The sequence below is a fragment of the Dryobates pubescens genome, chromosome 11 (genome assembly GCF_014839835.1).
Source record: "Dryobates pubescens isolate bDryPub1 chromosome 11, bDryPub1.pri, whole genome shotgun sequence".
Classification (NCBI taxonomy): Eukaryota; Metazoa; Chordata; class Aves; order Piciformes; family Picidae; genus Dryobates; species Dryobates pubescens.
The window spans coordinates 25,692,062-25,764,150 of record NC_071622.1 but is presented as its reverse complement, the minus strand read 5'-3'; the positions used below and the strand labels follow the sequence as shown (position 1 = coordinate 25,764,150).

The 72,089-nt window shown below is 40.4% G+C and overlaps 1 protein-coding gene across 1 annotated transcript; it reads left to right on the top strand.

Annotated features, from left to right (window-relative positions):
* Positions 1 to 34,237: 34,237 nt before the first annotated feature.
* Positions 34,238 to 68,442, top strand: PTPRC (protein tyrosine phosphatase receptor type C). The gene is made up of 27 exons (XM_054164961.1): positions 34,238 to 34,388; positions 34,723 to 34,749; positions 36,803 to 36,916; positions 37,637 to 37,669; positions 38,399 to 38,617; positions 41,449 to 41,574; positions 44,552 to 44,707; positions 45,385 to 45,584; positions 47,297 to 47,357; positions 51,458 to 51,566; positions 52,718 to 52,749; positions 54,225 to 54,337; positions 54,868 to 54,958; positions 55,057 to 55,133; positions 55,355 to 55,391; positions 55,854 to 55,951; positions 57,332 to 57,457; positions 59,804 to 59,961; positions 60,441 to 60,576; positions 61,680 to 61,829; positions 62,884 to 62,974; positions 63,450 to 63,583; positions 64,855 to 64,989; positions 65,280 to 65,402; positions 66,333 to 66,508; positions 67,215 to 67,350; positions 68,073 to 68,442. Exons 1-27 carry the CDS (start codon positions 34,238 to 34,240, stop codon positions 68,343 to 68,345), a joined length of 3,282 nt encoding a protein of 1,093 aa, XP_054020936.1. The 3' UTR covers positions 68,346 to 68,442.
* The last annotated feature ends 3,647 nt before the right edge of the window (positions 68,443 to 72,089 follow it).

Below are 72,089 nucleotides of genomic sequence, written 5' to 3'. Positions count from 1 at the left end.
CTCCTTTTTGCTTCAGGTTTTGCTGAGAAATTCTTTTGCAGACAGATAACACTTATTTTGCTTTCCAGAGAGAGAGACACATGCTGTTTTGTAAGGATACGCCTGATTTCCAGAAGTAACCATGTTTTTGTGGCTTAAACTCTTAGCGTTTGGGGTTACATTTCTGGGACTGGATGCTTTTGCCGAAGGTAGGTAGCAAATGGTATTTCTTTCTCTCATTGTGATGCCTGAATGTCCTTTGTAGAAGTAAAAATGAATGAAAAACTTTGCAAGATGGAGAAATAACATCTTGGTTCAGAAACTGGAATGCAATTGGATGTGGTGGTGTCAGAACCTTGATCAGGAAGTTTGATGCATAATGTGCAAGGCTAAAATGTCTCCCGCGTGGTCACTATGTGAGCATTATATGAACCATTTAAAAAGCAGCCAAGCTGCGTTTGTAGTTCTATTTGAAAAAGAATACATGGAGATCTCTTAGGTGAACCTGTTCAATACAGTCTTCAGGTTTGGTTTCATCTCACAACTCTCTTTTTAAGTCCTTCAAAAAGGGACTTAAAGTCCTTCAAGAAAGATCCTCCCATCCATATTTTAGCCACTCCCTGATCTCAGAATCTGCTCATGATTCCTCAAATTTTGATTTTTGCTGCAGTGGAGTTATTAAAAAAAAAGAAAAAGTAAACTTTGTAAATTAATCTCTACAGCTGAGAAAAGACTTATTTTATACTGATTTTGTAAACCATAATTTATTTATTTCGTAAAAACTCCCTCTTAAAGAACCTTGAAAATGTTTCGTTTTCTAATCACCCCACTGCAGGTGAATTTTCTAGTTGACTTTTTTTTTTTTTTAAATTTTATTTTTAATTTTTTTAAGAGAAAGAGCCCAAGGGGTTGACCTTGCAAAACATGCTAGATGCGACAGATATGTTACAGGCTGCCCAGAGAGGTTGTGGAGTCTCCTTCTCTGGACACATTCAAAACCTCTCTGGATGCATTCCTGTGTGGACTACCCTAGGTGATCCTGCTTTGGCAGAGGGTTTGGACTCGATGAGCTCTGGAGGTCCCTTCCAACTTCTAATGTACTGTGGTAATGTGAGTAGCAAGAAAATACCCCAAAATGTTAGATGTAATACTTTCTATAAAGACAAAAATATATCTCTGTTTAAGGAACACTTAAGAACATTCAACATTCTATGTGTATGTGCCTTCCATCCATCTAACTAGTTAATGTGATTTGGGATAGTTGATGGAAGACACAAAAGCTTTTCTCTAAGTAACAGCCTCTCTAAAACATGCCTCGAACATATATTCTGAATGGCAGCACAATATCACAGTATCACTAAGGTTGGAAGAGACCTCAAAGATCATTGAGTCCGACCTGTAATGTGCAGGGTTGAAATTTCTTTTTGTATACACTGTACTTATGCATGCTTTTGTCATCCTGTCACTATACTAACTCCAGGTTTATAGAGATTTAAGCAATAAAATTATCTGCCCTGCATTGATAACCAGCTAAGAACAACATTTGAAGCCTGAGCATTAGTTCCCTTGTCCTTCAAAGTCTCTGAAGAGAGGCAGCACTGAATAAATCTGTTTGGTAGCTGCTGGATTTTGTGAGAAAACAAGTGAGTGTTGTACCGTAGAGGAAAAGAACAAAATTTCCTGTGCTTTTTTTTTTTCTTTTTTCTTTTTTTCCCCCCAATCTGCTGTCCTACTTTCCATTTTATGTTTTTCTGAGACTTCCCACTGCTCCCTCTTCTCCAGAAAGGGCAGGTTACTGTCTGCTGTCTCAGCCACCTCCACAGTCAGTGTGTTAGCTAACAGAGAGGGCTGGAAGACTGAAAGAGGAGTAGCAGTGTTTTATTTCAAGTAAAAGTTATTTTCGCCGTGTGCACACAGTAGTCTAGCATGAGCCAGTTCCTCTCTTACATACTTTTACTAAACAGGAGAGCCTGAAAGAGATGGTAAGTTTTACACCCTCTCTAGTTCGCTTGAAACAATTAGCAGTTTCACACTGTAGTATCAAGTACTCAATCTCACAGGCTGTTTTCACCATATAGTTTGGCACAGAGATTGAATCTCCTGTCAGAGTGACAGAACCATTAATCTTTGATGTGTAGATTACTCAGCCCATAGCAGTGGGTGATTGGGCAGACATTTATGATGGTGTTTGCTGATAGAGGAGCAACATTTTGAACACGTGCTACAGGCTTTGGTTTTACTGCAAGAACAGTTTTGAGGTACTTGTTAGTACTGTTGGGTGGACTTCAGTATTTCTTTTGTTACTACTATTTATTGTTATTCTCCAAGAGCCTATTGCACCTAGTGAATTTGAAGACCTAGAAGGAGAAATTTGAATGATGTCTGATTTCCACCCCAAGTGCAAACATGTTATAAAAAAATCTCTAATTTCCTGTAATTGGTAAGCCACTTCAAAGAGCATTAAATTGAAACAGCAACAAAAATAGATGCAGTCTCAAGATGTACCAGGGGAAGTTTAGGCTCGAGGTGAGGAGAAAGTTTTCACTGAGAGAGTCGTTCGCCATTGGAATGTGCTGCCCAGGGAGGTGGTGGAGTTGCCGTCCCTGGAGGTGTTCAAGAGGGGATTGGACGTGGCACTTGGTGCCATGGTCTAGTCATGAGGTCTGTGGTGACAGGTTGGACTTGATGATCTTTGAGGTCTCTTCCAACCTTGGCGATACTGTGTGATACTGTGAAATTAGGCACAGGTAGAGCTTGCACAAAGGCCTTTTCACTGTGCAAATCCCCCAAATAAAAGGCATGTATCTAGCAGGTTGTCCTGGTGAGAAATAGACAAGTAATGATGCTTGAAGATGTTACCTATATGACACATATATTCCAATGTATGATACCAATATTCACCAAACCTGGATTGTGATCTGTCTTTGTAAATATCTGCAGTGCTGAAGCATCCCATTAAATTCATGAGTGTTTTGTGCACTATTGATTGTGCACTATATATTCATTAGTCTTTTATCTCTTTCTACATGGAATAGCTAACTTTACAGAAATCTTTAGTTGCCAGACTTGTGCTTCTTCAAATCTTCAGTGTAAGATTGATAATTTAACTCTTGTGAATATCTAGGATGATTTCCCAATCAAAAGAATTATGCTAACATACCCAATACAATTCATCAATGTTAATTTATGCAATGTGCCCTCCCATCCCCCAAAGAAAAAAATCAAACCAAAATAATCCCAGCAAAGCCCCCAACACCTTGCCTCACTCCCCTCCCCTCCCCCCGCCTTACCCAGAAAAAAGTCCCTTTGTTTCCATTTAGGGAAAAATTGACCAAATTATTTTATTTTTTTCCATTAGATCATTAGTTCAAGTTCCTCCCTCACCCTCCACAGAAGTGTTTCCAATTTGACAGCTTTCAAAAGCCCTTACCCAGTTCTGAGCCACTTCCTTTATTTTTGGAAACTACATAATTGCTTGACAGTTGTGAGCATGACTTTTTCATTTTTCAAGTTAAAAGTATGAAGCTTTTGCAGGCATAGGAAATCTTGAAGCCATGCAGTCTCCATGCCCAACAGCTATGGAGATTTCCACCTGGAAGTGTTATGATTTCTTTGCATAGACATCAGCATCACTGTAGCTCACCCTATGTTTTTCTGTGGAACTCATTCTCACAGATGAGTTTGTTCCTTTAGAAAGAGTCTGCCAGACCTAACTTTTAAGCAGTGAAATAATATTGGCTAATTTTATGTGTAGGGCAGAGGATAAGGGGAATTGCTCTGGCAGAAGGATTAGTATTAAAGAAGAAAGTGAAGTGAAGGCTTTAGACCACTGTCTCTGATGGCTTCCTCTTATGGGTGCCCTACTGCAGATTCCTACATACCACAGAGACTTGCATTCAGAGACCTCTTAATCACTTGAAATAAATTTCCTTCTTTTCACATACTGCACAATTCCAATACTTTATTCAAAATAACTGAGATGGACAGTTGCGTGTGCAGAGGTGTAGGCAGTCCTGCTCACTTGCTGGGCTGATCACACGCAAGCCACTTCTAAACTGTGAGCTGTTCAGTTTCATTATGGCGTTGCACCTAAGCCACTATCAGGACACATGCTAATCAGACCACAGAGCCATAGAATAACAGAATTGTCAGGGTTGGAAGGGACGTCAAGGATCATCTAGTTCCAACCGCCCTGCCATGGGCAGGGACACCTCACACTAGATCAGGTTGCTCAGAGCCACATCAAGCCTGGTTTAAAAAATCTCCAGGGATGAGGCTTCCACCACCTCCCTGGGAAAGCTGTTCCAGTGTCTCTCCACCCTCATGGTGAAGAATTTCTTCCTAACATCCAATCTGAATCTACCCACTTCTAGTTTTGCTCCATTCCCCCTAGTCCTACCACTACCTGACATCCTAAAAAGTCCCTCCCCATCTTTCTTGTAGGCCCCCTTCAGATACTGGAAGGCCACAATAAGGTCTTCTCAGAGGCTTCTCTTCTCCAGACTGAGTAGTCCCAACTCTTTCAGTTTGTCCTCATAGGAGAGGTGCATGTTCTAGCATGTCCAGATCCTTCCAGCGATGGGGACTCCAGAACTGGATGCAGTATGGCTAGATGCTTTCTGGACTAGAATTAGCTACTGATTTAGACCCAGCATGTAATTTTCTTTACCTAGACCTGCACAAACATACTGAACAAACAGCTAGGTTGTTGATGTGGTGTTTTGATTATAACAAGTCATTGGTGTAGGGCCAATGGCCATTTCTTACATAGCATGGAAAATACATTTCCTAATCATCTGGTATCCACTCACATTGGTGAATTGACACACTGAGAATGTTTTACCAGTATAGACCTAAAGCTGAAAAACTACCATACAGAGACTAGTTCTGAGGAAAATGAAGCTCTCATTGGTGTGGTGTGTTGGAACCACTTCCTTTACTTTTAGTTTTAGGTTGGTGGACTAAAGTCTGTACTCTTGGGTATTGATGAACAAATCAATAGCAATTGTTGAATACACAATGAGATAAGGGCAGAAGAGGAAGGGGAGGAAACAAAATTAAGTGACTTTTCAACATGTTCCGAGTTTTGGGAATCAAGCTCTGTTTTTCTTCTTCCTGTAACCTATCTACAGAGCTGCCTGCCTGAGAGCATGTGTATGCAATAAACGACTAGGCAGTCTCCTCACTGAAATTCTGAATGCATTTTGTATGGTGTATGAAAATGATCCTGCTTTCTTTTGCTGTGTGACTGCACTTGTGATATATATGTACTGTGCCATGCTGGGAGCAAGGAAATGAGAGCAGCAGGCCATGAAAATGTTCTGTCCTCTGTTTACATTCTTAATCTAGTTTTAAGAGTTAATATTCATAAGCATACATCTAGCCCACCAGGAAGGCAGAACAAATTGCCCTACAATGAACTCTCTGCTGTCACATGGCTTGACTTCTCTTCGTACTCATTCAATTACCTTGTCTAGAGTTAGTATGAGTGTCTCTGCTTTACCCTACACTTTTCAGCGCAGAATTGCCCTGAGTCTTGTCACTGTCATTCCCCTTTGTTTGGTGGCTGTTCCTTCCTTTCTGCCAGCCCTGGGGGTGAGACCACAGGGGAGTACAGTGCAGGGTTGCCTGCAGAGGTGGCACCTGAGACAGCAGAGAAACAAGATACGCTGCAGAGAAGGGTCAAGTGCTGGGCAAGGTTTGCTAGTCTTAGCAGCTGAGTGGAGCCCTTTCAAACACTAGCAAAATATGTGCATTGCAGGAATGTAATGGCTTAGATAGGACTGGGCTTGGACGTCTGTGCCCAGGACAGATGTAGCCTTTGACCTGGCTGCTGGGATGTGACTGCCAGCCCTGCCTGGGAGACAGTGATTGTCTCTGAGATTTGCTGTGAAGATGCCTGCAGTTCACATTTATCCATCTTTAATCATATCTAACTAGAAATCTAGCAGTTATTTCTTTCAGGCAAACTTATGAAGTACAGAACATCCAATACATTTCAGGAGAATTAGTTTACTCTCTAAAACTCAGTTTAGGGACTGAAGCACTTCTGTGCAAAGAATAGTAAAATAACTTTAAAGTGCAAAAATTCAGAAATCTTTCTGTAAATGTCAAGATTCAGATAAGATATAGCTGCAAAAGCTGGTTTGTTTTGTTTTGTTTTTCCCCTGCAGCTTTACCTTTCTCTCACACTGTTGTATGGTGCGCTCTAATGTATTTCCAGGCTATCCATACAGTTGCAAACAGATCCTGTTCACTGGTGTTTCAGTTACTATTACACTATTTTATCTATTTCCAGGTTTCTGTCCCTTTCAAGTAAGGCAGTTTGAGACCTTCAGTGCCAGGATTTTAGGTACTAGCTGTGAGCACTTCAGTGCCAGCTTATGTTATCTGTAGTATTGTATAGCTAACAGGATTCTCTTTCTTTTATAGCACTACTTTGCAGTACTGTTCTTCCAGTTATTCCCTCTGTATCAGTGCCTCCTCGGCTAGCCTGCTTGCTTAGGTTTCTATTCTCTGGTTTCAAAGATTCCTTTTACAATCTGTCTGTTCTTCATTCTTAATCCTACCACCCTGCACAGAGCCCTAGAGGTATCTTTTATTGTGCATGAATGACTTTTTTTTTTTGTTGTTGTTGTTGCAAAAATGTGGGCTCCATGGAGCAATGGTTTTAATTGTCTTTTGAAATATGTTCTTTCCTTGACAAAAAGAGAAATAACCAAACTAGCAGTCTCATAGAAAAAAAAAAAGGCAGCCCTACAATGAATCTTTCTGCACAACATGTAAAGAAATAGTAGATGAGGCATATATGTGCTAGATGAACTGAAAGATTTTGCACTCAGGGAAATGTAGTTTAATACAGAGCCTCAGCTGGGATGGTACTAGTGTATGTGACTAGTAATGACTTTCCAAGTAATCATATATATTACAGAAGCTGTGAATGGAACATTTGAAATACTATTAGTTTCTGAATCATTTCTGGATGCTTATGAGTTAAGACATATGTAGGTGGAAAAAAGAGTAAGATAAATAGAAGAACATAAGCAAGGTTCTAGAATATGATCTATGAGACAGAAGTTAGCTGCAGTCAAGGCTGTCTCAGAAACTCATGGTGTGAAGTGTTAAGTCATTTTCATTTCTCCAGACCTGCCACAGGGATGATCAAAGGACTGGACCATCTCTGCTAGGAGGATAGACTGAGTGACATGAGGCTGTTTATCTTGGAGAAGACTTCAGGGGGAACCTTACATCTGCCTTCCAATACCTAAAAAGAACCTGCAGGAAAGCTGGAGAAGGTCTTTTCACAAGGGTGACTAGCAACAGGACTAGAGGGAATGTTTTTAAGCTGAAGAAGAATAGATTTAGAGTAGATCTTAGAAAGAAGTTCTACATTACGAGGGTGGTGAGATTCTGGAACAGGATGCCCAGAGCGGTTGTGGATGTCCCCTCCCTGGAGGCATTTAAGGCCAGATTGAATGAGGCCTTGGACAACCAAGCCTAGTTGAGAGGTGTCTCTCTCCATGGCAGGGGGTTTGGAGTAGATGATCTCTGAGATCCCTTACAACCTAAGCCATTCTATGATTCTTTGCTGATTTCTTTATTCACAAGACTCTCTCTTGGAAGAATCTGATGATACTGAAACACATTTTTAAAAAATTATATGCAGTTTGTTTTACTTGATCCCTGATGGCAGTGAGAGATTATTGCCCTAGGTCAATACAAATTTCTCTCATTCCCAAATAATGTGTGTGGATGTACTTGCCTGTGCCATGCACCTGTGTGTGTAAGTGGAAGTATAACATTTAGGATACTTGAGACTTCCCAGTAAGTACATGAAAATACTTGCCTTTGTTTGCAGTTTTATTAATACTTCTCTGCTTAACTGTACTGCCTCAGCAGAACTGAAAGACTTCTCTACATCCTCCACACAGCTGTGTGTTAGTCTGAAGTATGAAAGGAGGTTGAGGTTTGAGGGAGAAATGTGAAATAACATTAGTACAACTTAGTAGCATTTCTTACTTTGCTATCCTAATCTGCAAATCAAACAACTTAGAAAGAAATGTTTCTGAGATCTGCCCAATACACTCACTCACTCTGAGGAAATGTCAGGAACAATAACTTCTTAACCCAGTGTCAGTTTACACACTTTTAGTTTAGAAGCCTTACAGTGGAATGGTCCTGAATATGAGAGAGGCAGGTGAAATTTTCATCAAATTCAGTAATATTTGTCCTCCTTAATTTAGCCCTTTATATTTCTGTGAAGATGAGACAGTTTGGCAATGAGGATTTTGAAGTGCTAAAGAAAGATAAGATTTAATATGTAGTAATATGGTATTTATAGAGGCATAACATCCATGGAACTCTCACCTGCAAATGCCTTTTGAATCAACACAGGATGTGTCAGGTTCATTAGAAATCACAGAAGAGTTCAGGAGAAAAAGTCCCACAAGTTCTAAGATTTGAGAATCAGATTTCTCCAAAAGCTAATAAAGACCTGACAGCTTCATTCATTTGTTTTCCTCCTATGATCAAAACTGGTCTTATGTGCCTCTTGAAATGCAGTTTTCCACCACCCCGAATAAACAGGAAAATGTTTGGTGCAGTCGCTGGTTTAAGTTTTAGTACTGATGTTGGGAAGAAAACCATTTAGTACGTGGAAGTGATTCTGCTGCAGAGATGTCAACAAGTGTGCTGCCATTTCAGAAGCTTGCCTTAAATGGTAAGGGAAGGATTACTTGCAAACCACAGCTTCTAAAAAACACTGAACAAGGAAGACATTTTAATAATACAGAGTATGTCAGATATGCCATTTTCAGCTGCTCTCTCTGCAGTTGATGCTCTGTTTCTCTTCACAACAGAATTGCTGCACACCAAAGTTTCACCTCAGGGATTACATAAATGGAAAGTCTGAAAAAACTTTCAAGTGTCTTATGGGATTTACTTCATCTTTGTATTTTTAAAATATCCTTGGCTATGTAAATGAATATGATTTGTTTTTTCTTTCTTTAAATTTCTATTCTCCTGTTAGCTGCTCTGAGAAAGCTGACTGGAGGAGGCACCTCCAGTTTTGGTGGGGGTAAGCTCCGAAGCACCTGAGAAGAAAATGAGCAGGTTTTCAGAAAACCTTGATGTTGTGGTCACTGAGATGATGTGAAATACTGGAGTGTTCAGCTTCAGGTTAATCTGTCCTGAACTTTTCCTGAAGTTGTGAATACTGAACACTTGGAAAGTTGGGAGGGAGCTGCTCCTGCACGGGCATGACTGTCTAACCTGTGTGTACAGCATGATTGGTGGCTACAGTAATGATCAAGAGCTCTTGTTGGGCCAGCTGATGTACAAATGTAGGATGAAAGATGATCTTGTCCTCAAAAGGTTTATGAGCTGATTTTGTGTAGGGTGGATATTTCCATATCTTAGTGATAAAGCTGCTGCAGGTAGAAACTTAGTGGTCCAAAGATGCTCTCTTGCTATGTAGAAACAATAAAAGAAAAAGAGTTACACAGAAAGGTTCTATATTTATTTGCAATGATTATTTTCTCCAGGTGTTTAATTCTTTCAGTAACATATTGCATTTTCTCAGCAGTGAGTGAAATACACATTCACTCACTTGTGTGTGAGAACATATAAGCTCAGCCCTCTGATTCTCAATTCTTGTAGGAGATGCTCTGTCTTCAGATCACCTAATGTGAACAGCATCTGTATATGAAACAGGGACCACATTCTGTTGGGATCAGAAAATGTTTATACTTCTTTCAGCATTCTCATCTCTCAGTGCTCTTAAATTTACTGCAACTAATACAAGTGTGACCTGATTCAATTCAGGTTTTCTATTGTGTGTGGAATTAGTTGGGGTTAATTTGCTGGTTTAGACCTCAGGGTCATGAGGTATTTTAGGTTCTAGATGGCTGCAAGTTTGACTGCAAAGATTTTGTTGTGAAACACTACAGGTTTGGAATGGCCGAGTTTGCTATTACAGTAATTTATCACAAGACAAATTATTACAGGTGTTAATAGTCTTGAATGAGGCTGATGTTTTGTGTAAAGTTCAAGGATATGATCTTTTTGTAAAATCTGAGCTCTATCTGTTATGTCAGCTTGTCACAGTGATCAACCATAGGTAGAAGGAAACAGGTACATAACTACATCCTTTTTTAAAAAATCACTGAAGATCTTTATAGTAGTCTTTGAAAAGCACTGCAACGACTATTAGAGTGATAAATCTTCTAATCTATGGCTGATGTCAGATCATAACAGTATTAGTGGATGCAGCTGGTGTCTAGTGAAATTTTCTGTAGTTATATGAACATTCAGAAGGAAGTTCTGATATGAAGGTAATTCAGTTAGATATGAGGCCAGATGAAGGGAGATCGTTGTTGTTGGACAGAGTTGGGATGTGATGATCCAACTATTGCTACTCAAAAATATCAGAGGAAGGATGATGAAACTGGTTTAAGAGAAGAGACTGGACTGAGATGGCAGTGGGGAGCAGAGCAGTGAAAAGGAAGGGAAGAGAGAAAGACTGATAGCCTCTCCATCACTACTGCAAGGCCTGAGATAGCAGCCAAAGTTTCATCACTCTGGTGATGTCAGCAAATATCTGCGAAACTCATTGATGAAAATCTTCTAGCACTCTCCTACAGAGAAGATGAAACTGTTTTAATACTGTGAGTACTCTCTTAATCCCAAGGGGCAGATCTGAGCAAGAAGATAGACACTTTCTAGTCCTGCTGATAAAGCCCAGAGAGTAGTATTGTGACCTTTCATAGAATTTCTGGGTTTTTTTTTTTGTTGTGAGGGTGGAGGATGCTTTTACAATCTAACAGAGTGATATAAAGGTTGCAAACCTAACTTCTCAGTTTTCAGGAAGTAGCCTGAAAGCGCTGAAGTTCTTGTGGCAGTGTCGTAAATGAAGCAAGCCAAGCTTTTTCATAGGTCCTTTTCCAATATTCAGAATAGAAGTGAAGAACTAATACTGGAATTCCAGTTTGTTGTGTGTTGATGTGGTTTCTTTTTAAAAATATTATTTATTTCTTGTATTTTCTTTGTTTTAGGGTTGGTTGGTTTGTTGTTTGCTAAAACGCCTATTGTGATCTAGCAGTGCTGTAGGCCACATGTTGGTAGCTCTCTTTCCTACTTATTTCTGAGGGTTACAATTGTTTCCATTGTATATATAACTATGACGATGTGTCATAGTAGTGCTGTCAGTATTTTTGCATTAATTAACGTTATTGGCATCAAGATGGAAATTGCATTTGTTGATGTCATTTCATTTGCAAAGGGCTTTAAATGCTGCTTTCTGAGGGATTCCTGTCCTATGCAAAATGGATTGAAACGCTTTAAAGTAGGTGCTATGTTTAAAGCACATCACATGCTTATGAATAACAGTTATAACTATCTCCTCTAGATCTGTGTGGTATCAGGAAATGTGGACTTACAGTTGTCTGAACATGTTAGGCTTCAGTTTAGGTGAAGGAAAGGATAATTCCTTTCTAATGGAGCATAGAATTGAGATGGAAGTAGGAGGAAAGTCCCACTCAAAAACTATAATGTTGTATCTGTTTTGAGCTGTAGCCTTATCCTTCACCAGCATCACCACTTTCAAAGTGGATGTTGGAAGAAAATTTAACTGCAAAATGTTGTATAGAAGCATTTAATATCTTTGCTCAGCGGCAAGAGAAGAGCAAGGAGAATTAAGAAAGCTGATTTGTTGATGGTTTCATCTTTCTAAGTTAAGATGTAAAGTAAATTTTATGTTATTAATGTAACTAATGTAACACCAAGGTAAGAATTAAGTCATAGAAGAAAGTATTTTAGCCTCTTTGGGTTACATTCAGATCCCTGCTGCTCAAACTGTTTTCAGTCAAATTTCTTTGTATTATTGTTAACAGGAAATTTATTTTTCTTGGTTTTGTGGAATTCTTGAGGATTACTTAAGTCTTCTAAATCCCTGATATCTTTTGGAAATTTTGACCTTTGAATGTCTTACAATGACTATGCTGAGATGCTGATAAGTCCTCTTTTAAAACTAGCATTTGGTGTTGACTTCATACTTTCCAATAGCCTCCAGAACTAGTGCAGAGCCACTAGTGACCGATTTGCTGCTTGGTCCCTTGTCTCCTGTCACCAGTTTCAAAGCAAGGAAGGACCTGGGCTGGGGGTCCAGAGTGGGAGAATCTGTGAAATCTGATAAGATTGTAAATTCTGAGCACACTTACAGAAATAATATCCTTAATTTTTATAGTGGTTATATCTGATTCATTTTGAGGGAGAAGCACTAACACTCTTGCATTGAATCATTAGGATAGGTAGCTTCTTTGTTTCTAGATGAATATGGAAAATTACCTGACCTTTGATGGATATTTTGATAAAAGCAGACAAAGAGGCCTAGGCTGAGTTTCCAGGAAGTGTGGGTAGAAAACTGTAATTCTTCCACTTATAATGAAGATTAAAGGCAATTCTTACAGGGGAGGGTAAGGAATTCTTGCTCAGAAAAGTTGCTGAGGATGCCTCTTTTCTATAGTATTTGTGCAGAACAAATGCAGAAGGGAAGAAACAACATCCCATTAAGAAAAACACATACTTTTTCCAGTCAGGAAGGCATCTTGTTCATATCTTAATAATAGTTAGAACTGCACTGCTGAAATGATTATGGTGTCCCTTCAGAAAGTTCTTACCTGGAGAAGCTTTCAAATTATGTTTGTGGGAGTTTTGCCTAAGGAAAAATATAGCCTGTCTTTACAATAAATAAGCAAAGATTTATATTGCCTCAGTTGCAGAAATCCTGGGTTAACCTTCTGCATAAAATACCTGTCACCCAAGCATAGGCTGGACACATGAGCTTCATCTGATATTCAGCAAAGACTAGTGAAGGAAGACAGCAGAGTATTAATCTTTCTTCCTACAAGATCGCTGTCAGGTTTAAAGAAGATATCTGTCTGTTTCCAGACAGGGCTACTACATTGAAGCATAAATAAAAGTGTTGAAAAGTGTTGCTTGGACAGTTGGATAAGATCAAAGGGGGCACCTTTCAGATGTTCTGGAGCATGAGCAAAAGTAAATCGAGAGTAGGGAAATAACTATAATGCACCAGTGATTTTGCAGCAGCGGTCAGTACCTTTAGCATCTGTATTTGATTTTATGATCTGGAATTACCGTGGTATTGGAGCAGGCAAATGCAAATGAGAATTAACACAATCAGGACTACAATAATCTTTTTTGAGACAGATTTCTGTAAGACTTGCCAGCTACTCTCCTTGTAAAAGAAATCAAACCCCCAAATCAAAATATTTCAGCTGTGCTGGTGATGCAGACGCCTAATCTATGTCTTAGGTCAGAGTGACACATCTGTGAGTCCCATTTCAGCCTGTGTGCTTGTAAGAGCATTTTCACTAGAAGTGGAAGGCATGTGGTTGTAGTGTTGGTGCAGTCACAGAGGCAGATAAGGAGTCTCCCTAGAGGAAATGTGATCATTAGGGATGTGGTCTGTCATAAAATTAAATTCAGAAACAAACAAACAAACAAACAATGTGGTTCAGAGCTTTTATCTCAAAATCAAACTCAAGCCCAAATCCCTAGGATGACTTCTTATACTGAGATAGATTTCACTCATAATGAAGAGCACTGGGAATGACAGACAGTGTGTGATGCTGAGCATTTGAAGTGTTGGGTATTGGTTTCTTGTCCGCTGATTCCATCTAGAAGCTTCACTATGCAGTTGCTGGAGAAGAAGCCAGTTCAATTGCGAATAGAATAGAATAGAATAGAATAGAATAGAATAGAATAGAATAGACCAGACCAGCTTGGAAGAGACCTTCAAGATCATCGTGGGCAACCTATCAACTAATCCAACCCACCTAATCAACTAAACCATGGCACCAAGCACCCTATCAAGTCTCCTCCTGAACACCTCCAATGATGGTGACTCCAGCATCTCCCTGGGCAGACCATTCCCATGGGCAATCATTCTCTCTGTATAGAACTTCTTCCTAACATCCAGCCTAAATGTTGGATGCATTTATTAATTTAGTGATCAAACTAGCAAGCACCATCCCAGCTCACACCTTCATAGGCGAAGCCTTGCTGTGAGGAAAACAGAGGAAGTCGAAAACATTACTTAGAATTTCTCAGCTTGGACAGAGCTACTACAGAGAAAAAAAGAAAAAAAAGAAAAATTAAAAAAAAAAAGTTTAGACATGATAGAGTACAAATTCTCCAGATCTGGAGGGATTCAAATGATTTCCTGAAAATGTAAGGGTTGTTCATCTTCTGCAAATCCCAATTCCTGACACTTTCTTGGCTTACAAGCCCAGAGGCATTTCAAGGATACATCAAGGTGTGTTGCACTAGGTTAGTACTGGCAGCAGACTAATATTAATCAGAATTAATGTTCTTTATTTCTTTATGTAAATATACCATTTATCTGAGGTAGGAACCCATGTTCTCAGTGGCACTTACGATCAGCATATCAAGGTAACACTATTGAAATAAGCAAATTTGTTCTTGTTCTTTAATTTTCATAATTCTGTTAAGATGCAAGTTTGTTTGGATATTTTAAATTTTGAATTGAATTGTTATAGAATAGAATAGAATAGACCAGACCAGGTTGGAAGAGACCTTCAAGATCATCACGTACAACCCATCATCCAACACTATCTAATCAACTAAACCATGGCACCAAGCACCCCATCAAGACTCTTCCTAAACACCTCCAGTGATGGTGACTCCACCATCTCCCCAGGCAGCCCATTCCAATGGGCAATCACTCTCACTATGAAGAATTTCTTCCTAACATCCAGCCTAAACCTCCCCTGGCACAGCTTGAGACTGTGTCCTCTTGTTATGGTACTGGTTGCCTGGAAGAAGAGACCAGCCCCCGCCTGTCTACAACGTCTCTTCAGGTAGTTGTAGAGAGCAATAAGGTCTCCCCTGAGCCTCCTCTTCTCCAGGCTAAGCATCCCCAGCTCCTTCAGCCTCTCCTCATAGAGCTTGTGCGCCAAACCCCTCACCAGCTTTACTAAGAGACTTTTTTAAAAGCTTGATAATATAAGTTAAGAAATAAAACCAAGCCTAAAAAATTATTAGCTGTAGAGATACAATGTGAAATGCCCAGACGTGTATTGACTGAATCTATTCTGCAGGTAGTAATATTCTCTGAATTGCCTCTTGCAGTCCTCACCCTCTCACTGTCTGGTGGAATATTCTGGCACAGGTTGCTGCTCCCATCCCTCCTGCAGGTTTGGGCTTCCTTCATGCAGCAATCAGAGTATGGCAGATGGAGGTGATTGGCTTTTGGTGTCTGGTATGCTTGATCTGGAACTGTAATTTTAGGAAGCATTTTGAGATCAGTTGGTATAGAGAAACTAATCTATTTCTCTTGCTGAGTTAAGGGTGAAATCTGAAGGCGCTTGGATGCTTCTTGCCATACTGTGTCCAAACCTGGTAGACAATGTATGATTTTTCCAGTGATTGCCTTGCTCTTGTTGCACTTTAAATACAGACAGTTTAGTGTTGTAACTGACACTGTTTTACAGAGTATATTTTCTACTTTAAGAAAAGCACAAGTAACAATATGCAGATTTGATAATTTGTTTTTTACCTCTGTCAGTGTTGAAGTTGGTCTGAAAAATCCTTCTCCATCTCATTCCCAGTGATTTGGAAGTGCACAGTAATTGAGTTTATATTCTTCTTTGTGAGGACAAGGCACATATTCATAGAGTCTCACTGCAAATACCACCAAGTTAGACTGGAAAATGGGCATAAAACCCCCCAAAGTTAGTTCACACAGTTGTATCAAATTTCCTACCAAACCACTGTTTGAAGTCTTTGTAGGGATTTGCTGTGAAGAGCTCCTCTGTTCTAACTATGTATTTGGAGGTAGTCTTACAAAAATCTCTGCACCCTTGTATTACAAAGTGAGAGAATATACGTAAATATAATGTCTTGCAAATAAATATGCTATCTTTGAGGTATGATTTAAGCACAGTAAATTTCCTCTGAGATCCTTAGTGGTCTTTCTGCAGAATATGAGCATTAGTGTTCTCTAGGACTAGTGTTTGGAATTTAGCTGTAGAGGAAAGCATTTTAGACTGAGCTGAAAGAAAGTATAAAAAAATTAACTGTGCAAATGTGTGCCTGAGGGAAAAAAAACACCCAACTTAAAGCTTGTTTATGAATGTTTGTTTAGGTACTGGGGGTGTTCTTCTGAAGCTGAAAATCCATTTAATATGATGTTAACTACAGGTAATATCAGCTGCTGTAGATGAAATTCAAAGTAATTATGACTGAAATGAAGAATTCAATTCAGAAAATAACATAAACCATAATAAAGTGAAAATATTCCAGTGTATGAGAAAATCTGTGAATATCTTGATGGGTCTGCTAGGTGGTTAAAAATTAATATAAGCAATCTAACAGAAGGCTAAAGCTGCCTTCTTACAAAGTTTTCATGCAGCTGGCCCTGGAGAGATTCATGTTCACTGTTTGTGAGTGTAAAGCAGTGTTTAGACACCAGAGCTGGCTACAAACTGTAAGTGTATTGGCGCAGCAGTGTAAGAGCACAGGGTGTTTTCTTTGAGCAGCAGCAGGAAAGAACAGAAATGGGACCTGCTGCCTTTTAATTTATTTATTTATTAAATGCTATTCATTGATTTTTTAAAAATTCACTTCATAAAGCTTGTGAATGTTGTCTTGAGGAAGCAAACTTCAGAGGTGAATGATGTGGGATTCACTGAAAATTTCTTGAAGGACTTATGAACTTACAATAAACATGAAAAACAATTGTAAGCATCAAGTGCTATAGTGAAGGTAGTCAGTGTATTACAGTAATCATCTTTTTAAGAGTGGACTTTTGGACTTTAGGTCACTGAACCTTCAGTAATTAAAGAATGTTTGAAATAGCAATAGCAGAGCTATTAAAGGAAAAGGTACTTTGTACTGGGAAATTCAGATCATCCTAACCCAGGACAGTCACTGGATTTTCTGTGTACAGTGTAATGCTTATGGAAGGTAAAGTATGAACTGCCTTATTTCTCTGCTATTAACAGCCTCACACTGTGGTGTACCATGGCAGGGGGGCTGGACTTGATGACCTTTGGAGGTCCCTTCCAACCCCTAACATCCTGTGATCCTGTGATAAGGCTTGTGGCACTGTAGAGGCTGCTTGTGTAGCATTTTTGTAGCCAAATAAACATGCCAAAAAATGAAAGATGAATCATTAGGACAATTACACTTACTGGGAGTTTTGCAAAAGTCTATGTTTTCAATTGATGTAGGCTGAAGTATTAATATTGCTACTGTTCACCTTACCTCTGTGAGGAAGTTTACCCATTTGTGGGTTGACAGGCAGCCTCACCATGGGAACGGGAAGGTGCTTACTTACAATGCGAGCTGAGAGCTGGTTTGCTGAATACAGACCAGTGCTCTGCAAAATGAAGATAAAATTAACGCACCCACATCCTGTGACACCATATAATTCTTGCAGGCTGCCATTTACCAGGAAACTGAAAGAAGCCCATTAGTTCCCGACCCTGTTAAGACATCAAAATGCTTAAAGAGTTATGCTTGTTTTCCCTTATACCACGTACAGTTAAAAGTGTGCCTTGTGCTCCAGATTTTCTGCTGATGCAACTCACCCTCTTCCTGGTGGTACCAGCTCTAGCTACTTGTCTGCCACATTAGTTTTGCAGGTAAGCATGAGGGCATGACCATAATCCATAGGTAATGGAACTCTTCTTGGAGATCTATAATCACTGTTGTTAATTTCAGTGTTTGTTCATATCCTTTTTCATCATATGTTAAAAATGGAGCCTTAAGTTATTAAAAAAAAAAAATCAATTGTGTTCTATTTCTGGAACACATTTCAGATGAAGTTATAGACTAGGTGGAAATAGACATTTTCTTTTTATTCTTGTATTTGATAGGAATAATGGTACATATTTATTTATCCATTTGTCTTTAGCAATAGACTCTTAAACTGGGCTACCCAGGTCTACTTTGGAAATTCCTCTGAAATGAGTCTTATCATCTGAAAGGGACCATACATTTTCATTAAGCTTGCTAGTTTACCTAAAGTCAAAGTTCCCCCCAATGAAATCTGATCAACAGTAAGGAGATAAGTATAGTGCCATGGTCACATGTCACAGGCTTTCTGGGCAAGCAGATCTAAATTATTTCTGAATCAGTCTTTTTGATCTTGTCACCTATGAATCTCAGAATTTCTGATCAAGTTGTCAGAGAGAGAGCAAACTGTTAAGGCATCCTAAAATAGGCTACCTAGGTGGCAGTTCTGAATCTGCTGCGTGTTCACAGTGAAACTGTGGTGTAAGAAGAGATCTAGTTTAGAATACAGAGAGTGGACACATCTTTTAGATGGAGATATTTGTGCTGTGGAGGCATCTTCAGTCACAGAACAGTTTCCTAGAGCACAACATAAGCAGAAGCACAATAAGCTAACAGAGCCATGCAAGAAGGGATCATCCCCTTGAACATAAGACCATTGCAGTTTAGACGTAGGCTGCTGAAACTGATTCAGAAGCGGCAGAGAATCAGAGAGAAAACTTCTAACCACTGGCGGGAGGCAGCTAATAAAATGTAGCCAATCACATATGGCTTTTGCAATTTTAGGCTTCCCAGCAGAAAGTAATGGAGGAGCCCTGCAATGGGGCAGCTAACACCAGCCCTGCCTCTTGGCCCATTAGTGCTGCAGCACTGCATCATAAGTTGTTGTATCAGCATTAATGCAGAGAGGCAGGGAAGGAACACATGGAAACATTTTGTTGGACAAAGTTATTATTAGAGACCAAACACATTTAACAAGAGATTTGTTACTTTCAATTGTTCAAACAATTCTTCTGCACATTTCAAGTGAGATGGTGGACTGCAGTTTTATTTAGTTTGTGTGGTATCTCTATACCTCTCTCAAACCAGCACATGAAGAGTGAGACTTCGAACTAATAGATAAACACCACATTGACCTCTCAGTTTTGTCCCCTAAGGTCCAAAGGCAGAAACTTAACAAGACAACGGGAACCCTTCTCTGGTTAAGCCACTCAAATCTAAACTGAAGTTGATTTTTACTGAAATGGGAGCTTGACCATATGGCTGATTAACTGTAATGACTCATAGCCAAAAAGGATGTGACTACAGGGCACAGGAAAGCAAGACAGAGAGGCCCCTGAACAAGCAGTAACAAAACTAGCTGCAGAAGCAGGATTTTTACAACCACATTTGGTAGCATAGTGCCAAAGCTCATTAACGTTGATGAGGTAGAAGATGACTTTCATTAGCAACTGCCAATAACTTAAAACTGAAAGACAAAATATGCTTGGTGATTAAGCCATTTTAGCATTGTGTACCTTTGCACAAGTAAAAGCACCTGCACTCCTGGCTGGAAAGCAGATGCTCTGGCAAGAAGCCCACATTCCTCATGTAATGTAGGGCATTGTTCACAGGGAGAAAGCCATGGTAAAATAGGCTGTAATTGGGCTAATTTGGGAAGTTCCCCACAATACCAAGTGCAGTGGGATCCCGCTCAGCCGTGAGCCACTCACCGAGGAGCAGGGCCAGCTCCTCAGCTACAGTCAATTTCCCACTCACCCATGATGCGGGAGCGAGCAGGGAAGACGTCACCTGGGTGCAGAGGATGTTGGAGACTTTAGTGACATTTCTTGCAATCTTTGAAGAATGCTATTGTAGAAGTTCCATTTTCCTCCATCAGAGAATCATGTTCCTTTGGGACAGCTGTCTGTCCCAGTCATTTACCAAAATGAATTGACAGCTTTTTGTAGAATAATAGGATGCACTGGATTGGAAGTGATTTCTGAAGGTCCACCCCACCTGCAGTAAGCAGGGACATCCCCAACTACATCAGGCTGCTCAGAGCCCCATTGAGCCTGATTCTGAATGTCTCCAGCGATGGGGCTTCCAACAGGAGTGGGGTCTCCATCACCTTGGTGGGTTAATTCAGTTGTCTTCTGCTGTGTCCCTAGAGGATTGGATACTTTTTCCCTAATAGAAACACAACATCTTGAGTCAGGAGTTCATTTCCTGACCAATGAGTTCCTTATTTTTGGGGGAGTTTACTGATCTTTGTAAAGAGTTCCTTTGGCCCTATCTACCTAAAGAAAGCTGGTGGTTTCCAGCCTTATTTTTCACTACAATGTTCCAGATTGCTTTAAACTGTCACTGTTGCAGATACTGTTGGCCTATCTTCAATTTATTTAGGTTGTGGTTGTATAAACCTATACAAAGAGCATAATTTATTCCCAAAAGTAAAGACAGACATCACACTGTGTTAACAATGCACAGTCAATTGATTTTGCAGCAGATGTGGCAATGGGCAGAGCAGAGGAATTTCCTACAAAACAATCTTGTTCGGAAAAGTGGGAATCCAGAAGGTAGAACTGTACTTTTTAATAATGTCTAGGTAATCTTGAAAACCCTAATTGAAATGGAAGAAGGCCAATGGGATCCTGGGTTGCACTAAGAGGAGTATGTCCAGCAGATTGAGGGAGGCTCTCCTTCCCCTCTACTCTGCCCTGGAGTGACCTCACCTGGAATATTGGATCCAGTTTTGGGCTCCCCAGTTCAAGAAGGACAGGCATCTAGTCAAGAGAGTCCAATGGAGGGCTACCAGGATATTGAGGGACTGGAGCACTGCCCTATGAGGACAGGCTGAGAACACTGGGGCTGTTTAGTCTGGAGAAGAAAAGACTGAGAGGGGATTTCATAAATGTTTATAAATATCTGAGGACTGGGGGTCAAGAGGGAGGGGACAGGCTCTGCTCAGTTGCACCCTGTGGTAGGACAAGGGGCAATGGATATCAACTACAACACAGGAGGTTCCACCTTAACATGAGGGGAAGTTTCTTCACAGTGAGGGTCCCAGAGCACTGAAACAGGCTCCCCAGAGAGGTTGTGGAGTCTCCTTCTCTGGAGACTTTTAAGACCCATCTGGATGCATTCCTGTGTGACCTGTGCCAGATTCTATGGTCCTGCCCTGGCAGGGGGTTTGGACTTTGTGGTCTCCAATGGCCCCTTCCAACTGCCAACATCCTATGGTCCTATGCTATTTGAATCATCAGCTAGGGTGACTTTAATTGCTTTGCTAATGCCAGGCACCATTATCAATGGTCTTTCATAATTTCAATACAAAAGAAACTGCCTTGAAATTTTTTACAGTATCAAATGTTACAAATCCAGTCACATTGACAGAGTTTGGCTGTGAGTGCTGTAGATTGTGCAAGGTTTTGGTCATAGTTCAGTTTATCCAAGTACTCCCAACAGCAGGTATGCTGGTGCAGAGCCATCCTTGGAAAGCCGGGTGATTCCACACAGGAGCTGGTCTGTGAGTACCAAGTGGCAGGCAGAGAAAAGGCACACGTGCCTTCTCCAAGCAGTAGTGTTGATGCTGAATTAAACTGTTAGTCCTCACTTCCTACTTGTGTTTGTTGCTGGAGTGATATTAGGGATCTGTTACATGCTTAAATGCTGGACTCTGTAGCAGTCCTGATTCAGAACATCATCTTAATTACAGCTGTGAACTTAATTCCTACTGAAGTCAATGATGATTTTGTGTGCAGGAGTGCTGCCAGAACTTTTTGTGTCTTTTTGTTTGTTCATATTTGTGCAGCATACATGTGAAATGCTGTATAGGTGCTAAATAGTATCTCCAAGTGCCTTAATCTACACAGCTGAAAAAAATAAATCTGTTAGATTCCCTTCATTTAAAAGGAACAAGCTGATTATTTTACCAGGTCATGTGACCATAAATTAATCAGCATTTCAAGAAAGTGCTGTTCAAGTATAGACTTTGAAAGAATAAAACCTTACCCATATTTGCATGTAGTGTGTTGTTCTGCTTCATCTTTTCCATCTGTCCTCACAGAAGACATTACAGATGCTACTTCCAAGCTGCTCTATCTATGTGTATACAAACAGATACTGGTTCTACAGATCAAATCAGGTTTCTGACCTCCTGCTTTCCAAGTGGGAGTTGTTCTTGCTCTTGTTATAAGATGTGTAATGATACTAATATACATCTTTCATATTACTAGGCATCAGGAATGTTTACAGGTCTGCTGAATTTCCTGACCTGTGCATTGCTGTGCCTATATCAAGAGTGTAAAACTATTTGGAGCATGAAATTTGATGTTCTCTTTGCTTTAGTCTGAGGGCTTTCTCTGGGTCCCTATACTTTGGAAGGTCCATAAAATTTTTTTCCTATATAAGGTCTTGCCTACTATCTTTGATTTTACTTTTTTATTCCTAGCACACACCCCTCCCCCCTTCTCACTTAATATTTTAAAATAACAATAACATTAAAATTATAAAAAATGAAAATGTTTGTGAAATGCTAATGAAAAAGTACTTGCTACACAAAAAAAGATGGGAATATAGATTGTTTATGTTTCTTGAATTATTCCAATCAGGACTGAAATTAGTCTTCAAAACCTGAGGAGCCTGAGCGATAGCTTTTGCAGGTTTAGCAGGCTATGAGGCACCACAATCCCTGTGCAGAGAGAATGGTCAGCACAGCCTTGAAAGCAAAATCAGATGAAAACTTTTGTCCTTTTTTTGATAATTCTCCTTTTTTTTTTTTTGCATATGATAGATTGTAAGTTAAAGAGATATGGGGCTCATATCTTGCATTTATTATAATGAAAATAGCAGAGAAAGGGAGAAAAAGGACATATTTATAATGCAAACAACTGCCCAGATGTGGGCATCAAAATGGATGATTTCATTATCAAAAGAAAAATAAAGGAGGGAAACAGATTGAGAAAGCACTTTGACTCACATTTGTATCTAATTCAGCAGCTATGCAAGCTCAGATCTCTTCTGAAATCAGTTCATCACTGCTTCTGGCATGGCAGGAAGTACAGGTTCCTACTGTACTGGGTCAGCTTCCCTAAAAGAGCAGTGCTCATGTTTTGCTATCCAGATTTTGAGATAGTGAGAAGCTTTTGCTGGGGAGCTCAGGTGGTAGTTTGTCTCACTGCAGCCCTATGACTGTTCCTATTTATGCAATCCAATGGATGTGAGAATTGTTTTGGCTGGGTTTTTTCCTGTTGTTTTTGTTTGTTTGTTTGCTTGAATTGCACTTTCAGATGGTTAATCTGTAAACTTTATCATTTTTAATGACTTTTAAATTGCAATATGGTGGTTTAATAAGATAGTGCCATTATGTCACAGAATCATAGAATTGTCAGGGTTGGAAAGGACCTCAAGGATCATTTAGTTCCAACCCCCCCTGCCATGGGCAGGGACAGTTTCCGCTAGATCAGGTTGCTCAGAGCCACATTCAGCCTGGCCTTAAAAACCCCCAGGGATGGGGCTTCTACCGCCTTCCTGGGCAACCTGTTCCAGTGTCTCACCACCCTTATGGTGAGGAACTTCTTCTTAACATCTAATCTAAATCTGCCCTCCTTCAGCTTGGATCCATTCCCCTTAGTCCAAACACTATCTGACACCCTAAAAAGTCCCTCCCCAGCTTTCTTGTAGGACCCCTTCAGATGCTGGAAGGCCATAATAAGGTCTCCTCAGAGCCTTCTCTTCTCCAAACTGAACAACCCCAACTCTCTCAGCCTGTCCTCATATGAGAGGACCTCCAGCCCTCTGATCATCCTCATGGCCCTTCTCTGGACATGTTCCAGCACGTCCACCTTGCATGGAATGTTACAGAGGCACAGAGATAGAAGGTGTGACCTGCCACTCACACAGTAGTAAAATCTGGAATCCCTTGGTAGGACTTGGTCTATGACAGTCCCAGTTTTACTCACACTGGCTAAGTACAAGATGAATTTCATGTTATATCAAATATAATTTGATTACAAATGAATGATTCTGTGTTTTCTTATATAGGACATACACACAAATAATTTTTAACAGGCAGTTTTCCTAAAAGCTATTTATGTACTTCACTGAATGATTTACTTTTTGAATGATTTTTGCATGAACTATAGTGGTAGAGTCTGACCCTTCTACGAGGTTTCCATTTTATGTGTGTATTTTGCTGTGTTTTAAATTGCACTCTAACAAGTATACAGTTGATTTAGCTGTTAATCAGTGAATATTGTTTGTCACAATATTTTGTGGGAAAAAAACCCCGAAACACATTTTTCAGTAGCTTATTTGATAAATGATAGTTCTGATCATTTCTGTCCTGAATGTCTGGAGGGAAAAAAGACAGTCAGGATAGTAACCAAGTAAAATCACTCTCCCTTGAAACAAAGAGTTTGCTGGCTGCAGCTGCCAGGCCTGGGAGCGAGGAAGCTGCCCAGCAGGCAGAGTTGGTACAGGAACAGTTTTCCTCTGAGCTGGATGATTTTTTCCCCCCTCTCTGTACTCTCTATCTTTTTAAGAAACAGAAGCTAGATGTCTATCAGCCAGTGCTGGTTAGGATCTTCTCTTCATGCTGGAAGAAATTTGGGTCATAGGAGATGACTGAGACTAGCAGGATAGTTTAGAGCATTGCTGCTTGGAGATGTGAGGCTGGGACTCTGGTTCTTGGAGCACAGAGACTGCTGAGGGTCCTGTTAAGCTTGAAGCAAGAAACTGTAGAACTACAAATGACAGATCGCTGCAAAATGAAATTTTTGTGCCATGTCTTTATTCTGGTTTGTGCCTTCCTGCTGTAGTTAAGGATCTTTCAAAGGCTGGGGTTGTGCAGGCAGAGCAAGTAACTGAGTACAGTAAAACCCAGGATTGTGCACTGGAGGTACTGAGCAATGATATGTGCATTTACTCTGCTGTGGAACAGAGCAGCTAGTTTTCTTTAAGCCCTAACTGCACAATCACCAGAGAAGTCAATTAAACAGTCAAGTCATTCTTGTGAGCAGATAAAGTCAGACCCTCACTCTGACTCCAGTGTGCTCATCTGAACCACAGGACCTGTTCTCATAAAAGACAGCAGCTGACTCCCATCAGCCTTGGGCTCCGTAACAGCCCTGGGCTCTGTAATTCTGTTTTAGTAGCAGCAAATGTCACTGCAGTCCTCAGATCACCTCTCCTGTCATCCGCTTGGCATCTCCTGCAATTGTGAGAGATTTGGTATTTGAGGCACCAGATGAAATGTGTGGGGTTTTCAGCAATACTGAATTACTGGGAGTTTCATCTTGGTGAGGGGATGAGCTGTCCTGTGGGAGCAGTGCAGTTGCTCCTGTGAATTTACCTATCTCAGTACTGTTCTGTGAATGCAGCTTTGGAGAAATGTGGGGCTCTGGGTTGTTTCTGTCCCCAGCCCCTCTTGCCTGAGAGTCTAAATAGCCAGGTGCTATCAGAGTGTCAGAACAGCACCCAGGAATACCTCACTACACCTTGGCAGCTCTCTGGTGCGTTGCTGCTCTGCAGTTCATCACAATCTGATCTCGCTGGAGTAGGGCTCATCGCTACCACTCTTCCTTGCTTGGTCTGCCCTCACTCGGCCAAAGTGAAGCCATGGTACTCCTGTGATACCTTTTTGTATCCATGTATCCTTTCTTTCCACCCCCCCTTAAAAATAATCTGCAACACATAAAAAATGAAGGAGTGATTTTTTAGGGACTAGCCATTTGTGATAGTAAAAGGGTGGATTTGTGAATTTACAGAGCATTAAATTGTAGATACTTTTTCTAAACATTTGTGAATGCCTGCCTCAAGTTTTGTGGTTTGTTTCATTTTGAATCTTAATATTCTCTTTGTAACACTGGAAATGTTTCTTTCCTTTTCTCAGTCTTGTCTGACTGAAACCTTCCCATGCCAGGGGGCTTGGAACTAGATGATCCTTATGGTCCCTTCCAACCCTAAACAATTCTACGAATCTATAAGTTGTTTAATACACCATCCATAGAATGCTGCACCAAGCAGTTATGGTTGGGATTGAGGAATATTGATATTTCTATATTTATAAATACAATTAAATTAAGAGGAAGTAACTTCATCTTGAAGTTACTTCCTTTTAATTTAATTTAATGCCTTGGAATAAAACACTCATTTAAGGTTACCAAGCAAAAAAAAGAAAAGGAAAGTTTAAAGAAAATATTATGGTCTCTTTTCAGAGCCCATGCATTTTCTTTCCATTTTTTAAAATTTTGTTTTTATTTTTTTTTCCTTTTGTGTAGGAAAGCTAAGTATTTGCAAATTCAGGGTGCTGTCAGTTAGATACATAAATATTCAGAGCACATGAGTATCAACTATTTATCCCTGTCATTTGCACTCCTTCCTCGTCTTCCCCAGGACAGTTAGCTATTTTCCTTTGGGTCTTTAACACAGCAAGAGGTCAGAGAAGAATATTGTTTTAAAAAAGGAGAAGCTCATAGAAAAAGATTTTTTTTAAAAAAGAAATGTTAATTTCTTTTAAAAAATCACTGCCTGCATCTTTCTGAAAATCATTGATTTGAGTCTCCCCCCCCAGTGTGATGCTCCCTGTAAGTACAGAGCCTTTGATCCAAGGATTTCATGAGAACAGATCTCTACCAAACACAGAAAATGTCTGATTTCAACAGGCTTTATATTAGCAGCAGCTAAAATGCCACTATTCATACAGTATTAAACTGTTTATGTTTTAAACATAAAAGGTAGAGAAATGTTACCAAGTTGTTTCTGTTTTTCAGGGCAAAGGACCCATTTTATATTGCTGGTAAAATTATGTGGAAAGTAATGTGCAGTCAGGAAGTGATCTCCAATACCAGATAATGCTTTCAACTTGAAGGAACTCAGAGTAACATAGAGAAGCAAGTCAAATATTCAAATAAACCATGGTCTGATGTGATAGTCTGAGATGAAGAAGTTTACCCCTACCTCATTCTCTCACCAATAGTCAGTCAATCAGTTCTTGGCTGCAGCCTTCTTTTCTGGTCAACATTCATAAGAACTGAGCTGCCTTCAGCTGTGCTCAATAACTCCTCAGGACTAATAGAATCAGCAATTGCAAAAACATGGGAGTGGGAAGTGAGTGGACAATGCAGTATCTGCATGCTCTTTGCTCCTTATGCTTGTCATAAACAATATGCATTCAGCAAATCCAGAATCAGCCTGTCAGGATCATTAAGCAGAGCAATATGGAGCAAGTGCTTCTTTCTGCTTATGGTACATGTGGGAAAGGAAGATCAAGGAAGGTACAGCAGGACTAGAAAAATTCTATCTAAGTTATGGACAGGCCTTTTGACAACAGGCAGGTTTAGCATGGCTCTTGACTTTATGCATGAACAGATGAAAAATATACAATATATGAAAAATATACAAAAGGCAAAGCAAACATCAACAGTTTTTCTTTTGTATGTAGCACAAAGATGCCAATCCAATATTGCAGCCAATCTTCTCTTCCTAACATATAGGAGAATAAATCTGATGAAGAGCAACTGAAGGAGCTGGGGACGGTTAGTTTGGAAAAGAGGAGACTGAGGGGAGACCTCATTGCTCTCTACAACTACCTAAAAGGATGTTGTAGAGAGGCTGGTGCTGGTCTCTTCCCACAGGTAATTAGTGATAGAACAAGAAGGAATGGACTGGGTAGGTTTAGACTGGACGTTGGGAAATATATTTCCCAGCAAGAGTGGTCAAGTGCTAGCCGGGGAAGTGTTTGAGTCACCACCCCGGATGTATTTAAAGGTGGTTTGGATGTGGTGCTTGGGGATATGGTTTAGGGGTGAACTTTGTAGAGTAAGGTTCTGGGTTGGACTTGGTGATCCTGAGGGTCTTTTCCAACCTGAATGTTACTGCCATTCTGTGATTCTGAGTTTCTGAAAGCTGTGGACAGGAGCCAGAGTTTCACAATTGAAGTAACTGTTGCATAAGGGTTTGGTATTCACAAGTACTCCCTACATACATAACAGCCTGGACTATATCCCAAAGATTGCCACCCACCCCTGTCTCATATTAATCAGTCTGTACAACTAAAAATAATTACAGATGCAAATTTGGTGAAAAGAACTTTAACAGGGAAATTTCATGACTGGGCTAGAGAAGTTGTGGTTTAGCGCTAAGATAGGGTCTGATTGCTTGAACATGTGGGTGCTATGGTAACTCGGTTTCACCATTTGGAAGCACTTAAGCTCTAAACCACAGTATGCTGCACCCTCTTCCTTTTGAGTAGGGTTCTGTAGAAGAAAAACAGAAGTAAACAGCATGAGAGAAACCACAGAGCAGCAAAGGCGTTGTTAGCTGGAGTTGTACAAGTGGGTTACTGTAGTTGTAAAGTCCTGCTATGAAGACTGAGAATGTCATTTAAAGTGCAGGGCAATCAACACAAATGCCTTCCTTCTGACTGCTAAGTACACAATATTCCTAGATATTTATTTTAAGTTTTCTTGTCAAACAGTATTAGTTTTAGGTTTTATCCTGTTTTGGATTGATGCTTGTGAGAAATTCTAGATATCATTGGTGACAAATGTTGTTGTTTCCATGAAATTAATATTTCTTGAGGAAAATTTCTGGTTTTCTCTGTGTTTTCAGTTTTCTCTGAAAAAAAAAAACAACAAATAAAACCCAAAACACACGAACTCTTGCATTTATTTTGGAAATACAGAAAATTTTTTGGCCATTTTGTTTAAATGGTCAGAAATATTTAATTTCAATTCAGGGTAGTCGATTTCTTGTGCTTTTCTTATCTTTTCCTTAAGACAGACTCTGTAAGTTAGCAGAGGTTATGCTGGGTTTGTTTTGGCTGCTGAATGTTGATAAACTGCAGTTTGTATGAAGTTTGTCTTTTCTCCTCTTGCGTGGGCCTGCAACATTTTGGTTTTCCTTGTATCTATTGGCTATAAATGCTTCTTAATTCCATCTCTTGCTGGTTAATGTGGAATTTTTTCCTTCTCCAGGGCTGTAAATGTTGCTTAATGCTCATAGTTGATTCTGAGGAGAGAGACAACTCCTGTTCTGGAAGCTGGACAGCAAGGAGTGGGTCATCAGTGTTGGGAACCAAGAACAAGCATTAAAGTAATAGGTCAATTGTCATTAAAAATGTATGCCCCCTCATACACATTCATCTGTAGTTTAGGCCTGCACTTATTCCTGAAGTGAGGTTTGCAGGAAGACTGCAGCTTCCACGCTGCAGTTCAGGTCAGGTCTAGAGCACCAGTAATGAAAAAAGGCTTTGGCTCCAAAGATACATCATAATGAAAGATCAAAGATGGTAGGAAAGAATGACAGGATCAGACTCTTAGACAATGATTGCAGTGTTTTAAGGAGCCACTATGGGGGGCAATTATTAATGGGCTTGTATAAAAGGAAACATTTTGAGACATTCAAATGGAAACTATTTTAATTATCATTTTGAAGAGTCAGAATGAAAGTTACATCTTGACAACAGAAGGAAAGAATTAGCATTTCTCAACCAAGACATTTTAGAATAGCTGTTAAACCGAAATTTGCAATTTCAGGTTTTTATCCCTAATTTCTGGTGAAAGTAAATATTTTAAATACTACTGTGGGAAAGGAAATTCTAATATTTATTTAGTTTTAATTCTCAGCCACAGTAAATGTATATCATTCCTATGACTGTAGGGCTATGAATCTTTTTACCTATTATTTTATGGATTACTTTGAAGTGGTTTTGTGGCTGCAGAAGTTTCTGCATGTTAAACTCAAATGTGTCATTTGCTCTTTGGCTTGGAGCATGCAAAATTTCATGTAATTTTAATGTGAACTTTATATGGGATTTTTCTACTCAATTTTCAAAAAGGAGCAGTTTGTCCAGAAACTGGGAAGGGTTTTCATTTTTCTCATTCCCCAGAGTTAGTGATAAAGAATAAAATGTAATTCTGAAGTCGGTGATTATAAAAACACTTCAACACACATGATCCTACCTATAAAATTTGAGGGGTCCTCTGTGGCATAGGATTACCCAGATGTTTAAGTGTTTGCTAGCCTAATCACAGTTCTGCCCAGATTTATTTATAAAGTACCAATAGTTCCCTTTATTTCATGTTTGCAGCAAAAAGAAGCAGTAACATCTCTGGTCATGATGCTCATTTACTTTAAGATCCCTTTAGCTGGTTCTGGCAGCACAGGGAAGGCTTAAAGTAGGTGTGAATTACATCCTATCCCACTCCAAGTTTAAAAATAAATCAAAGAAGGGTGGCTGGCAGCATTTTGTAAGGCTCCTTGCCTTACTCACCCTTCACCTCCCACCAGGAACTGTTCTTTTTTTGGCTTGCAGTAGAGCTGACTAATCTCCATGCTGTTTGCTATAAGACCCCCTCAAAGAGCTTTACTCCATCTGAACAAGTAGACCACATCCTGTTGCTTTCTGTGCAGATGTGAATATCCCTGACCCTGCTGAAGCAGTGCTGTTCAGCTGTAAAAAAAGGGACCTGTACTAGATGCTTTTGTAGTGTTGCTCAGTGGGAGATGCTGAGGTCTGTCCAATATGTTGAAGCATGGAGATACCCAAGGAAGAGGGCAGCAGCTTTAAAAAGTCACTTCGCAGTTTTCCTGGCAGAAGAAACTTGGCTGCAAATTGTTTTGCAGACATGAGGCTGAGAGGAAGGGATACTTCCTCTGCCCCTTCCCCAGGTCTGGCAAAGACATGTAGAGTGCAGCTGGATCTGAAGAGCCATCTGGTATGGTAGGTATCATAGTAGATAAACCAAATACCCTATTGGCAGGAAGGTATCCTCCTTTCCACATTTCTCCATGCTGTGTGCATCAAGGAATGTGATACTGCAGCACTCCTATGGTCAGAGGTACTGGCAAGTGCAAGCCCCTGCCCAGCCCAGCAGGAAACACAAAACCGGATCCATTTTACCCACTGTGCAAATTAAGCAGCAGAATGGAGTTAAGAGGCATGTTCCCTGACATCAGTTAATCTATTTTTGCCCATATAAACATAATAATGTTTTTAGGCTCTTAATGCAGATTCAACAGTAGCTCCATCTTTCCAGCTGGAGTTTCCTTTGTTAATGCATGTGCACAGGAAATGTGTACTGGCACTTCCTTCTGCACAGGAAGCTCAGACCCTGGACTTTCTTGGTGTGTTTTAATATATTCTAGGTTTGAGTTGTCTTCTGTTAAGTTGCTTGGTCCTGCCAAGTAGAAAGCATTTTCACTTTATTCTGTCTTTCATGACAGAGCAGCAGTGAGCAGTAAGTGAATGCAACCACAGTTCACTGCAGTGAGTACAGAGTCCCTGATGTAGTACACACAGTAGCTCCTGTAGTTCCCCATGGGACCTGTACAGCCTGCTCTCCTTGGGGTTTGAAGTGGTTGGCTTTGGTTGTTTTGTTTTATTTGGCTTTGTCTTGTTTTGTTTGGCTTTGTTTTGTTTTTTCTTTGTTGTGGCCTGGTGTCTAAGTTTCCCCACTTACTTTTGTTGTTGAATATGGAAAGGTTTCATCAAGATACCCTAGTCCTATGTCTCATTCCCAGGATCTGTATATCTTTGAGCTTTCAGGAGCAAGGCTGGTCAACTTATCCATTTTAGGTGAATTTTGTTGACAGCCTGTCCTTCCGTCTGAAGCCTTTCTTTCAAGCAGCATCTTCACTCTGCCAGAGTGAAGCCAGAGACAGCCAGAGAAAAAAGAGAATGAAAGTGGTTAGCCAAGCTCCTATCGGCCCATGGGCTGTAGTGGCTCTGTCTTTTTCAGGACACTCAACTAAGGCTACAGCCATTACTGATAGGTTGCAGATCTTTTGAGTAAGTCAGTAGGAAACAACCAATGGCCAAATCAAGAGAAGGGGAAGAGAAGCTTAAAGAAGTTCTGCCAGAAGCAGAAACTTTTTGTTATCCACTTGGGGGTTTCTGAACCTATCCTGTGCATATTGTGCATAAAACATCTTATGGCTGGATGCAGTTTGAAATTTGAGACAAAATTTGGAATACTTAAACCCAGACTAACTTATTTGGTATGGTAGTTGTCAGGCTTTCATACTGCACAGCATGGTTTGTTGGGGTTTTTTTTTTGGTTTTGGCTTTCTGTGGGGGTGGGGGTGGGTTGGACAACTTTATAAAGTCCTTGAAGGTTCCAGAGTTTTGTTTTAGAATACAAACATGAGTAGGCAGTTTTGACTTTGGGGTTCATTTTGTTAGCCCAGGGTTAGCTCAGACATGCTTAGCTTTGCAATATTTTTGGAGGAAAAAAAATAATTGTGAAAATAGGACTATTAATACTGGACTAACACAGTCTGGTGTGCTGGGATCCTTCTTTATTTCCCCCTCAGCTGGCTTAGTATGTCTCAATAAGGTTATATTGGGAAAAGTGTCTGCTTTGCTCTTTGAGAGGATTTTTTGGTGTTCTGGTGCCACCTACAGAAATCTTTTCAATTACATCCTATTCCATTGCTGTAATAAATCATAGCAGAGCAGGAGACCTTTAAAATGCTTAGAAAGGACAAAAAAAATGCAGTGAAATTCTATTAAAATGCCAGTACTTTTTTTTTGGGGGGGGGGGAAGGGCAAAAGAGCCATCTAGCACTACTATCTTCCAAATTACTTAAGAAATAATCTGCTGTTGTTGGCACTGGTTTGAGCAGGGCAGTTGGACCAGGTGGTCTTGAGGTCCCTTCCAACCTCGAGTTCTATGACTGTGTGTAATCTTTAGCATCTGTCACTGTCTGTGAGCACAAAGCCTCAAGCTATATTTAAGCCAGTAGTATTATTCTTAACTTTATGAGGCAGAGGCTGGTGAGATCTGCGTATGCTGAGCTTCTCAGTCAGAGATGAGAGACATGGTTTTGATGAAAGCAAATGGAGAGGACAACATAACTTGTGCTATTCATAAGCAGTGCAGTTTTTCACATGAATCCAGATTTTTACTTTAAAGGTTAAAGGAGCTTACTTTCAAAAGAGTAGAGCTTCAGTTGTGAAGTAACATATAGGGATGCTGATGTAACAGAAAAATTATAAACAAACCAACCCACATGAAAAAAAACATGCTAAATAAAACATCCAGGAAAGAAACATAGTGGGTAACAACCAGGAGGGGGGAGGGAAAAAACAAACAAAAAAAGAGAGGGAGAGGCAAACCTGAGCTTGAAAGTTTTTTGACAGTTACAGCAAGAAACATGTGAGCAAGTGGGTTTGTTCCTTGCTGAAAGGAGAGCAGGTTATGTTAGCAAGAAACACCTTGAGGGAACAGGCTAGGTTTTGGGATGGCCCAAAAGTTTGGCCCTTGGACAATTGTTTGATGGGGCAGGAGCTCAAGTGGTGTTCTGCTCAGTTCCCTCCATGGCAGGGATGTACACTGAAAGCAACAGGAGAACCCATGCCATCATGGCTCGAGGGATGGTGCCAGCAGTGGAATTTTGGGTTCTTTGATCAAGGGGCAACTTTTACCACACCTGACCTGCTGGACCTAGGTGGGGTGAATCTATCCAGAAAGGGCAAGAGGGCTCTAGCACTAGAGTTGGCAGAGCTCATTGGGAGGGCTTTAAACTAGGTTTGAAGGACGTGGGTGATGAAACCAGTCTCTCTGGAGAGCAGAGAGAGGGACATAAACTAGAGAAAGATGAGAAATCAGCAGCCCAGCTGAAGTGCATGTACACCAATGCACACAATATGGGTAACAAACAAGAGGAACTGGAAGTCTTTGCTGTCTACAACTACCTGAAGGGAGGTTGTAGCCAGGTGGTGGTTGGTCTCTTCTCCCAGGCAACCAGTACCAGAACAAGAGGACACAGTCTCAAACTATGCCAGGGGAAGTTTAGGCTCAAGGTGAGGAGAAACTTCTTCACTGGGAGAGTGATTGGCCATTGGAATGTGCTGCCCAGGGAGGTGGTGGAGTCACCATCCCTGGAAGTGTTCAAAAAGGGATTGGATATGGCATTTGAAGCCATGGTTTAGTTAGCCATGAGGTGTTAGATATGAAGTAATAGGTTGGACTTGATAATCTCTGACGTTTTTCCCAACCTGGTTGATTCTGTGATCTGTGAGTTTCTTGCCATTTATGCAGAGCTCCTTGAGCACCACAACAGTATCTGATGGCTGTGGGACGAGGATCCTTTCTGCGGTCAACAATGTGAAACAAATGAATCTGGGCTTTTTGCAAGTGTACATTAAGTCACCCCTTGGCATAGTGTTTTTGAACATCTGAAATCAGTGCATCCCACACACCTTGCTAAAGAATGATTGAATCTCTTTGCCATGGAGGCACCCCAGATGACTTGATGGGAATTTGGAATTGGTGGTCTTGCAGACCTGAATACAAGCCATGCTCTTGCAATAAATCCAAGCAGCTGCATTGCACAGCTTGTGCAGGAGCTAGAAAGCAGTGGAAAATGTGTACATTTTGCCAGTGCTGGAGGGGAAGTATTATTCAGAGAGCAGCTGGCAGCCTTTCTGTTTGCAATGAGCTTCTCACCTTCATGCATTGCTCACCTGGTAACTTTTCCCCACTGTGCAGCAGGAGATGAAACTATGGCAAACAACAGCTCTCCATCCCTTACGCCAACCCCACCTGCACGCTCCACATCACTCTCACCTCCAGGCACCACTAAAGGTAATGGTGAACTTGGGACCATGGCATTGCTGAGCTGGCAGCCACCACAGCTGCCTTCTTGCTGTTGCCATCCCTCAGGCTGCATGGCACAGACTTCTGGCTCAAGGAAAAGTGATTTGTCATGTGGACAGTGCCAGTCCACATAATATATACTTGATATTTTGGGGGTCTAGTTGTTGCTATGTGCAACTACTTAAAAATGTGTGAATGCCTGGGGAAAGCTCAGCTGATACTTGGGAGGAAAGAATGTTGCTTTTTGTATTTTTGCCATATGATTGTATTTAATTCCTTGAAAGCTTAATTTGCACTTTCTCTGTCTTTTCCTCTTTTAAAGGGGTTGAGCCAGCCACGACTACACCTGGTAAGAAACTTTTCACTTACATGACAGAACTGCATTGACATCTTTTCTTCTGATAATTTCTTCTTTCATTTTCCTGTACACAGCTATCAGCCCCATGAAAAAAAAAAAGCTGTCTTAAGAGGCAAGAATATCAGACAAGACTGGGTTTGAGTCATGGGTACGAATATATTTTAAAATGCAGCATTTAGCATTGATCCCTGGAGTTTTTTAAGGTCAGGCTGGATGTGGCTCTGAGTGACTGGATCTAATGTGAAGTGTCCCTGCCCGTGGCAGCGGGGCTGGAACTAGATGATCCTTGAGGTCCCTTCCAACCCTAACAGTTCTATGATTCTTTAACATTAAGGAGGTGAAGTCAGTGCTGAAAAGAATTATACTTACTAGATGTTTAGCTGATGCCTCTTGGACCCCAAAACACCTTGAGTGTAGGACATGCCTTTACTTGTTAACAAATTTACAGTGCCCTCAGTACAAGAGTGCTCTAGCACAGCAGTCCTGTGTTGTGAGTAGCTTTGTGTCCCTCCTTGACCAAGCAGCTTCCTAAGCATTACTGAAACTGCTGTGTGCTCTCACCACAGGTGTCTTTCCTGCAGACAGCCCATACCTTTCTATGCACACAGGCTCCAACCCTGCCATGGGAATCAGCAGCTTACCACACAGTAGCACTGCTGCCCTCACACCCCCCCCACCCCCACCCCCCCCCATTGCCTTCAGGAATGCTTCATCAGGTTTAGAATGCTTCATCTTGCTTTAGAAGCTCTCTGAACTTCAGGGGAAAACTAAGGCATTCAGCCTCAGGGTAGATTTTACAGCTTATGGATCACCAAACAGAAAAGGTAACTGCAATCTGGTATAGAGGCCATACCAGGATTTTTCCCAGGCTCTGGTGTCCACATCTTGTAGCCATCACTGTAATATCCAGAGAAGGGCCATAAGGATGATCAGAGGGCTGGAGCACCTCCCCTGTGAGAACAGACTGAGGGAGCTGGGGCTATTCAATCTGGAGAAGAGAAGCCTCAAGGAGACCTTATGTGGCCTTCCAGTATCTGAAGGGGGCCCATAAGAAAACTGGTGAGGGACTTTTTAGGGTGTCAGGTAATGATAGGACCAGGGGGAATGGAAAAAAAAAGGTAGAAATGGGTAGATTCAGATTGGATGTTAGGAAGACGTTCTTCCCCATGAGGATGGTGAGGCAATGAATGGCTTGCCCAGGGAGGTGGTAGAAGCCCCATCCCTGGAAGTTTTTAAGGCCAGGCTGGATGTGGCTCTGAGCAACCTGATCTAGTGTGAGGTGTCCCTGTCCGTGGCAGAGGTGTTGGAACTAAATGATCCTTGAGGTCCCTTCCAGCCCTAACAATTCTATGACTCTACGATTCTATGAAAATGCCAGCTGCTGTCAACAAGACTTGTGTGAATGCAAGAGCAATAGGAGTGGATCTAAAAGAGAAGGTAGAAACCTGCCAGTGTTTTATAAGCAGGGAGGCAAATACTGAGACATGGTAAGTAATATAGTGAGCAAGGCAAGTGGGTGATACTGGAGTGCTTGCTCCTGAAAAAAGCACAGGTGCTGGTTGTAATTGTGTTCTACCGTAAGAATACAGCAAAATGCTTTAGTTTTTCCCAGTTCACAATTAGTAATGCCATTTTTAAGGTGACCCCATCCTGGATGCTCCTTGCACATTACAAAATTCATTTGTATGTAGTAGATTACAAAAACCCCAACAACTTTCTATTTAAATACTCTCTTTTAAAACTTTATTTTACTGGATACATTATATTTCTGGATATATTATGTATACCGGAGATATTCTATTTCTTTCCTGTTCTTCTCTATATTACAAAAATTACAAAACCAAAACAAACAAAACCAAAAAAAGAAGAAAAAAAAAATCCCACCAACCAACCAAAACCAAAAATGACACCCCCCCCCCCCCCCCCCCCCCCCCCCCCCCCCCCAAATGAAACCAGACGAAACCAAAAGGACTGGAATATGTTTTTGATAGTGTAGCCACAGGAAATAATTTCACTTTTTAATCCTGATATATTGTTTATCTCCTTACAGATTATTCATCATCCTTGCACAGCACCTTCTCACCAGCCAGCATGCCAGCAAGCACTGGGATCACCCCTACTCCCCAAATAGGTGACAAACTTGCACACAGTTCTCACAGTTGTGATTATGCAAGCACAGAAAATGGGATAGGATGAGGGAATTAGATTTGAATTTCTTTTATCAAACTTAAGCATAGAAATTAGGCATACAACTGCACTAAACTTCAGGGGCTTTTTTTTAGGAATCTTATTAATAGTTTATGAGTAATATTAAAGATACCAGATTTGCTGCTTGCCAAGCAAGTGAAAAATGAATATTATTTCCGCACAGTGGCATAGTATGAAGATAGGTCTGTCAATTACTATGTCAGTACTCCTCTTTATATTCATATTTTTTGCCCAAGCAGCAAAAAACAAACCAACCAAACAAAAAAGAATACATTGAAGATCTGTGTGTTTTCCTGTTCTACAGTGTCTTCCATTTTGTTTCACTCAGCATTAATACTTTCTTGGTATCTATTATTGCAAGCACTTGCATTATTTTTATTGAAATTGGGCCAGAAGGAATTTGTCAGGTCAGTAAAATATTTGTGTGTGCTTCAGTAAAGCACATCCAGAATTTGAACTCCTACCATCATTCTGGGGCCATTCAAGTACCTGTGGGTTCCCATCTGCTTTTTGACAGACTGAGCATTTATCATCTTGGTAACTCTCCACTGGACCATCTCAGTTTACCCTCTCACTAGGGTCACTGTTGTGCTCTGTAAAAAAAACCCACCATCAAATCTGCTGAGCTACACCTTCATTTTGGTTTTGTTCTTGTTTTGTTTTTTTTTAGATCATTCCATACGGACAACTAAAGAACCCTGTGGTAAGAACCAAACCCCTTATTTTAACTCGGTCTTGACATTTGACCAACCCAGCATTTCTAGTTATTTTAGAAACTGTCTCACAATTTTGGAATAGTAAGTTCAAAGTTATTAACATTTCTGGTTTTCTCATCTCCTTTTACTGCTCAGTGGAATTGCTCTGCACTAGGTTATTGATATCAGGGGTGCAGAAGAGACCTGCCTTCATGCCACTAAGCCTTCTCTAATGTCCTCTCATCAATGCTACTAATTGCGTGCTGCAAATTGCAATTCATAAGCAAACCTGAAGTCTGGACATAGCTTATGTAAACTTTAATCATGTTTTACTATGTGGTTATTAAATGTTATGAATAAGAAAATTTGAATTTTCTATTCAAACAAATGATTCAATGTGCCAAAGCAAAGTATTTCACATTGAAATGACATTTTAAATTAAAGCAGCTCTGGTTTAGGAAAGTTCATCTTTCTAATTCCTCAGTTTTCCTAACTAGAGAATTATTGAGAAGATTCTCTCTCCCCCCCCCCCCCCCCCCCCCCCCGAAAATTTTCTGGTTTGACTAAGCAATATTTTAAAGACAAATAAAAAGTAAAAATAAACAATAATCACAGCTAATTTTGCTATGTTTGCTGACTCTTAAAACACACATGGGGCTGGGGGTGTCATAAAACATTTGATGTCTCTTAAAAATTGTCATATAATCGCTACTTGCTATTTTATCTTTCTCTTTTAGTTTATCTTCAGCATCGTATTATAGGAAATGTACAAGGCAAAAAGAGCACAGTTACAGTTGAACTGGAAAATCCCAGCAAGACCAGGGAATATAAGATTTTGGAGGTTAATAAGATCATACCTGTGAATTCTAGCAACTACAAAATAAAACTCCAGAGATGCAAGAGATACACAGTCAAAGCTGAAGATTGCCCAGAACAACATCTTGATATTCCACCTGGTAGGTACAAAAGCTTCATCTTTATATATTTTTTTTCCATGCAGTAATTCAGTTTTCCTGGATTTCTTAGTCTATTCTTGTCTCTTTTCAGAGTATCAGACAGATGGTTTTCTTACTTTGTGCTTGGTTCGTAAGATTGCATTTTGAAGTTTCATATGAAAAATCTCTTGGTATTTTCTTAATGTAGGATGCAAGAAAAAATAATTTTCTCCTTGTAAAGGGGAAAGGGAACTTTTGTGCGTGTGTGTGTGTTGGCAATATAGAGCACTATAAACAATGGCAAGACTGGCCAGACACTATTTGTGCTGGCTGTTTTATTCACTAAAGGGACAGTTATATTAAAAGTTTCATTTATTATTTGAGTGCCAACAGCATCTTCCACTCATGTAGGCTTTTGTTATCTGTGTATTATTCTGTGCCAATTGTGCCTTCATATCGGAGAACAAGTCAACACATGTAAGAGAAAAATCAGTATTTAAAGAATCAATATAGCCAAGGTCACAGTGACCTAATATATGAATCATTTTCAGACAAAAGTGAGAATCCTTTCAAAGTTGTGGATATAACCAGCAGCTGCGCACAAGTATGTTGGACCAGCTCATTTGACTGTGTGAATATGACTGTTACCTGCAAGGGTAAGACACTTGGAAGATATTTTTGAAGTGGAATTACTTATTTGTTTATTTTTAAAAGCAATGTTGATACTGTCTTCTGATGGGAGACAGGCAGATTTAAATTTATTGTGCCACTTTGAGGGAATGGTTCTTCAGAATTTCTGGGATCACCAAGTTGGGGATAACTAACGGAAGGCTATGAGGATGATTAAGGGACTGGAGCATGTGCCCTGTGAGGAGAGGCTGAGAGCTTTTCAGTCTGGAGAAGAGAAGACTGAGAGGGGATTTAATAAATGTTTATAAATATCTGAGGGCTGGGTGTCAAGAGAGAGAGGACAGGCTCTGCTCGCTTGCACCCTGTGATAGGACAAGGGGCAATGGATAAAAACTACAGCACAGGAGGTTCCACCTCAACACGAGGAGGAACTTCTTCACTGTGAGGGTCACAGAGCACTGGAACAGGCTCCCCAGAGAGGTTGTGGAGTCTCCTTGGCTGGAGACTTTCAAGACCCATCTGGATGCATTCCTGTGCAACCTGTGTCAGATTCTATGGTCCTGCTCTGGCAGGGGGGTTGGACTTGACAATCTTTGGAGGTCCCTTCCAACTGCTAACATCCTGTGATCCTGTGAAGTGTATGCACTGCAGATCCAGGGAAAGTTCAAACCCAGCAAACTCATTTACTGAGTTACTAACTTCACAAACTATAGACCTCTGGAGACTTTGGGGATCCTGCTTGATGATCTAGAGGTGACCTGAGACTTTGGAAATACTCAGTCTGTGGCTGTGCTGCGAGCTGGTTCCTTGCAGACTACCCAGGCAGCTGGCTCTTTGAGCTGGCCAGCCTAAGGGGATGCTTGCTCAATGGCAGCTGGTGTGATGATACCAACACTGGATGTCCTCATATGTCCTAGAAAAAATGTGATGAATGTCTGGGGCTGGAGATTTCATGCTTCAGGGAGCTGAATAGCTAAGAAATCACTCCAGGGCTCTGCCAGACTCCCATGAAAATGTTTTGATTTCTGTGGGTAAATGGTTTACAAATCATATGGGCTCTACGCAGACTGAGTCAGTGTAAAAGAACCTAAAACCTAGCCATTGGATTAAGTTGTACACTTCTGTTTGGAGTATTATGACAGTTTGTTGCAAATTATAGTGAATAAATTCAGTAGAGAAAATCCCAGTTAAAAATACCATGTACTTTTGGAGTTGTGAAAAATAATAAAACTCTTTTTGTATCTAAAGATTTACCAGTCTTTACAGACTCAAATCAAACTTGTCAACAACAGAGCGCTTTATTACCCAACCATGAGTACAACTGCACTGGGGTCATACATTTTTTTGGAAAGAACTTTAACTACAACTTTCCCATAGCAACAGATCATGGTGGTAAGTTAAATGATTATTTTTTGCTTTATATTCTACATATTTCTCTAAACCTACTATTGGTGATTCCTGGGGCTGGAGAGAAATTTTTGACCAGCATGCTCAGCCCCTCTTAAGTTCTCCTCCAGATCTTCCTGCTCAGTCTCTTGATCTTGTGGTTCTTCAACTGCAGTCACAATCTTCCTTTCCCTCTCCAGCCTCAGTTTCAGTCTTCCAGTCTGATGTCTTTCTCTCCTTCTCTCAGAGACTGTGATTATATTTTTGGAGGGCGAGAACATGGCCCAAGTGTATAGAGGTTTGGATGAAGATTAAAAAAATAAAAAATAGAAGTGAAGGCCTAGTGAAAACCAAGTGTAAAATTATTGATTTAAAGAAAGATGTGATAATATGATTGCAAAGCATATCTCCAGATAAAATTATGTGGGTTTTTTCAAAGCATAGTCCTTGGAAATAGCTTTTCTTTTTTCTAAATTAAAAAGGAAATCAACTTCAATCAAGCGACCTGCAAATAAAAACTCAAGCCAACAATTTAAAGTTTGCTAAAATTGTAAAAAATAAAACTGAACTATTTTAGTACTTTCTTGCTGTTTTCACCTTGTTCTGAATTAACTAAATGTATAAAATTGCTGCAGTATGATGCTTGTACATACAGGCAGTTAAAACTTAGGTATAATTTCTTTAAATGAAATAGACTATGAAAAATGTTGTATCTTGCTGGTATCTTGGTTTACTATCCAATATAATTTAATTTAATCAAAGTAGGTAAAAAGAGGAATATTTGCACTTTCATTCAAAGATTTTCTTCCCTCCCCATTATTTTTCTTTTACAACAGCTCCAGAAGCACCAGAAAACCTTACAGTAATTCCTGGTGAAAGAAATGTAACAGTTACATGGCAGAAACCTAGTGACATTTCAAAGGGTCCTGTATATGACTATACAGTGATATGCAACGGCACAAGTAAGTATATTCTCCTCCAGTATTAAAGAATTCATTCCACAATTTAATATTTACAGAGTACCAAGCATGATACATTGTCGGAGCATATTGGAATCTCTTCAAACTGTGCATAATTATTATTTTATCTTGGTACAGACATTAAAAGTTTCTTCCCTTTTGGTTGTTCCAGTTGAACCACCAGGTTGTTCAGTTTGCCATTTCAGGACACAATTCTGTCACTCTCCAGTTCTTATCCTTCTTGGTTTGTATTTTTCTAATTTGATTCAAAATTGTTATACTGTGCCAGTTTATGGGATCTATCTACAACCATGCCCTAGGATCTGCATATTTATATTGATAAAAGATTATTAATATTTGTATATTAATAAATAAGAGTAATTAATACATTTTCATATATAATAATTTAAAACCGTATTCATGACAAAGACACAACTCTGTCACCCTTCAGTTCTTATGTTTCTTGTATTAAGTTATGACAAGATCACCAGTTGCCTGATTAGTTTGTAGCATGATGCTCTCTGTCTCAGAAATGCTGCTATAGCTGGTTGAGATATTGCCTGAGAAGACAATCACAGAATCATAGAACCACCGAATCAACCAGGTTGGAAGAGACCATTAAGTCCAACCAATCACCCAGCTCTGTCTAATCAACTAGACCATGGCACTAAGTGCCTCATCCAGGCTTTTCTTAAAAAGCTCCAGGGACGATGACTGCCCCACCTCCCTGGGCAGCCCATTCCAAAGGGCAATCTCTCTTTCTGGGAAGAACTTCTTTCTAAGATCAAGCCTAAACTTCCCCCTGCACATCTTGAGACTGTATTCTCTTGTTCTGTTGCTGGTTGCCCAGGAGAAGAGACCAACCCCACCTGGCTACTACCACCCTTCAGGTAGCTGTAGAGAGCAATAAGGTCTCCCCTGAGCCTCCTTTTCTCCAGGCTAAGCAACCCCAGCTCCCTGAGCTGCTCCTCATAGGGCTGGACCTACCTTCTGAGTAACAACTATGTGTATAAAAGTCAAGGGTCTTGAGTGCAGCAGTTAGCATCTGCATGTTTAGAAAGGTAAAGCAAGGTGGTATGTCTTCTCCTAAATGGTCACTCCTTTCAGATATGCTGGTTTATCCATTTAGATGGATAAGTGTGCTGGGTTACACCCATCCTGAGGGGAGGGCTGCGAGAGCCCTGCTTCCCCCAGGGGACAAAAGAAACCTGATCCAGTTGAACAGAGAGGGACTTGGTTTCCCCCTCCCAGTAGGAGGGGTCCCCTGGGTCAAAGATGGTCTATTCCACTCCCCCTTACTGTCCAGCAAGCCTATAAAAAGGAGGACATTGCTGCCATTTGTTCTTTTTCTTCTGCCTCTCCGCTTGAGAGGACCAACAGCTGCAGCCCATCTCCTGATTCCTCCATGTGGTCAGGCCTGGCCTCTCCCTACTGCATCCACCTTTCGCTAAAGGACAGAAATCCACGTACATCCAGGGAAACACAAGGCCATCCAGGCTTGGTTTTATATATTTTCCTATTTATCCTTATTCCTTACCCTTGTAAACCCTCCCTGTTACTGCTATATATATATTTTGTTAAAAAACTTACTTCTCCTATTTCCAAACCGACTCCAGATTATTTTTGGTTGATTTACCTCCTTCTCTTTTCCCCTACACACTTCCCCCCACTCCCCCCCAACTTTTTCTCCTTTTTCCTTATCAGGGAAAAGGGGGGAGGGGGGCAAGAGAGGAATTCTCAGTTTGCTACTATCTGAGCTCTTAAACTCTAGTTAAAGGTCAAGCTACTACAATAAGTCTGTTATACTGGGGCTGTGTTTTCCAGGTGTGAGCTTGGAATGAAGATGTTGACACATGATTCCAGGAACTATATTTAGGTTTAAACTAGTCTTGTATTAATGATTTCTTTCTGTTCATTTACTGCATGTTTTGTAAATCTGTAGTGCCACAGGAACTAAAGGTTGTCATGTCCCTGTTCTTCCCAGACACAAGTAATCTCTTCCATTCTCCATGCCCCTAATTTGACCACTACCCGAAAGGGCAGCAGCCCCACGCACTCATTTCTGTGGTTGATCTGGCTAGGCCAGCACGGGAGACAGATATGCTCAATATGCTGAGTATATGTGAGGTCACATCTGAAGCAGCCAGAAGGGAGCATGGAAAGACTGTTATTCACTCTACAGTTACCTGAAGGGAAGCTGTAGTAAGGTTGGGGTTGGGCTTTTCTCTCATGCAGCTTGTGACAGGAGAAGAGGGCACCACGGGAGGTTTAGGTTGGATGTTAGGAAGCATTTCCTCATGGAAAGGGGAATTAGACACTGCCCACAGAGGTGATAAAGTCACCATCCCTGGAGGTGTTTAAGAAAAGATTGGATGTGGCACTTAGTGACATGGTCTGGTTGATGTGGTGGTGGTAGCTTGTAGGCTGGACTTGATCTCAGAGGTCTATTCCAGCCTCAATGATTCTGTGATTCCCCTGTTTCCTGAGGCATCAAAGCCTCAGCTGTGGTGTGGTAATAATTTTGCTCATGTTGCTTTTCATGCAGCTTCTTTCTGCCCTGCTTGCAGCTACACCAAAAGCACATCAGGTCTGTTGCATCACAGCAGAACAGACCTGCCTAGTGTGCAGAGTGACTTTGAAATCTGTCTTCTAACCCCTTCCCAAGCTGGAAAAAGTATCAGTCCCTCTTTATCAATGCCCTTTAGGTTAGCTTTAAATTACACCTGTTTAAATGACATACTGAGAAAGCAAAAAAACCCTGAAACAGAACTAAACCTCAGCTTTACTTTCTTGATTGGGGAATGCATTCTTCTTCCTCCCGAGCCTTCACTCAGCATTAGTAAGCAAGACAAACCAACCAAGTACACGAAATAGAAATATGTGCAACAGTGGTTTCAGGTAGTTCTGATGAAGTGTAGGAGTTTCTACTCTCATAACAGAAATGTCATTAATTAATTTAATTGTTCATTTTCTCTTAAAGCTACAGAGTATGTCAACACAACTAATTTCACTTGCCATGAATTAGAACCTTACAGGAATGGTTCTGTAACTGTGACTTCATGCACAAAGAGCAAATATTATGATAAAACATTTATGGGGAAAAATGCAACGTGCAACTTTAGAACAGAGTCAGCAGGTAAGGCTCTTTTCTGCTAACTGTTACCAACAAGGCTGATACTAACACAGGGAATGTGCATTTTATTATTGCTCCATGGAGAAAGACCTTGGAGTCCTAGTGGACAGCAAGTTCTCCATGGGACAGCAATGTGCCTTTGCGGCCAAGAGAGCCAATGGTATCCTGGTGTGCATCAAGAAAAGTGTGGCCAGCAGGTCTAGAGTGGTTCTTCCACCCCTCTGCTCTGCCCTGGTGAGACCACACCTGGAATACCATGTCCAGTTTTGGGCTCCCTGGTTGAAGAGAGACAGCGATCTGATGGGGAGAGTCCAGTGGAGAGCCACAAGGATGATTTTAATTACTTCTCTGCAGATCTAGTTCCACCATCTCCAGACTCAGCTAATATAGAGATACAGCTATAGGGAAACAGTTGTGGTATATAGCACAGTATGATGTAATGCCAGCTTGAAGTGGGGATTCCCCCCCCAATAGCAAGAGTAATCAAATCTTTCATCACTTTAAGCACTCCTGAAAAGTCTGTAGAAAGGGACATGTAAGAACTTTAAAAAAGTAAATGTATAAAATTAAGAGAGAAGATGACAGACAGACATGAACACATACAGCTATTGAAATGTTTGGTTTGAAATGTTTGGTTTGAATTGATGAACACAGAGCCATTAACACTTCTGTTGTGACAGAACCACAGCAAGTGACTGATGTTAGTGCAACGCTGATAGATGACAATGCAGTCCAAATCACATGCAAAAGTCAACAAGTGTATGGAGGACAAAAAGTATTTAAGCTGATTTGGCAGAATGGTGGAACAGAGGTCTCCAATCAAACTGATTGTGATTTTAGAAAAGAAAATCTCTTGTACTTGACAAACTATTCATTTGCGGTAAGTAGCCTTATTAAACTAAGTATATAAAGTATTGCTATATATTCATGATTTAAGCATATTCTACTTGGATTTAGTAAAAAAAAAAAAGGTAAATGTGATGGCAGGAAAGTTAATCCATTACTTCAGAAATAAAACGTGTGTCTAGCCAATCCACCAATCCCAGTGCTGTTCCACACAGGTTTCGAGCACGAAAGATGCAATATGAATAGACTGTACTTGGTGTTTGGTTGGGGCTTTTGTATGTTGGTTTTTTTTTTTTTTTTGTAATGCTAAATGGGTATTTTAGTGTTTAATGAACATTTCATTTAATGAATATGCGACTACCATTTTGATCAGCTGATAAATGCGTGATTTAAAACTGAAGACAGCTGCTAAGAAATAAATTGCTCAGTTTGTCACTGTGAAGATTTGTGATGCTTCAAGGACTACTTAGTATAATAGGAATATGACAACTAAAATCACTGTTATTCAATTTTGTTACTATTGAATGTCTAAGTTTAATCATAAGATTAATTTTTCTTCACATGAAAAATATGAAATATTCAATGTACAAACCTCAGGCTGCCTATTTGATCTTATAGAAAGTTCTGTTCAGGAAATTTAAAAGATTGAATAAATGTAAATTATAGTATGAAATGTAAACGCATCTAAACAAAATTAGTATTATTACACCAGTTAAAGTACCCAAAACATAATCATAGAATCAATAAGATTGGAATAGACCTCAGAGATCATCAAGTCCAACCTACTGCCCAACACCTCATGACTAACTAAACCATGGCAACCAGTGCCAGAACAAGGGGACACAGTCTCAAGCTGCACCAAGGGCGGTTTGGACTCGAGGTGAGGAGAAAGTTCTTCACCAAGCGAGTCGTTCGTCATTGGAATGGGCTGCCCAGGGAGGTGGTGGAGTCACCATCCCTGGAGGTATTCAAGAGGGGATTAGATGTGGCACTTGGTGCCATGGTCTAGTCATGAGGTCTGTGGTGACAGGTTGGACTCGATGATCCTCGAGGTCTCTTCCAACCTTAGTTATACTGTGGTACTGTGATGGCTTCAAGTGCCATGTCTGACGTTACAAGAAAGCAACTTATTTAGTTATATTATATATATATATATTATATATATATATGTAATAATATATAATAATATATATTATAATATAACATTATATTATATTATAATATTATATACATATTATAATATATAATAATATAATATATATTTTATATATATATTATAATATATAATATATATATATAATTTAACCTTTTATTAATTCCTTCCCATACAGGAACTTGTATGAAAAATACCCAGTTCAGTGTACTATTTGTTTATTTATTATTGAAGCAAATAAAATAATGATGGTTTATTACATATTGCATAGTAGTTTTTCAGATTTGAGCAACTTTATTTTGATTTTATAAAAAAATAGATCTGATTTTTTTCTTTTAGACACTTTTGATTTTGTAAGGTATCTCATACCTTACTAACCTTTTTCCCCAGTCACCTATGTATTTTTGGATCTAGATCTTGCTTTAACTCTTGGAAGTCTAAGCTGCACTATGAAAGATTGACAGCAGATCCTGCTGTCAATGATGCTGATTCATTGAAAATAGCTGAATGTATTTCAAATATCCATTGTGTTTCATTTGAAGCTTTTACTTCTTAATCTCAAAAACTCTATTATTTTCACCCACTGCATGCAGATCTCAGTGTTTAATGGAGTATATGAAGGGCAGCCAGTAAAGAGAAGTATAAGAACCAGATGTAAGTAAATATATAAAGTATTTTCACTTTTAGACTTCAGTGTAGTATGGCGTAATAGTGTAAATCATGAATTTTGTTACAATTGCTCCTGATTAAAGATACAAACTGTCTGGTTTTCTAGTTAATCTGCATTTGAAACCATATCCTCATTCAGCCTTAATGTAACAGATCATGTCGACAAGTAATTGGCTGTAATTCAGAATTATAATACAGCTGTAGTTTCTTCAGGAAATATTTGAATGCAGATAGAATTTAATTTCTCTAACTTAAATTGTTCACTTTATGATTATTTTCCTGTGCACACATCCTAAACTGCAGGAGCTGAACATCCATGACTTGTCAGGAATACCCAGCTGGGGTGCATTTACCTGGACCTGAGCAAAGCCTTCGACACTGTCCCACACCACATCCTGGTCTCCAAACTGGTGACACATGGGTTTGATGGCTGGACTACTAGATGGATAAAGAACTGGCTTGATGGCTGCAACCAAAGAGTGGCTGTCAAAGGGTCCATGTCCCAGTGGAGGCCAGTGACAAGCGGAGTCCCTCAGGGATCAGTCCTGGAACCAGTCTTGTTCAACATCTTTGTTGGTGACATGGACAGTGGCATTGAGTGCACCCTCAGCAACTTTGCTGATGACACCAAGCTGTGTGGTGCAGCAGACATGCTGGAGGGAAGGGATGCCATCCAGAGGGACCTGGACAGGCTGGAGAGGTGGGCACAAGCCAACCTCATGAGGTTCAACAAGACCAAGTGCAGGGTCCTGTATCTGGGTCGAGGCAATCCCAGGCACAAATCCAGGCTGGGCAGTGACTGGCTGGAAAGCAGCCCTGAGGAGAGAGACTTGGGGGTGCTGGTGGACGAGAAGCTCAACATGAGCTCTCAGTGTGCACTTGCAGCCCAGAAAGCCAATCAGATCCTGGGCTGCATCAAGAGAAGTGTGGCCAGCAGGTCAAGGGATGTGATTCTCCCCTTCAACTCAGCTCTGGTGAGACCCCACCTGGAGTACTGCGTCCAGTTCTGGAACCCCTATTACAAGAGAGATATGGAGGTGCTGGAGCGTGTCCAGAGAAGGGCCATGAGGATGATCAGAGGGCTGGAGCACCTCTCCTATGAGGACAGACTGAAGGAGTTGGGGCTGTTCAGTCTGGAGAAGAGAAGGCTCCAAGGTGACCTAATTGTGGCCTTCCAGTATCTGAAGGGGGCCTACAAGAAGGCTGGGGAGGGACTTCTCAGGATATCAGGTAGTGATAGGACTAGGGGGAATGGAATGAAGCTGGAGGTGGGGAGATTCAGGCTGGATGTGAGGAGGAAGTTCTTCACCACGAGAGTGGTGAAGCCCTGGAATGGGTTGTCCAGGGAGGTGGTTGGGGTGCTGTCCCTGGAAGTGTTATGGGGTCAGAGTGGCTGGAGAGCTGCCAAACGGAGAGGGACCTGGGGGTGATGATTGACACCCGCCTAAACATGAGCCAGCAGTGTGCCCAGGTGGCCAAGAAGGCCAGTGGCATCCTGGCCTGTATTAGGAATAGTGTGGCCAGCAGGAGCAGGGAGGTCATTGTGCCCCTGTACTCTGCATTGGTTAGGCCACACCTTGAGTACTGTGTCCAGTTCTGGGCCCCTCAGTTTAGGAAGGACATCGAGACACTTGAACGTGTCCAGAGAAGGGCAACAAGGCTGGTGAGAGGCCTTGAGCACAAGCCCTATGAGGAGAGGCTGAGGGAGCTGGGATTGTTTAGCCTGGAGAAGAGAAGGATCAGAGGTGACCTCATTGCCCTCTACAACTACCTGAAAGGTGGTTATAGACAGGAGGGGGTTGGTCTCTTCTCCCAGGCAACCAGCACCAGAACAAGGGGACACAGTCTCAAGTTGTGCCAGGGGAGGTTTAGACTCGAGGTGAGGAAAAAGTTCTTCACTGAGCGAGTCATTCGTCATTGGAATGGGCTGCCCAGGGAGGTGGTGGAGTCGCCGTCCCTGGAGGTGTTCAAGGGGAGATTGGACGTGGCACTTGGTGCTATGATCTAGTTGTGAGGTCTGTTGGAACAGGTTGGACTTGATGATCCTTGGGGTCTCTTCCAACCTTAGTTACTGTGATACTGTGATACTGTGATACTGTGATACTGTGTTTAAGACCAGGCTGGATGAGGCTCTGGCCAGCCTGATCTAGTGTGGGGTGTCCCTGCCCATGGCAGGGGGGTTGGAACTAGATGATCCTTGTGGTCCCTTCCAACCCTGACTGATACTATAATACTATGATACTATTAAGAGTGTGTCCAGCAGATCAAGGGAGGTTCTCCTCCCCCTTGTTGAGACCACACCTGGAATATTGCATCCAGTTTTGGGCTCCCAAGTTCAAGAGGGACAGGGATCTGCTGGACAGAGTCCAATGGAGGGCTACCAGGATGACTGAGGGACTGGAGCACTGCCTTATGTGGAGAGGCTGAGAGCCCTGGGGCTGTTGAGAATGGAGCAGAGAAGACTAAAAGGGAATTTCATAAATGTTTATAAGTATCTGAGGGCTGTAGGTTGTGGTCCTATTCTGGGAGGGGAGTTGGACTTGATGATCTTCAGAGGTCCCTTCCAACCCCTGGCATCCTATGATCCTGTGTGATCCTGTGAACTCCCACATTAGAATCACAGAATCAATCAATAAGGTTGGAAAAGACCTCAGAGATCATCAAGTCCAACATCGTGACTAACTAACACATGGCTCCAAGTGCCATGTCTGATCCCCTCTTGAACACCTCCAGGGACAGTGGCTCCACCACTTCCCTGGGCAGCCCATTCCAATGCCAAATAACTCTTTCTGTGTAGAACTTTCTCCTCACCTTTACACTAAACTTCCCCAGCGCAGATTGAGACTGTGTCCTCTTGTTCTGTTGCTTGTTGCCTGGCAGAAGAGACCAACCCCCACTTGTCTACAACCTCCTTTCAGGTAGTTGTAGAGGGCAATGAGGTCTCCCCTGAGCCTCCTCCAGGCTAAACAACACCAGCTCCCTCAGCCTCTCCTCATAGGGCTTGTGCTTGAGACCTCTCACCAGCCTCGTTGCCCTTCTCTGGACACATTCAAGAGTCTCAACATCTTTCCTAAACTGAGGGGCCCAGAACTGGACACAGGACTCAAGGTGTGGCCTAATCATTGCTGAGTACAGGGGCACAATGACTTCCCTGCTCCTCCTGGCCACGCTATTCCTGATACAGGCCAGGATGCCACTGGCCATCTTGGTCACCTGGGCACATTGCTGGCTTATGTTCAGCTGTCTATCACCCAGTACCCCCAGGTCCCTTTCTGCCTGGCTTCTCTCTAACCACTCTGACCCCAGCCTGTAGTGCTGCATGGGGTTGTTGTGGCCAAAGTGCAGCACCCAGCACTTGGACTTGTTAAATGCCATCATGTTGGACTCTGCCCATCTGTCCAGCCTGTCAAGGTCCCTCTGACAGATCAACACCTGCTCCCAACCTGGTGTCATCTGCAAATTTACTAATGGTGGACTGAATCCCCTCATCCAGATCATCAATAAAGATACTGAATTGGATTAGGCTCAACACTGATCCCTGGGGCACACCACTAGTGACTGGCTGCCAGCTGGATGTGGCACCATTCACCACCACTCTCTGGGCACAGCCCTCCAGCCAGTTCCTAACCCAGTGCAGAGTGCTGCTGTCCAAGCCACGGGCTGACAGCTTGGCCAGGAGTTTGCTGTGGGGGACGGTGTCAAAGGCCTTACTGAAGTCCAGGATCATCTGATAGCTCCACTGCTCATGTCTACAGGACAAATAGAGCACAGGTATGGTAATGCAAAACCAGTCAGTGTGGCATTTTGACAGGTGGACAAGGAGAGTTTAAGTGCTAATTTTCTTAATGAAGAAATAAAATTCCTTCATTTTCTGTAAGCTTGAAGGTTTGGGCACTTCCATATAACAAGCTTAAACTAGACACTTTAACAGTTTAGTTCTTTTCGCACCACACACAAAGTAATAAAATATCAGTAAGCCCTGGTTCTAGGAATTCTACAGCTTTAAAAGAAAAAGAAATGTAATTTAAAAATTCAATTAATTATGTATTCAAGAAATAATGAATGTATTCTTTTTCTGTTGCTAGATAATTCTAAAGCCCTGATTATATTCCTGGTGTTCTTGATCATTGTGACATCAATTGCTTTACTGCTGGTTCTCTACAAAATCTATGATCTTCACAAAAAAAAGCTCAAGTAAGCTTCCTGTTTCTCTCCCTATCTTATACAAATGGCAAGGAAGTATTTTCTGTTTTTCTGAGAGGTTTTCTGATGGGTAGTGTAAAAGTGTTACAAGTTGGGTATTTCACTAACACCGGGAGGAAGGCATTCTTTTAATCTTTTCAAAAGAAATTCAGTTTTTGCTGTTTTGCCTGGCAAACACAATTAAATATCTTCAAGATCTTTCTGCTATGCTCTTTCTCAGGGCATTTAGAAGAACTAAATGATTTGGCATAAGTTTCATGAGAAAAAAATAAAAGGCAAAAAATTCTGGAACACTTTTTCTTCATGATTTAAATTAAGAGCAATGAAAATAATACCCATTTTCTTGAAACTCTTTCAAATGCTTAATCACCCAAAACCAATATTTCAGGGAGGCTTTGTTTATTGTAGGTCTCTCTAGGTGACTTGTCAGTTCTGTTTCACAGTGGATGGCAACAGAAAATGGTTGTTGCCTTCCCTGATGACTGTGCCAGTGCCCTGGAAAGCCAGGCTATTGCTATTGCGGTGGAGGGAGGTGTTGCAATGTGGGCATTTGCTGCTGATGGAGATGGAGGAATTAAGACAGTTTTCTTAGAAGCCTCTCAGCCCTCTGGCAATTGGAGAACTTCATGACTTGTCACTTCCAGATCCTTTTCCCTCACCCTGCTCTTCCCCTTAGGGGTGATATGGAGTTCTTGCTCATGTGCAAACTTTCATGCTTGTATAGCTCCAGATTCCAGGTTGTTCTTGGCTACTTAGTATTCACACATAATTTTGTTGTATTTTATGTATGGGTTAGCTTTTTGTCACTTGCTGAGCAAGAGAAATACACAGGGTGTGAGCAATCACTTCAGTGAAGAAGTTAAAGACATTTGCTGCAGGTGATATGGACAACATTATGCAAGCTGTAAAGCTCTTTGATGTGATTCCCTTGGTTCTTCTCCTCAATAGTGCTCCAAGTAGGAAGACAAGGATCCAAATCACCTCTGCATAGGGCCTGTAAGTCCCATTTGTAGGAGTTTGTAAAGCAGTCAGCTGGTTTTGAACAGTCCTGGTGTTTGCACACAAAACTACTTTTATTTTGCTGATTTTCATATATACATCTTAGTAGTCAAAGGTTTTACAGTTGCCTTTTCTTCTTACAGCAGTTCTTCTGAAGGCGTGGACCTCATTCCAAGTGAGTATCTTTATATATTTAGCAAGTGGAAATCAAATTAATCCTACATCTTGCTGCCACCTTTGGATTGTTTGCATTCTAGGTCATACACATAGATTACAGATATCAGCTTGTATGTATAAATTACAGAATGAACATGATAAGGCCTCACTTGGAGGAAAAACCCCAAACTTCAGTAAATAGACAGCAGAGCTATTTATTCTCAAATGAACTGAAAGTTTATCAGTGTTGGGAAAAAACCCTTATTTAATTACAAACCAGATGTTGCTTCCCCAGAAAATGGGTGTGATGTGTTTAACCCTGAGAGTAAGTCCAGAACCAGATGCAGTTTCATCCAGAATTTCCCTTTTCTGTACACCTTTTTCAGTGTAAGAATTTAAACATAAGACAGTTGGGTTTTACTACAAAATTTTGAAGGCTTTCAAATCCCGGAGACTGAAACAGCATTGTGTGAAGAAAGATAGAATCGGCCAGTGCCAGAAAGCTTCCAGAAAAAAAAAAAATTTATGGCATTCAAGCCCACATAAATTAAGTGCTTTAAGTGGGAAGTAATATTGTGCTGATATTCAAATCCATTTGTTTAGTTAGGATCATTAAAAAACCCACCAATCCACTTTTCCATGTAAATGGAAAACGAATACATGTCTACTTCGGAATGTTAAAACTTGTTCAATCATTACTTTACAATTAAAGGTAAACAATCAGAATTGAAGTACAGGGCAAGGCCATGTAACTATTATGGTGTTGGGGCTGTTGCTGTCACCCGAATATGACAATTACCACTTCGTATGTAAGTACAAAGTGCTACCAGGGTGATTAAAGGGACTGGAGCACTGCCTGATGAGGAGAGGCTGAGAGCCCTGGGGCTGTTTAGTCTGGAGAAGAGAAGACTAAGAGGGGATTTAATAAATGTTTATAAATATCTGAGGGCTGGGGTCAAGAGGGAGGGGACAGGCTCTGCTCAGCTGCACCCTGTGATAGGACAAGGGGCAATGGATATCAGCTACAGCACAGGAGTTCCACCTCAATATGAGGAGTAACTTCTTCACTGTGAGTGTCCCAGAGCACTGGAACAGGCTCCCCAGAGCGGGTGTGGAGTCTCCCTCTCTGGAGACTTTCAAAACCCATCTGGATGCATTCCTGTGCGATCTGTGCCAGATCCTACTCTGGTTGAACTCAATGATCTCCTGAGGTCCCTTCCAACCCCTAACACCCTGTGAGCCTGTTAAATGCTATCAATGCAGTCCCTGTATGTAACCTCCTCCTAAGGTCAGCAGATCTGAGCAAGTTTTGTTCTTCCCAGGGCCTGTTTGCTCACAGCTGGCCCAGGCAACACCATTTCTTTGACAAATGGGCATGCTTAGTGAAAATGACCAGGTCTGTTGTTTAGTTAATTTATCTGGCCATTCAAGAACCACATTTACTGAAAGGTAATTTACATCTTTGAAGTCAGTGTTGATAAAGTATTCACACAGTTATAGATGAAAGGCAGCTTCTGAACATAGAGCCAATACCTTCGGAGAACTTGCTGGACATGTACAAGAGGAAGATTGCTGATGAAGGACGACTCTTCTTGGAAGAATTTCAGGTTTGTCACTGGCTCAAAATATACCACAGATTTGTAGCTAGGTGGTTGGAAGAATCCTGTTCAAGAGTGTATTTGAAGTATTTACATTGGTTATAAATAAATGGGAAAAAAAAATCTGGAAACCTGAGTGAATTCTCATTTGAGGTCAAATAGATTTCAGTTTTATGACCAAGCTCTTCTCATTATAAGATGATCGTAATTAATTTTGTTTCTGAAGGTGTTTTTCAGCATAGGCATAAAATAATCTCAACAGTTCTCATTGTAAAGGACCCTTTAATGCATATTTTTATTACTGCATAGCCATAGAGATATAAATAAAATATAATTATGGACATACAGATTATTTTTTTCTATTCAGGGCAAAAAAATTATTTATTTTAGGTGTAAGAAATGCTTGAAGTGATATAATTTGAAATGGAAGGTTATCTTCCAGACCCAGTAGTATCAAATATTTCCATGTGCATTTGACTGTAAGTGGAAGCTGTTTAAAATATATATTTAACTAATGAAAGAAACACTGTATTTTACAGAGTATTCCTAGAGTTTTCACTAAATTTTCAATAAAGGAGGCCAGAAAAAGCCATAATCAGAACAAAAACCGTTACATTGATATCCTGCCATGTGAGTATTTGTTAACAATTTTTGCATGTTTCATAAATATTTGGGTTTCTCAATGCTTTGAGATAATATAATTCTTTTGTTTTAAATTATTTAAACAGATGATCATAACCGTGTTGAGCTCTCAGAGATCCCAGGAGTTCCAGGGTCAGACTATATCAATGCAAGTTACATTGATGTGAGTGTCTTCTACTTAAGAAAATTCTTGGGCACTACTGAAAAATTCTGTAGCCTCAACGTTTCATGCACCAAAGACCGTTCAGGATTTCCATTTGGGTTCTTACCACCTTTGTTTGGTGTTGTTGGACTACTGAATATTTAATTAATTTTGTTGAAGTTGCAAATCTTTTAAACTGTTTGTGATTCCTTTCTAAAAGTTGATAATGTCATTTTCTGTAGGGCTTCAAAGAACCAAGAAAATACATTGCTGCACAAGGTAATTCTGACCTTAAAAAGAATATGTTTTGTTGTCTCAGTTGTGGGGGTTTTTTTGTTTGTTTGTTGTGTTGTTGTTGCTGTTGCTAGAAATTAGTAAATGTAAATAAAAATTGTAAATATGACATCTTTGAAATTTCATGTGAAAAAATTGCCAGTGGATTTATATTTAGGGAATTTCCTGAAGCTCAAAAAATTGTTCTTCAAAGGCAAATTTCTCATGATATATAATTTTGCACCAAAAGTTTTTAGATTTCATAGCTATTCACTAAAGATATAGATGAGACTTCTGAAATGTTGTAGCCTAATGGTAGCAGTCATAATGAAATCATGTGTGGCTATTGTTTGCATGATTAGCTGGTTAGTTTTTCAGACTGCATTGCTAAGCATATCAAGAAGGCTTTTTTTTTTTTATTCCATGTAGCTGTACTCTGAAAAATTCCCTTAAAATATCTCCTGCTAGGCCCTAAGGATGAGACCACAGATGATTTCTGGAGAATGATCTGGGAACAGAAGGCCACAATCATTGTCATGGTGACTCGCTGTGAGGAAGGAAAGAGGGTGAGACATACTCATACTCCATGCATGCATCCATCCAACCACCTTTCCATCCTTCTTTTGCCCGAAAGCAGAACAGGTTGCTGCACTGTGGTGAATTACATTTGCTCCTTAGTACTTTCTTATCATTCTTTGCTGTTGTCACACTGTAGCAGAACCTCTGTTAGAAAGCATGCCGAAACAGTGCTGAAATTACCAGTTTTGTCAGAGAATATCATTCCAGCCACAGCTGTAATTAGCAGAAGGTGAGCTTCAAATTGCAGATAACAAATTCAGAAAAGGGCTCACTATATGCCACAGAAGGCTAATCATATCCTTGGCCGCATCAAAAGCAGCATTGCCTGCAGATCCAGAGAGGTGATTCTGTTACTTTGCTCTGCTGGGTCTAGAGCCCTCAATACAGAAAAGACATGGACCTGATGAAGAGGAGGGCCATGAAAATGATCACAGGGTTGGAGCACCTCTGCTATGAAGATAGGCTGAGGGAGATGGGGGTGCTCAGCCTGGAGAAAAGGAGGCTCTGGGGAGAACTGATAGCAGCCTTCCAGTACCCGAAGGAGGCTACAGGAAGGATGGAGAGAGCCTGTTCACAAAGGCTTGCAGTGATAGGACAAAGGGCAATGGCTTCAAACTAGAGAAGAGTAGATTTAGATTGGATGTTAGGAGCAGGCTCTTTACTATGAGGGTGGTGGAACACTGGAACAGGTTGCTCAGGGAGGTGGTTGAGGCTCCTTCTCTGGAGATATTCAGGGTGAGGGTGGATGAGGAACTGGGCAACCTGATCTAATTGGGGATGTCCCTGCTGTGACTTCAGGGAGGTTGGACTGGATGACCTTTGGATGTCCCTTCCAGCCCAGATCATTCTATGATTCAGGGTAGAACTGTAGCTCCTCACAGACCTGTCAATGATATCCTGACAATGCCCTCACTAAATCCTAGGCAGGAGATTTTTCTTTTGTTTCTTCTTATTCCAGGTACAACAGCAAGAAGGAGAACTCCTGTTTTAATGGCTTTTAAAGATAAACATTCAGCATCTCCAAGTTAAAGAGGCAGGCAGAGACAAGGTTCCTCCCTGGAGACTGAAAGAAAAGCCATAGAAGTAGCCACAAACTTTTCTACAGCCTTCAGGCAGTGACAACAGTAGTTGTTCACTTCTTCAATTATTGTACAGGATTTTTCCCCCACTTTATGTACCAAGTTAATTTCTATGGGCATAAACTTCAGGTCAGAGACCTGAATTGTTGGTATTTAGCACTAACATCCTAACAAAAAAATGGAAAAACTATACCGAGTTGCTGTCTATTTTAAATTAGATTTTCTTCTAGCTCTTGGCTATCTGCCACTTTGCTGTCATGCTGCTCACCTAACTTCATATCATCATAGAACAAATGCGCCCAGTACTGGCCATCAATGGAGAATGGCTCTGCAACATATGGGGACATCATTGTGAAGATCAAGGAAAGTAAAACATGTCCAGACTATATCATTCAGAAACTACACATCACAAATGTAAGTGGGTTCAAAAGTGTAAGACTGGAATTGGAGTGTCTGTTTGGAGTATGTAGGTATTGTTGAGAGCTTCCTTGAAGAGAAGAAGGGTCAACTATCAGTGGAAGATGATCTGCTGTTTTTCCATATGCAACAGATATTTTAAAAGAGGTGTAGGTGTCATTCCTTACAAGAAATGAGAGCTAGACACATTTCCCACTCTAAAAATGCATTTTCCTTAGGAATCTAGATTCAAAAGGAAAGTGTTAATATGCTGTTAAGTATGGAAAATTTAATACACTCTGGTTTCCTTGAATATCTGGTTTCTTCTTTAACACAAATTTTACAGGTTTATGTGTATCTCAGCATAAGCTTCTGCAAGTAAAGTCAATGTGGCTATAAGAGCACCATTATCTTCCTTTGTGATAATTGTATAGTGGGACAATTACAAATTCTGGTTATCTCAAATGCATTTATAAACATAAGTGTTTTTAAATGACCATTTGATTAAGGCTGGCTAATTGCTCTCTTTTATGTATCTGAAATCATATTACTTGCTCTGCATGTAACTGACAACAAAATTTGCCTTCTAAGGCTAAATCTTCCTCTTAGGCCCTTTGCAAAAATACTTTAGTGAAACTGAAACTCATATTCTGCTATCTCACGTTGTATGCCAATGGCATCCTGGCTTGTATGAGAGATACTGTGGCCAGCAGGAACAGGGGGGTGATCATCCTCCTGCGCTCAGCACTGGTGAGGCCACACCTAGAGAATTGTGTTCAGTTCTGGGACTGTCACTATGGAAAGGATATTGAAGTGTTGGAGCATGTCCAGAGAAAGGCAATGAAGCCTGTGAAGGGCCTGGAACACATGACCTACAAGGAGCATCTGAGGCAGCTGGGGTTGTTCAATTTGGAGCAGAGGAGGCTGAGGGGAGACCTCATTGCTCTCTACAACTACCTGAAAGGAGGTTGGAGCCAGGAGGGGGCAGCCTCTTCTCCTTGGTGGCAAGAGACAATACCAGAGAAAATAGTTTCAAGATGTGCCAAGGGAAAGGCTGGATATTAGGAAATCTTTTTTCACTGAAAGCGTTCTCACACATTGGAATGGTCTGCCCAGGGCAGCGGTGGAGTCACCTTCCCTAGGGGTGTTCAAGCAACATGTGGACCTGGCACTTAGGGACATGGTTTAGTGTTTGACCCTTCAGTGCAGGACTGAGGGTTGGACTGGGTGATCTTCCAACCAGATAGATTCTGTGATTCTGTAATTAAAACTTGCTTAGTATGTGGCCTAATTAAAAGAATGTTATGACATTGCAAAGACAGTGAGAACATTAGGATGTTAATAATTAAATTAACAAAGGCATTGCTCTGTGATTAGAACAATCTGTCAGTTCTGTGCTGAGGACTGATATGTTTAGAGCTGTCTGCTTTCTGTTTGGCTGACATCATATTAATATACCTAAAAAATTATATTGCTTGTGGAATTTAAGAGTGGTCCCTTGTGTGAAAATGGAGACTTCTGCAGTTCTGGTAGAATAGTGCTGTATAATTACCAAAACAATGGCAAATAACTGTATCAGCAGCTATGCCACAACCAGATACCTCAGCTTTGAGTAAGAATTTGGAGAACAAATACTGGGAAAATGCCCGCAGAGCCATACTAAATCTTGTTCAGTAATAATAAAATGCCATCAAGATGTCTTTCTCATTTTATCCTGTTGATATTGTTTGGTTATCAACATGTATGTAATCTAGCATATGAAAGTAGGACTCAAGACTTGACATGCTGATCAAGAGACTGAAGAGAGACAGTCTCATTGTAATTCATAGGTTTTCTTGTATCTACTTCTAAGTGGTAGAAACTTGAGTTACAGCTTAAATTTATTTTAAAAGAAATAAAAAATAAAATAACATCTGTTGTCCCTTCATCAGGCTACTGCTTACAGACATAAGAGAATTACCAACCTGTATCCCTTGAAATATGCAGGGCTACACACTGGCCATTTTGTTTATGAGCAAAGTGGGTAGACACATTACATTCTGGATCATAGGCTAACCGGAGAAGGAAGTATTTTTAGGAACGCTTTGAACATCCTAGCTGGGCTCTGTTGGGGTCATTGTGTATTCCTGATTCATAGATAGTTTAAAACTAAAATGCAATATGAAAAGTGCCATAACCTGAGAGACCACTGAGATTGCACCATTACAGCACACACCTTGACATTTCTGATTCAATGTTTGATGACTCTTGCCCTTATTTTTTTCTTCTGTTTTGTGTACCTGAAATTAGTTTTGGCTTTGTGTGTCTATATACAAACATCTAGAGTTCTACACATTAAAAATCCTCACACTTCACCCTGTCTAGGGAAGAGAAAGGACATCTGGAAGAGATGTGACACATATTCAATTCACAAGCTGGCCAGACCACGGAGTCCCTGAGGATCCACATCTTCTTCTCAAACTCAGACGCAGAGTTAATGCTCTCAGTAACTTTTTTAGTGGCCCAATAGTGGTTCATTGCAGGTAAGATATATATAGATAAGATTTTATTATTTTTTTTTGTTAATGTTAAATGAAAGTGAATTGAAGCTATTCAGAAAAGGGAGCTGACAAAGGCAATTGCTTGATCCCAGTTCCTGTGACTTGATTACTTGAGAGTGGGGCAGAAAAAGACACATCAAAGGGCCTGTTTTCTGAAGGAACTAAGGAGATGCAGGCTGATAAAATGCAAGGATACACAGACTTTTGGAAGACAGCCAGAAAAATGTTGGACTACTCTGACTATAACCACTACATTAAGCAATAGTTGCCTTAGTATTATTACAAGATATTTAAAGTGCAACCTCATTATTTATGTTGCGAATTACTTTACAGCAAGAATGGTTTTCAGTTGCTTCATATCCTGTTGTTACATGTTCTCACTTCTGTTCTCTCACTGACTTCAGCATAGGGCTGGCACGTGTAATTTCCCCTCTATAACCAAATCCCTCTGTGCTTTGCAGTGCTGGTGTTGGTCGCACTGGGACATACATAGGAATTGATGCCATGCTGGAGGGCCTGGATGCAGAAGGCAGAGTGGATGTTTATGGCTATGTTGTGAAGCTGCGGCGGCAGCGGTGCCTCATGGTTCAAGTAGAGGTATCTCACTAAAACTGTTGCCACTTAGAACTCTCCTTTGATAGAGCTTGATCAGTACACCTCGGAAATGTATTGCTCATTCTTGGAGGTCATGAAGATGGTCAGAGGGTTGGAGCACCTCTCTTACAAAGACAGGCTGAGAGAGTCTGGGGTTCTTTGGCCTGGAGAGGGGAGGGCTCCAGGGAGTCCTTTTTGTGGTATTTCAGTATCTGAAGGGGCCTACAAGAATGTTGGGCAGGGTCTGTTTAGAAGGGCTGGTAGCAATAGAATGAGGGGCAGTGTTTTGAAGCTAGTGAAGGGTAGGCTTAGATTGGACATTAGAAGTTCTTTATCATGAGGGTGGTGAAATACTGGAACAGGTTTCCTAGAGAGGTAGGAGATGCCCCATCCCTGGAGACATTAAAGGTCAAACCTGATGGGACCCTGAGCAACCTTATCTAGTTAATGAGGTCCCTGCTTACCAGAGAGAGGATGGACAAGATGATGTGAAAGGGTCCCTTCCAACCCAATGTATTCTATGATTCTATAACTCTGAAAAGTATTAAGAGAGAGAAAAACTTCCAAACCAGTTTTTCACTTTTAGAAATGTCAACTCTTTACCTTTAGGCTTTTGAAAAAGAAGCCAAGCAGAACATTTTAGATTTTATAATCCAGTTTTCAGTATATGGTTCATAAATACAGAGTTGAGTTTGCACAGACAAGCTTAATTTTCTAATTCTAAAAACTGTTTGTCTGGATGGGATTTTTAGTTGAGCTGAGAGTATAAAAAAAATAATGAACTGATGCAATGCACAATTTTTAACTTATTTAAATGTTTTTCAGATCTTTCAAATCTCAAATGCATATTGCTTGAATGACATTAAATTTACTTGTAGAACACTTTTTTCCACAATACACTAAATATGCCCCAAAATGTCTAACTGATTTTAAAGTCTTGTATTTAATATCTATTTAATATTAATTCTTAATTTTAATAATATAATGGGAGTATGTGTTTTCTTCTAATGGTTTTAAAAAAGTGATATGTTTTATACATTTTTATTCTTTTTTTTTTTTCCTCTGTACTAACTTCTTTTTTGACCCCTTAAAATGGGAAACATCAGTCACAGTATATCCTTATCCACCAAGCACTTGTGGAATACAATCAGTATGGAGAAACAGAGGTCAGTCTCTCAGAACTGCATTCCTATCTTAAAAATCTGAAAAGAAAAGACCCACCAAGTGATCCTTCCCTGCTGGAGGCAGAATTTCAGGTAAATAAGCACTGCATTCTAGTGCCTATACCTCCCACTTACACTAGAAAGTGCCTTGCACAATAGTGATGAGATAGAGATACTGTACATGATAGATGACTTCTGTGTTAGTTTATTTCTCTGGCACAGAAACAGTTTCTTTACCTTTAGGAAAAGAATCTGAGGATTAATGGAATTCTATTCCTGTTTTCGATATTGTTAAGATATTTTAAGAAAATATTTTTAACAAAGGCTGAGTCACCAACCTGGATGTGTGTAAAGGTCATTTGGATGTGGTGCTTGGGTGAACCTTGTAGACTAGGGTTCTGGGTTGGACTTGGTGATCCTGAGGGTCTTTTCCAACCTGAATATTTCTGTGATTCTGTCAAAGAACCATTACTTGTGTCTGTGGCCATGATTTCCTGTGCCACTGTACATGGTATAGCAAAGCATTGTAAAATACAGTCTGGATGTGACCAAAGTTCAATGAATTAAAGTCACAAGTGAGGTGCTGGGAGGTGAAGACTGAGTGTGGGTGTCCAGAGGTGACAATGTGTCATGGGCTGAATTTTAGCCTGCTGTTATTCATACCACCTTGCCTCACACCATCTTCAAATTAAAGTGCTGGCTGGAGCAAAGTCTTATGGGGCTTGAAGTTCAGATTGTAACGTGAGAGACTTCTGGTTCTGATTCTGAGTTATGGCTTATGGGTATTTGCTTTCTTCTGCTGAGACTGCATCAGTACAGGGAGGGATGCAGCATTCTGGCTTGGGTTTTTAGCTTGCTTGCTTCTCTGCTTGCTGCTGCTTTCTGCTGTGCTTTCCCCCCTCCCTGCAAATAGGCCGAGATAATTGTGCATTTATATTATCATTGTCTGGTTTTGCTCAGTAAACCCTTATCTATCTCTACCCTTTTTTTCTGTCTCAACCAGGAGTCTTTTTGTGAGTTGTTTTTCCCCTCAGTTCTATGCTGGGGGAGGCAGACAGGTTAACCCACTGTTTTGATTTAAACCATTACACAATGATACCAGGAAACATTTTAACCAAGCATAACAGCAAACATCTTCTTTCCTTAGAGATTACCTTCCTATAAGGGGTGGCGGACACAGAACACGGGGAATCGTGAGGAAAATAAAAGCAAAAATAGGAATACCAACATAATTCCATGTAAGGATTTGTTCATAAACTTTCCCTTGTTTAATTTGTCATCTTCTGTAAGAAAACCTACTAAATTTAGGAAAAACTCAGCGCAGTACATTACCTTACTGAGATGTATTTGACTGATTGGTTTTCTCGACACTGTAATATTTGAAACTTCTCACGGTTATATTGTAGCTGTAATCATCAAAATTTACTTTTTTTTCTACTTCTTGCTGCAGTGATAAGATGAACCATTTTCTGCTGCATGATCCTACACTGTGCAATCTTGAATAAACAGAGAAACACTTTTTGTATGTTTTTTAAAAAAATGTGAATTATTGGGAGTCTTTGCTTCAAATGGAGTTCCTTTGTTCTGCAGTCTGTTGTGAAAGGACTGGCCTTTTTCTCTCTGTGTTCTCCCCTGCACATATGGGGACAGCTCTGCTCTAGTGCAGGGCCTAAGCAGCAGTGTGGTGTGATGGTGACACTTTGTCTCATGCAGATGACTTTAACCGAGTGCCAGTCAGGCAGGAAGATGAACGCAGTAAGGAGGGTGAACATGATTCAGATAATTCCTCAGATGAGGAGAGTGACTGTGAAGAATCAAGCAGATACATCAATGCCTCCTTCATAACTGTATGTATTTAGAGTTTCCATTCTAAAGTATGCCACAAGCTTTCAGCTAAAACTCTGTTCTAGTTTGAGCTCTTATTCTTCTATTGGCTTCGCAAATTGAATAGAATTTACCTGAATAGGGGAAAAAGATCTAACAGTCTATTGCCAAATCTGTTTATAGCTTTAATCATCAAAATCTACTTTTGTTCTACTTCTTACTGCAGTAGTAATAAGATGGATCATTTTCCATTACATGATCCTACACACACTGTGCAATTCTCAGATAAACAGAGTAACACTTTTTTCATGACTTTTATGTTTTAAACCATTAGCTTTCAGACTGTCTTCATGGTAATATGTACTTCTTTTGGTGGACATCTGCCTACAATTTGATCCCTATTAATATGGTGAGGGATGTTTTAGGATGTTGGGTAGTAATAGGGGGAATGGATCCTAGTTAGAGGAGGGGAGATTTAGATTAGACATTGAGAAGTTCTTCACTATAAGGATGATGAGATGCTGGATCAGGTTGCCCAAAAAGGCAGTGGAAGCCCCATCCCTGGAAATTTTTAAGGCCAGTCTGGATGTGGCTCTGGGCAACCTGATCTAGTGGAAGGTGTCCCTGCCCATGGTAGTGAGGTTGGAACCAGATGATCCTTAAGGTCCCTTCCAACCCTGACAATTCTGTGATTCTGTAATTTTTTCACTGTTACAGAAATGTGAGTATATTTATTGATGTATACAAAACTCTACTAATGAAAATTGGAGCCACCAGTTTCTTGATACCATTTGTGCCTCCAAAAGGAGTCAAGCACTTATTGGCCACTAATGAAGTAACTGATTTTATCAGAGTTTACTAGCTAAACTCATCCAAATTCTTCAAAGTGCTGCAGAGTTAAGATATCCATTCAGAGTAAATATTTTTTTTTACTTTAGTGTAGCTCAACGTACTCTAACTGCTGCACCAAGTTTGTGTGGTACATACTCAAGTTTCGTAGTAGTCAAGCTAAACACCTGTGTAGAATTAAACATTTTAGCCCTTAAAAATATGCTTTGCATTAAAGGGCAGATCTGAGGCAGTACAGCATGCAAGTACCTTGTTGTCAGTCTGGAACTGACTGTTGTTAGGAGGACTGAGTTTAATGCCACAAGCAGGTTTTCCCTGTAAACAGACGTGTTCATTAGTTTATTTCTCTGGCTCTCTAAATGACAACGAGTTCTGTTGCTTGGCAATGACAATAATTTTGAATTATTTTAAGAAAAAAAAAATATATTGAAATTTTATTTTATAGGGTTACTGGGGTCCAAAAGCCATGATTGCCACACAGGGACCACTGCAGGAAACTATCTCTGACTTCTGGCAAATGGTCTTCCAAAGAAAAGTCAAAGTCATCGTTATGCTGACAGAGCTGAAAGAAGGAGAGCAGGTATTAAGGATCTTCTGTCTGCCAAGGAAACACTACACTGCATTCTCTCATTCCCTTCTTCCACTTAAGCCTGTTTTATAGGATGAGGAAATTGGGATTCCCATTTAATTTGTTCTATTATTTACCTTGTAAATTTGCTTTTGAAGGAATTTTTGAGGGGAAGAGTGTATGATGCTGTATTTTAAAATACTATGACACTCCTGCTACTTTAAAGTCAATAGATTCTGTGGAAGATAAAATGAAAGGAGATTTGAATGGTAAGCACTGACCTGTACTTTAATCCATTTTAGGAACTCTGTGCACAGTACTGGGGAGAAGAAAAACAAACATATAATGACATAGAAGTTCAAATGACAGATGCCAGCTCTTGTCCTGGCTATACCATACGTGCATTTGACATTACACATCTGAAGGTAAAGGTTTCTTTGCAGATTCCAAGAGGAAGTTTAACATTTGTTTCTCTGTCTTAAACTTAGCTTAAAGAAAGAGAAAGAACAGGTTCCCCTGCACTTATCACTTGCTCTAAGAAACTGAAATATTTTTATCTTTCAGATGGGTCAGTCACGATAAATGCTATAAATGAGCTCAAATTTCTCATTTGGTGAATTGCTGAGATGGTGGTAGTGGAGTCTCAGGAGATCAGCTGGGGTTTTTTTCTACCTCACCTTCATGAGGTAGAACTCACATCAATGTGTGGTTCCTCAGGAATGCAAATTTTCTTTTGTAAATATGGTGGGTTGAAATTACCCCCAGAATAAAATTGCCAGACTAGCTCAGTGGAAGCAAATGAAGCTCTATTTACAAGTAAAGCTACTATCTAGAAATATGAAACACAATTAATATATACAAAATATACAATATTGACATGTATTTGCAATTCATAAACAACACAAGAACCCCCCTGGACAAAACCAGGGGGTTACCAACAGCTTCCCCCTGTCTGCGTCCTTCCCCACCCGTATACTAGGGAAAAAAGAAAGGAGAAAAGCAGGGAGTGGCTTGTTAGTATTTAACCACAAGAAAGCAGCCAAGGTCAGCAACAGCCAGCAGAAGCAACCAGCTAGTATCTGATGGAGTAACAAAGCCAAAAAGAGAGAAAAAAGTTAGTTTATACAACTTATTTATGTTGGTTATCAGAACAATGGGATTATTTAGACTTTATCATTATTTTCCCTTTACATCCAATGGTAATTTATTTACTTTCTATCACTTTCTACTCAATCTGTGGAAACTTTCCTAGGCATTAGGCTGAAACTGCCACAGTACATCAGCTGCAAAAGATGCACTGCATGAATCTTTATTTTAACCACAACACTGACAACATCTTCACTGCTGTTTTTCAGATGAAAGAAACACAGAAGGTGTATCAGTATCAGTATCACAAGTGGAGTGGCTTGGATGTTCCAGAAAACCCCAAAGATTTAGTCAGCATGATTCTTCACCTCAAAGAAAGAGTGCCAGTCAGAGCAGCCACTGAGGACAAGAGTACCCGCAGTGTCCCCCTTGTTGTCCACTGTCGGTGGGTCTAAATTCAGCACATATATTAATCTAGTTCTGTGGTTTAGGCATACATAGCAACAACAATTTTGAGAAGCCTACCATTTCCCCACAAGCCTTTTCATGTGTCTGGAGACCCAGCTGTCCCTGGAAGATTTGAATGGCTCAAAGTGTGACCTTTTTGGTTGCAGCGATGAAAAGTGAGCACAGTGCTCTCTCACAAGCGTAGGCAGTACGGTAGGTAGGCAGAACTACCTGATCTTGCCTGGTATGGATATTTTGAGAGGAAACGCTAAGTCAGAGTGCTCTCGTAGCATACTGCTAATGAGGATCCAGCAGAGATTTAGCTCATATCTAGCTCCAGTACATAAGCCTACTTTTAAAGACCATTTCCAGGAATAGCCTTGCATACCATCTAAAAGAGAAGGACAATCCAGTTAACAATAGTTGAAACTGGAAGTCTGAAGCTTCTAATTTCTCTCTTACCCCTTAAGTGGCCACATGAGATCCAGTAGCCCCTAGGTAAATTGTCCTGTATGTCCCCTACCGATATTTTTAATTGTAACAACTTCAGCCCAGTAAAAAAATGTTCATTGTGTAGGTCTTGAAATAAATCACAAACATTTAGTCATAAATCAAACATTTAGACATAAATCATAAACATTTAATCAGAGGACTTGCTGATTTTATGTTTTCTTTTTCCATGTATGTTTTGCTTAATCTTCTAGTGATGGATCACAGCAGACTGGTGTGTTCTGTGCTTTAATGACCCTCTTGGAAAGTGCAGAGATAGAAGAAGTAATAGATGTTTTCCAAGTGGTAAAGTCTCTTCGTCGCTCCAGGCTGGGAGTGGTCTCTACCTTTGTAAGTAAATCGTACCAATTGCCATAATAAAAAAGAGATTACTTATCATGGTCACTAATACTGCATAGGGAAAACTAACTTCAATCAGGACATTCACAGTCACTCACCACTACTTGGAAATTGGCTATTACTGATAAGAGTCAAGGAGTCTGTGAGCTGTCCAGAGCTGCAATGCCTTTGTTGGAAAGGTGCACACTCTAAAATTACCAGTTGCATAAATTGATGTTTCTGCACTTGTGTCAGGGATCTATGTGCACAGTGCCCCTTAGCTTCTCCATTTCACAGCCTACCAGCCATTTTTTCATAGAAAGCCCTCTAGATGAATTGTGTCTCTGTAGCATACTCTGTGCATTTACTGAGAAACCAGACCTCGGTGTCATTGATATGGGGCAGGTTGTTAGATGACTTTCCTAGACTTACAATGCATGTTGTATACAGCTTAGGTACTCTAAAACCCCTAATTTTGGTACTTTGTGAACCAAAATGATACTGAATGACACCTTCAAATGTCTGCTGCAGGCAGTTACAGAGGCATTACATACACATGAAACCAGAATCAACTATAGAAGCAACAGTCTGTACACTAGAAGCTGCTTCATATGCAGCCTTGCATGTTCACTTTCATGTTCCATTTCTAATAGTTAAGAGAACAGAGAAGGAATGGGTGTATTCCTAAGCTCCAAGCATCCCATTTATACTAACTTCCCCTCTTTTTATTTAAGGAACAGTACCAGTTTCTGTATGACAGCATTGCCAGTACCTACCCTGCACAGAATGGACAGATAAAGAAGAACAGCGAGCAGAAAGATAAAGTTGAATTTTGCAGTGAAGTAGAAAAACCAGATCAGGAAACTGATTTGATCACTATTGATCTTACCTCATCAACACCAGAGGAAAAGGAGCCTTCTGAAAGATGTGATGAATCCAAAGCTGCAGACAGCACTAAGGGAACAGAAAGCTCCTCAAATGGCCCCACAGCTCCGGTTCTAACTTAGAGGCCATACTGAAAAGCAAACAAATAAACAAACCCCAATGCTTTTACACGTGCAAAATAGCTTAAACAAAATAAGAAGCAGCAGATTTCCTCTTCTTCCCACCTTTTTTGTTTTAACTGTTTACTGTTGTATCAGGTTTTTAAAGGTACAGATTTAAAGGAATACTTGAAACTTGGAGAGAGTGACAAAGAACTGTGAAAATTCAATCATTGTGTAGATTTGCGTTTAATACTTCTTCAGAAATCTTTTCACTATTTTTAATGTTGGTTTTTTTTTTTTTCTTTCAAAAATATGTACAGGTTAATACTATGCTGAAGAGTAGAAATTATTTTTTTTTTTTAATTATTATTTCTGGGACAAGTTAAAAAGCATCTCAGAACAAGATTAGTACGTGGAAAAACCAGGTCTGTTTTCAAAACTATTAGCAAGTAAATTAATCTGTAAGCATTTCAGGGATGCTGACCAGCACTGCTTTAATAATATTCTCTGGAACTTGCAGAACGTTGATGTCAAACAGTTTTAAGAGGTTATCATTTGACAATTCCAAGGAATTCAGACTTGGAATCTCTATGCCCTTCCCCTGTCACCATGGACTGCAAATGTTTGCATTTTTCTCAGTTGCCTCAAGGTGTCCTTGTTGCTTCACACATGGTAGTGTGAGAGTTCAATGTTAGACTCAAAGAAGCGTTTGGAGACTGGTGTTTGAACGATTGTGACAATTCTGATAGAAAACACATTGTTTACTCTCAAAGCTGGAACTGCTGTCTGCTTGGACATCTATTTCATATGCTTAGTGTTATTTTAAAGGGATTGCTTCCATGATTGCATCTGACCTGCTTTCAGAGCTGGAAAATACTTACATGTTTTTCCTCTGAAACTTGTAGATTTTAACACATAGAGGATTTAATTTTTTTTTATATATATATTTTTTTTTCATTGGGAGATTTTGTATGTTACAGTTGCCATCTTTTTACGATTTCTTTAGCCTAGCAATTTTAGAACAAATAAATAAGATAACTAAATGTGACAAAGTGAAAATTATTTTATTCTGCTGAACTGATCATTTTCTCCTAAATGCATGAAATCTTCTGCCATCCCACCCGTGGACGGAGTTTACAAATTTCCATAGGAAAACACGCTGTTTAATTCTTAGCCTCTACATGTGAACCCAGGTGAGTGTCATAATTCTCCTGTTACAGAGGAACAAAACTTCATATTTAATTTTGCTTGAAGTCATTACAGGAACAGTCATTCAACAGCTCCAGCGCTCCTACTTTAGCATGTTCCTAATCTCTCTTTACAGAACATACCTGAAAACACTTAGAGAGCCATGCACCGTTACATTTTGTTGAATCATTAAGTTTGCTGTTGCAAAATTTCATTCACAATTATCAGGTCAGAACAGTGTGTGCTCCCAGGCAGTTTTGCTTGAACAAGTGGCAGCAAAGAGTCACAGAGGCAGTGGAATTCCCCTTGACTGTCAGCTGAACTGCCTTTTACATGAAGAACCTTTTCAGATTGTGAACTAACAAAGCTAAGGGAGTCACTTGTGGAGAAAAAGTCATGAAACTAAATGTGAAGATACTCTAAAATTATTGTAGGCCCAAAGCTGCTGGCTGTTTTTAGAGGAAAGTGTCAAGATTGTAAATCCGACATAATTTTGAAGATCAAAAAGATTGAGAGTCTTGGATACAGATCAATCCTCTGATGCTTATTGAGTGGCAGAGAACAATTAATTTCCTCTTTGTCTTCTAAGATTTGGCTGCTGTAAATCCCCTCTATCTAGTGCAGGTAATAAAATAAAGAGGTCAAAGCAGCTACCTCTTTGAAGAGTGTGGATATGGGGACTAGTTACACTTTTAAGTATAACTGATAAGGTTTTCCAAATAAAAAACTAGGCCTACATTTTCATTTTGTGTAACTCTGAGGGGACGTATACACTTAATTCCTTGAAAAATGTGCCTTCTAGAGGGTTTGGTTTTGCTTAAAATATTTTCCAGAAGGATTTCAATGTTCTTTTGATGGGGCTTGCTTTCTTTTTTTAAAAAAAATAATATTTATTTTTAAATCCATGCAAGGTTAACACTTGATTTGTGCACGTGTTTTAAAGGAAATGTCCTGAACTAGGTGAAATTCTGCCTTATGCATGTCTTCATTATGAGCCTGATTAGAGAAACAGAGCCTTAGCTTAGAACTGCCTTCACGTGCCTAGTGTAAAACACTTTTGGACTAGAGTTCCTTTTTGGTCACAAGGGGATAAACTGAGCTCTTGGCTTTTAATTACTTTCAAATTAAATAAGAGTTTGTACAATCAAATCTCATTAATTCCCAGTGTGACAACTGAAGGAGCCTGTCTTAACACTGCCGAGAGGTTCTGATTGCTTTTAGGAACTCATTATGTATGTACCAGGGATGGTTCTTTGCCTTCGGAATTGTCACTTGAATCTCAAATATCTACGAGGTGGTGGCACAGAGCTTGGAGATCGTTGTGCTGGATGCTCCATAGTAATTTGGGTGATTCACTTCTAGGCTTAATTTTATGTCTCCCAGGAAGACAGTGAAGCATATAGTAGGTGAGGCATGAAGCCTCAGCTAATAACATCTGCTAGGAAATTGCTCTGGCTTTGTTAGGTCAGAAACAACATTGTAATAGTATGGAGACTTGGCATAGCCTAAAAGCTGAGGAACACATTGCAAAGTATGATGCAAAATGTTCTAAACTACACAATGATTGCTACCTCCTGCCTCAAGCTAAGAGTTTGAAAGTATTTGATAATCTGAAGTCCAGAATAAAAATAACTAAGCAACATATCAGCTGGGAGAGGACTTTGAGCAACACACAAGGCCAATCAAGGGCTTTTATGACCTGAGAGAGTGGATTTCTCCCACATTTTGCTGGGTAGAAGCAGACAGAAAAAGGAGACATGAAAAGGTGTCGGTGCTGGGTTAGCAGAGTCTGGTGTGGGAAGGATCATAGTTTCCACAAGATTCTGCTTGATCATGTAACTGCAGTGAGGAATGGACTGTGTGTTTGCTTTTCTTTATACGTTTATAGGTTTCTTGTGTTCTGTAGTGAGAGAGGTAGTTATATTAATCTCTTTCTCAGAGACTGACTTTATGAATATCCACCACATGGTGATTCTTGGGATAAATGTTATGCAACACAAGAATCAGGCAGTGCAGTGAGCTGTGGTGGCCAGGGATGTCAGTCAAGATGTTTACTTTCCCACATCCCAGTTTCCACTGCTGTGTTTGGGCTCTTGTGGGATACATTTGTGCCTGCCCCTTTTCCACCCATGCATACAACTGGTGTCCAAGAACTCACCCTCTCTAGTTCTGAGAGAATCCAACGGAGATCCATGAGGTTGATTAAGGGACTTGAACATCTACCCTATGAGGAGAGACTGAGAGCCCTGGGTTGTTTAGTCTTAAGAAGAGAAGACTGAGAGGGGATCTGATCAATGTCTGTAAATATCTGAGGGGTGGGTGTCAGGTGGAGGGGACCAAGCTCTTTTTGGTGGTGTACAATAAGAAGACAAGAAACAGGTTCAAGCTTGAACATAGAAGATTTCACCTCAACACGCAGAGAAACTTTACAGTGAGGGTGATGGAGCACTGGAAGAGGCTGCCCAGAGAGGTTGTGAAGTTTCCTTTTCTGGAGACTTTCAAAACCCACCTGGATGCATGCCTGTGTGGACTACCCTAAGTGATCCTGCTCGGCAGGGGGGGTTGGACTCTGATCTC

Excerpts from the sequence above, each read along its gene's own strand:
- PTPRC (XM_054164961.1), top strand. The coding sequence starts at position 34,238 with ATGAGCTTCTCACCTTCATGCATTGCTCACCTGGTAACTTTTCCCCAC. Across the intron at positions 38,618-41,448 it reads ACATCTTGATATTCCACCTG|CTCCAGAAGCACCAGAAAAC; the intron begins GTAGGTACAAAA and ends CTTTTACAACAG. Across the intron at positions 54,959-55,056 it reads TTACATTGATATCCTGCCAT|ATGATCATAACCGTGTTGAG; the intron begins GTGAGTATTTGT and ends TTATTTAAACAG.